Consider the following 72,089-nt stretch of genomic DNA (forward strand, 5'->3'; position numbering starts at 1 on the left):
TAGTGTGTTACTAATGGTTTTCTTTGAGACTGCGGTCCCAGCTCTCTTCAGGTCATTGCCCAGGTCGTGCCGTGTAGTTCTGGGCTGATCCCTCACCTTCCTCATGATCATCGATGCCCCACGAGGTGAGATCTTGCATGGAGCCCTAGACTGAGGGAGTTTGACTGTCATCTTGAACTTCTTCCATTTTCTAATGCGCCAACAGTTGTTGCCTTCTCACCAAGCTGCTTGCATATTGTATGCCTATTGTAGCCCATCCCAGCCTTGTGCAGGTCTTCAAATTTTATCCCTGAAGTCCTTACACAGCTCTCTAGTCTTGGCCATTGTGGAGAGTTTGGAGTCTGATTGAGTGTGTGGACAGGTATCTTTTATACAGGTAACAAGATCAAACAGGTACAGTTAATACAGGTAATGAGTGGAGAACAGGAGGGCTTCTTAAAGAAAAACAACAGCACCGAAACCTGAAGGATCTGGAGAAGGTCTGTATGGAGTGGGCCAAAATCCCTGCTGCAGTGCGTGAAAACCTGGTCAAGAACTACAGGAACATGACTTCTGTAACTGCAAACAAAAGGTTTCTGTACCAAATTAAAATTCTGCTTTTCTGATGTATCAAATACTTATGTCATGCAATAAAATGTAAATTGATTATTTAAAAATCAGGCAATGTGATTTTCTGGATTTTTTATTTAGATTCCATCTCTCACAGTTGAAGTGTACCAATGACACAAATTACAGAGCTAAAATTTTTAAAATGTGAGGATTTTTCTGCATTGAGTACTTTTACTTTTAATACTTTAAGCACATTTTCCTGATGATAATTACATAGTTTTACTAAAGTAACATTTTCAATGCAGGACTTTTACTTTAATTTATACATATGCAGTTTTAATACTTTTACATGTGATTACATTAATCATACTGTAATATAAAAAATAAATAAATTATGCCTATTATCATACAGATTTGAACCATACTGCCTGATTTAAGCAGATATCTAAGTCTCAAGTACACTGACTTACTTCTGTTTTGAATACAGTAGATTGTGTTCTAAATTTTTTTAACATTACCTCCATGTTGGCTTCAAACAAAGTCATGGCATTAACAACAACAGGGCGATGGGTCTCTTCCGTAGTATCTTCAATAAGATGGAGAATGTCCCCATGATGATACTCTGTCAGATAGGCTTCAAACACCCGGCCAATCAGGGCCTCCTGATCTGGGCTTATCAACATTGTGACATGTGTGATCTAAACCCCTGGAAGAATAGAAATGAACAATGCAGAAGGTATGACATTTATGTAGTCCGAGAACATACCAATATTAAAAATTAATTAAAAAGGTGCTCCGAGTGATGTTGGGTGACATAACTTCTGGTTGGCTTTAGAAGTATTTTCAGACAAAACAAGACTAGCGTGTCCCTCCATCCTCATCCCATCTCATTCCCTCCCCTCCCTTCTGTGCTTCAGCACAATAACCCCATCACCCCCACCCCCTTTAGTTGGTTATTGGCTGGAACGCTGGAACACTGTTGGTGTATGCTTCGTGGCGCAGCTGGGCACAGTTAATTTTTGTTGTTCGTGTGTAGAATATGGGCTGTCTAAAGGGTCCACGTTTTTTACAGTGTTCAGGGGATAGGCAGCTCATGGATAGTGAGGAGATGTTGGCTGTATGTGACAACAAAAGTTTTAGCCTAAAACACGTGTGACATCGCTTAGAGCACCTTTAATCAACCAAGTTCCCAACAGATTTGTACTTGTTATAAATATGTCCATCCAAGAAACAAAGTTATCCCCTTCTACATGGACTCCATTGCAGGGGTCTTATTTGAAATAAATTATTGTTTACTCAAAACATTTTATGAGATATTGAATATCTATATAGAATATAGTGAAAAGCTTTTTAAAGATTCAAATAGCATTTGTGTTGAACTACCATATACGACCAAGTAGGCTATGTTAAAATGATACGTTACTTCCTAGACTTCCGATAATATATTTATAACGATGTGACAAGTTTGAATGCAGAACCTTTGTGTTACAGTCTTATCACAAAAGTACTGGCTGGCCCAGAAGGGAGCGCAGTAACGTTGGTAACAGGCTACATTTGTATTGAGGTTTCAAAAATATCCAACTTTTCATGCGGGTAAGGCAGTCTTCGATAAATGATTAATCTTAAATAACAATGCGCACCTACTCCGTTAAATTAGTCTCAAATTCGACAAAGGTGTAGTGCGCAATTTTAATGAGGACAACCCGGTGAAAAATTAACGTTACGTTGCCTAGAATATTGGTAACCGACTAGAAACAGAATATTTGTCGTAGCATTACTTCTCAACAGCCGCAACATGTTCAAATACAACCAGAAAGATTCACATACCGTTTCCTACAATGACAGAAATACTTTTTCGTAAGACGCCTTAACCTCCTTCACTGGCGTAAACAAGCGAGTTTTCCTGGCAATGCTTAAATAGCGCGGGCTTCACTTCCTCTACTTCGTTCTTTTTCTTCTTCTACTTCTGATGATTGGACGGTTGGCCAATAGCTTTCTGTTGTGCATTACCGCCACCTTTTGAAATGGAGTGTTAATCAGAATGGCTGACAGCCACAACTAGCCTACTAGCCCACTACCAAAACAAAATTAATGAATAATTATTTTATTTTTAATGATGAATAATTCATGTTCACATGCATGCATTTTTACCTACTGAATACCTATACTTTACATATTTTTACTTACTGGGTACCTATTCTGTTATCACAGAGGAGGCAATAATCAGGAAATTTGATAGGAATTTAGAGAGAAATAATAATGTAGTTGTTATTTGACTGCTGTGGATTCTAGGGTACTATTGTAAGGTACAATGTGTCCATAAAACTAAGCAAAACTCTAGACATTTCAGGGAAGATAGGAATTACTGAACTGGAGACAGGTGACGGGTCAGCTGGGCTGGAGACAGGCGGACCAGGGTCAACAAACAAGCCAACAGGATCAGGAGTCAGCGTTTCCACCAACAATGCTACAAGAATATTATCCGCCAACAAGGCATCGGGATCAGGAATTGGTCAGATCACCGACAAAACACTGGGAGCAGGAGTCTCTGTGGCACTGAACAAAGGCAAAGTCACTGGGGGGTTGGACAATGACACAGTCCCTGAAATGCCGGACAATGGCACAATCCCACAGGTGTCGAGAACCTGCACAGTCTCTGGGGCCGCAATCAACAAAGACTCTGGGAGCTAGGTTGGTGCAGACTCTGGGAGTGAGGATGTCAGTTGAGGTTCTGGACGGCTGCACGTCAGCAGCGGTTCGGGAAGGCTGAGCTCTAGGCCGCTGGACAACACAGGCTCAGGGTTGAAGAGAGGTTGAAGCAGGGAATGGCGTCGAGACCCATTTCGACCACGTCTTCTCTTGTGGCCTTCACGGTTCTGAGAAACTGTAGCCAGACGGGTCCGCTGAGATTCTGCAAACCTGTACATTGGAAACTCAGAACTGCTGTACACCACAGGCTTGGGACTGCTGGAATTTTAGGACTCAGGACTGGAGAGACGTTGGCGCTGGACATGGCATCGGGAGCGGTGTTTACCCTCACTTTGTTTATGTACTCCACAAGTTCCAGGGAATATTGCCAGGCGGGTCCCTAGAAAGGGTTAGTAGCTTATTGTAGGAGTAGCCCGCAGAACAAGTAGCAGTAGAGCCGACAGACAGGAGTTCAGGGAAGCTGTTTGTAGCTGTGTTGGACCTTTCCCCTCCAGCAAGAAGGCTGGCGGCTTTGGCGTCATCAGTCCTCTTAACACACATGACTGCATGGTGAAACAAAGTCACAAAAGTTTCTGTCTTTACTTTAGGCTGACGAATGACACGATTGTGAGATGTAGAAACAGGAGCAGGATGGTTAATAAAAAACTAACCTGTAGTCCTAAAACTAGTAGGCCGAGAAACAGGCTTACATGAATCAAATTTATCAGCAGGTGGAGGAGTAAGATTGGAAATGAAGCGTATCACCCAAGGAGGAATGGAGTCCTTTAACAACGATTTTGCTGATACCATCTCTTGAGCTTCTAACAATAAATCCTTTTGGTACTCACTGTTAGCCTCCTTCCACATGTCCTTTGGCACCACCAAGTCAAAAAGAAGATCACCGAGTTAATCCGATATAATCTCCTCTGAATCCATACGGTAGCAGGCTGAGTCTATTGTGGCCAGACTGTCTCTATTAAGAGCCAGAATCTCTCTATCACAGTACAGTGACGAACCAAAATGCACGACTCAGACAGGTGATAAAAGGTAAGTACATTTATTGTGCAAAGAACAATGCAGGCGACAGGACAGCAGGAAAAAGGACGTAAACATGCCAAATAACAAGAGAGTTGCCGGACAGTGTGCACTGAGCCTCAAGAGGAGGTTTGGCAAAGATCCTTAATTTCACAGTGATTTATACTGCTTTCTTGAATGTTGTCATCTCCAAGGGCTATGCAGAGATGGTACCACCTGAGGATCTGGAATGGAGTAGGGTATGGTATACACCACAACATGGTGTACACCACCCAAAGAAGAAAAAGATCAGGGTTGTTTTTGATTGTCGAGCTACTTTCCAACCTCATTGAATGCACAGCTCCTACAGGGACCTGATCTTACTAGCGAACCAGTTGGGTTAATGACAAGATTTTGAAAGTAATCATGGCAGACATTGAGGCAATGTTTCATCAGGTCATAGTACCAGCTGAGGATTCAGATCTGTTGAGGTTTCTTTGGTGGCCGAATGGACACCATAATCTGAACCTGGTAGAGCACAAAATGGTTGCGCATCTGTTTGGAGCTACATGCCCTCAAGAAATGTGCAGAGGATAATCGGGAAAAGTTCAATCCCAAGGTGATTGGACCACTTCTGCACGGTTTCTAAGTGGATTGCCTAACATCAGTGGCTTCTGAGGAAGAGGCATTTACACTCAACAAAGTCCTTCGTGCCCTTTTTGCTAGAGGGGTTTTTGACTCATGAAGTGGATTAGCAGCAGATGTGCCGTGCTGTCGGCTACGCCTGCTGAAGAGAGAGTGAAAGAGGTTAAGGATTTGGATAATTTAACACTTCCTGTAGAAAGAGCATTGGGTATACAGTGGTGTGTTCAGTTTGATACCTTTTAAGTTTAAAATCACTATCAAATAGCAACCCTTAACCAGAAGAGGGATCCTCTCCACGGTTAGTTTAATATGTGACCCCTTAGGAATCTTGGCACCTGATGTTTTCTATCCATCCATCCATCTTCATCCGCTTATCCGGGATTGGGTCGTGGGGGCAGGTTGACGAGATCAGTGAAGAAGGTCCTGAATTCCACCCTAAAGGTACAGAACTCTGATGAGGAAAGTCTAAACACAGTTCTTTGTGAAGCAGAAGCAATCATAAACAACCGTCCCATTACCAAGGCATCCACTGATCCCAATGATTTGGGACCACTAACCCCTAACCATCTTTTGCTGCTAAAACTCAAGCCATCTTAGCCATTAACAAAACAGGACAGTTCCAAAGGGAGGACATTTACGCTTGTCGCAGATGGAAACAAGTTCAGTACACAACTGGCTTGTTTTGGAAACATTGGATTAAGGAATACTTGCTTCTTCTTCATATTTATGTATTTTACATAATTCTTCCAACATACTTTGTATTTATGTAATTATTGTGGTATAATAATTAGGGGCTGGAATGAAGGAGTCACAATATGTTGTTTATGTTCTCATTTATTGAGTATTGTGTTATGCATTGATGTTGTAGGTGGTGGGCGTTTTTATGACTGTTTGAGCGGAAGTGATTTATTTGTTTGCTTCACCTGTGCACCTGGGTTGTTTTGGGCATAAACGGAGAGGGGGTGAAGCTGGGAGCGAACACTTTTGTTGACCGCAGCACGAAGTTTTACGCAATAAAATACACTTAATTCAAAGTTGACAGAAACAAAGTAAAATGGCTCGTGTGGAACTCTTGGTTTGAAGCAGGCTGGGGCTGGCATTAGTGTTGGTAAGTCCGGTGATGGCAGAGCAGGCAGTGGAGATGTTGGTTCTGGAGACAGATGGGTTGGCTGAGGAGATGCTGGGTCTGAGGCAGGACAGAACTGGTAGAAGATTCCAAAGGTGTGTATTTCTGGGAACAAGGAACAGACAGGTTAGAAACTCGATAACAACAAGACTGGGAAATACTGGAACGCTGGCTGAACACTTACTTTGGTAAGCTAATAATCCAGCAGGGAGAGAAAAGTCATGCTGGTCTTTATAGATGGTTGATGAGGGGCATGTCTACATATATGTGGAGAGTGAGTGTGACAAACCACAAACCAAAATACACCAACCACACTGCAAGCATACAAACTGAAGAAATAAAACAAAACAATCACACACACACACACACACACACACACACACACACACACACAGAGTGCCTCTGGGCATGACACAATAATATAGAATGAACAGGATTATAATAATTGGAATGCTGCTGAATCAGCGTTCCCCCTAATGATAAATGACAGGATGCTGGTATGTTTAAATACAGAGATATGAAATAGTTTCAAGAATGAGATATGAGATACAATGAGTATGAACAATTGAAATTGATCAAAGCACAAGTATTGGAAGTGATAATTTTCCAATATTGTGTAAAGTAGGTATTGATTCTTAATTAATTCTAAATTGTGTATAGATGAATTAAATGAAATGCCTGACGAAACAGATCAAAGTGTTGATGAATTTAATCAAAAGTATGGTTATTGTTGCAGTAGCAAGCCAGAATAGTCCAAAATATATGAGCCAAGGGGAAAAAACTCATGTGTCCCATGGTGGAATGAAAAATATTGCGAAAAACTCATACAATAGATAATCTCATCGATTACCAAAGAAAAAAGGCTTTGGCTAGGAAGGTTGTCAAAAAAAAGATGCTAGAATTTTTTTTTATAGGAATTACTATTCCAATGGGGAAGGGTGAAGGGTGAAGGGTTTCACACATGATCATATCTGAAATCATACAAAGATGGCAAAGGGAGTTTAATGCTAGACACTCATAAAATACGGAAGAATATGACTGGGAAAAGGGTTACTTCACTGCGTTTAAACAGAAGGGAAGAAGTGGTCTATACCAGACTTAATACAGGCACACAGGATTGAATGTTACCTTACAAATAGTATGCAATGATAATGGAAAAAGAAGATGCAGAAAATGTACTTTTTGCATGTGAGAAATACAATGATAGTAGAATACACTGGTAGCAAATGGAAGAGAGAGGACTCAATACATGATATACTTGAAAAAAAGGTGTGAAAAGGGAGAGACTTAAAGCTTTATTTATTTTTTGTTAATGATACTGGTATATGAAAATAATATATATATTTTTTATTTTTTTTCAAATTAATACAGACTCTATGAAGTTCATGGTATTACACTCTCCTGTACAGTTGGTGGCGGTATACTATAACAATAGTATTAGCAAAAACAGGATTGAATGTTACCTTACAAATAGTATGCAATGATAATGGCTTATGCATAGAATGCCATGAAAAAGAAGATGCAGAAAATGTACTTTTTGCATGTGAGAAATATAATGATAGTAGAATACACTGGCAGCAAATGGAAGAGAGAGAACTCAATACAGACTCTATGAAGTTCATGGTATTACACACTCCTGTACAGTTGGTGGCGGTATACTATAACAATAGTATTAGTAAAAAAAAGAAAATAAAAAAAGAAGAAGAAGCTAGAAGCCTGATTGGCCCATTGGCCTCACAGATCGTGGGTGAGTCTGAGGACTTCCTGGTCGGTTAATGTTAGTGTTTTTCAGAGAATCAGAAAACTCAGTTTGTCAGACTTCTCTCCGCTAACCCGATACGTAATTTAGTCATCGGGTATCAACGTTATTTCGCAGTGGCAAATAGAGAGGGGATCTATTAACGTAAACGTTACTCACCGTAAAAGCTATTACGCTAACGTTAACGTAGGGCTCTGTATCGCTCTAGCCATGTCCGCTTCGGCTGGATCCTCCCCAACGGGTCATAGCTCGGGCCTTGGCCCCGGGATGTCAATGTTTCGCTGGCTAGAAGTGCTGGAGAAAGAGTTTGACAAGGCCTTCGTAGATGTGGATCTTCTGCTCGGAGAAATAGACCCAGATCAAGTCGATATTACGTACGAGGGTCGGCAGAAGATGACCAGCCTGAGTTCCTGTTTTGCTCAGCTCTGTCACAAAACCCAGACGGTTTTTCAACTGAACCATAAACTAGAGGTTAGTATCTTTTGTAAGATGTACAGTTAACGTTAGTTGTAACTGTATGTGATGTTAAATATCATTCAGTCGTCATTGTAAGATGAAAAACTGATTAATGGTAACGGTAACTGTCATTCTTTGCTTTTTGCAACATTATGCCATGCCCATCCCGATATGAAATATTAAGCCACTGGTGTTCCACTCTCCCATACCACCACTGCTCTTACAACACAGCGATTATTTACTGGCAGATATATATATATATATATTACTTATATATTATACTTGAAGATAAACTACACACTGAAAGGCAGCTGTCATTGATAGTTGGGTATTGTTTAGTGTTTTTCCCCGTAACTGGTGCTAAAACGAAAATTTCGAAACGGTGGCAGTGCCTGAACGAACATTAAAGAACAAAGGTGGAACCAAGTCACTGTTTTGCAAGTCATATGTAAGTCATTGCACTGACCAAGTCAAGACTGTTAAGTCTGAGTCAAGTTCTAAATCCTGACTAACAAGTCCCAAGTCAGGTCCCATGGTAAACACTTTGTATTTCGAGCCTTTACAAGTCAGTATGCAGTCTACATTATTACTCTGTTATCTACAATATGTAGATAACAGAGTAATACATTTCATTTTCACATATATTTGGGTATATATGCATGTCTTGGTAATATATCATTTAAAATGTAAAATGTTTGTATGCATTTCACTCTCTTTAGCCTCTATAATGTGGGAAATTACATTATTATAGTTATTACAGTTACTTGAAGAACTAGATTTACAACCTTTTAATATGTAAGTGACCATCCAAATGAATACAACACTAAATTTAGGCGTAACACTGATGAAATATTCAGCTGTGATAAGGTTGGGTGTAGTGTTCCTTTTGAATGAAAACATGCAACTGATTGAGAGACAGACATTAAAAGAGGATAGCTTCTTATTGTATAAGTGGTGCAGGGGTAGAGAAGATTAATTGAAAGTGGTGTTGAGCAGCTGACTCCAGACTCTGGCAGTGTTATCAAGTAAATATTTCTAAAGCTTATCATTGTTATCGACCTGAATCAACCTTTTTAGTGAGTCCTGCTGGGACTGTTCTGTATTTATCTAAAGCCAGTGCATTGTTCACTCTGACCTGATATATCTTCCTCTGATTTCCTCCCCCTTTTTTTACCACACTCTTTTTTTTCTCCATCTCTTTGCTGCTCCACTTCAGGCTCAGCTGGTGGATCTCCGTTCTGAGCTGACGGAGGCTAAAGCTGAGCGAAAAGTGATAGAAAGGGAGGTCCATGACCAGCTCCTTCAGCTTCATGCTCTCCAGTTGCAGCTTCATACTAAGCAAGGTCAGGCTGAGGACTCCGAATCCATCAAAGACAGACTGGTAAGTAGGAGAAAGTTCTATAACCCCTTAAACTGAATAAATTCAGTCAAATTAAGTTTTGCAATAGGGCAATATTCGATAGAGATAGTGTAGAAAGAAAGAGAAAAGACAGTATAGATATAAAGAGAAAACGAGGAAGAGGATGGTATAACATAAAACATAAGTCGGCAGTCAGTGTCCATCTGAGGATGTTGCAGTTAAATGTAATGCGTGTAACCTAGGGGTGTCACGATTCAATTTGATATTTGATTTTCAGTACAAGATCTGATTCAATTTTCAACAAGGACAGCAATTTTGGGTATTTTGCAGTTTTTTTTCTCACAACATGAATGCAACATTAACAGGCTATCAGTAACTAACATTACCCTGCGTCTACCAGTTGGTAAGCTACGCTGTGTCTGTTTTTGTTTTTGTTTTCTTTGGACTTGGAGAGAGAAAAATAACTGGGGGATGTCAATCCTGCGTTCTCATCATAGTTGACCAAGTTGGTGGTTGGTTTTGTGGTCAATTAACAGAATCCATTTGATTGATCATACGCTAAAACAATAGTAAACAAATACTGCCAAAAAGCAGCAATGTGATCTCCAGTCCCCTGAACTGCAGCCCCTCCCCACCCCGACAGCGCCTCGATATCCTGTACATATTTACTAAAACAGGATTGGTGAAAAAGTAAATGTAAATGTAAATGTGCTGTATTTATATAGCGCTTTTCCAGTCTTAACAACTGCTCAAAGCGCTTTTACATCTACAGGGGACATTCACCATTCACACACTGTGGCCGGGGCTGCCGTACAAGGTGCCACCTGCTCATCAGATAAACATTCACACACATTCACACTCCGATGCGCAGCACCGGGGGCAACTCGGGGTTCAGTGCCTTGCCCAAGGACACTTCGACAATGACTGCAGGGGCAGGGATCGAACCACAAACCTTCCGATTGGCAGGCAACCACTCTACCACTGAGCCACAGCCGCACAAAAAGTGCAGCCCTGGCGGACGCCAACCCACACCTGAAACGAGTCTGACTTACTGGCGAGAATCCGGACACAGCTCTCGCTTTGGTCATACAGAGATTGGATGGACCTGAGAAGGGAACCTCACCCCATACTCCCCCAGCACCTGACGTTACCGGTTCATATCTCTAGACCAGTGCTGAGTTGGTGCTGAGTTGGAACCTGTTTTCTTGGCCCAGAGCCAGATTTATTTGTGTGGAAAAGCAAAGAACCGGTTCAATATTTGGCACTGACTCCAAACTAGCACCAGAACTGCCTTGGTGGAAAAGACAAAAGAGAGGTGACATTCCACGTCCCCAGAGCCAGCCTCTGCTGCCTGATCTGGTCCCCTGGCCTTCACTGCCACCCATGTGGCAGGGCTTCCTGCAGGCTGGGTCACTCAATCTCTACCTCGTTGGCACATCAGGTTTTTGAACCATTCTTTACCCTCACCCAAGACCACTTTGCCATGGGAGACCCTACCAGGAGCACAAATTCCAAGACAGCACAGCCCTCCGGTTCAGGGACACACAAACCTCTCCACCACGAAAAGGTGATGGTTCCTGGAGAGGATCATTTCTGATGATTATTTATCATAAATCTCATTCTGTAAATAACGTTTTGTTAAAGCGCCAATAGTCAACCATACAATATCATCACAATATTGACATTGAGGTATATGTTCAAGATGTTGTGGGTAGATGTAGCCACACGTAACTTTGTAAATATAAATACTTGACCGGCGAATGCGCTATATAAACTGAAGATATTCAGTGTTACGCACTGGTGGTTATCCATAATTCATAAAACTTTCATTTTCAAAACAAAATTGCTCTGTTCATTCAGGGTTTCCCCCAGAAAAGTTGTTAAGCCCGGTGGCAAGTGTCTTTTTCCGAAGGATTTGGCCAGATGCAGACATTTCTTGGTCGTCCGTATCTTCTGTATACATTAAGCTATAAAAACCATTCAACTTTTAAAATGTTCAGCTCTTAGAGCCAACTTCTTCAACTGGCTTTCAAACTATTTATACTTTTTTTTTTTTTTTTAAGCTTTTAAACATTTTATTGTAACGTTAAACTCAATGAGAGAAAGGTTCAGCTCCCAAAATGTTCAGCTCCTTCATACTTATACTTACTTCATATCTACAGATAACTCTAAACTCTAAACTCTAAATGTTCACAATGTCTTCAGCTATCAGGATCTATCTTTTCCGTTTGGTTTCTTTTACAGATTTTTGTGAAAAAAGTTCAAGTTTAGTGTACATTTCAGGATTTGTCTGCGTTTATGAGTCTGTGTTGTGTGAGCCAGAGGCTGTGATGATGTCACTAGTGGGGAGCTTCGAAAAAATTATTTCTGTTCTTTCTCTATAACTGGCTCCCACTCCAACAATTTGTCAACTTGTCATGGACAATTTATACATCAAAACTAATTTCAGCCAATTATTTATGTGATATAACTTATACTTTTGGCTCGTTGAGCTTCCAAATGACAGCAGTTTTAAACCTTCCTCCATTTGCTGCTATGTTAAACATTGTCCGCATTTCTGAGCAAAATGCAGAGCGAAGCACTTTTTTGAGTCGCTGATATACCCACATTTTTAAGTTTATCCACACAAATTTGATATTGATACGATCACAAAGGCCTTGTGGTGGTCACGATTGGGTCATTTGACTGATACCCCTTATCGTTTTGGCAGTCTGAGCCTTTATTGGAGAGCTCACTCCGTGTCTGAATAGCAGGTGCTGCAGTTGTTAACTGTAAACAGATCACAGAGATGTCATCACAAAGAGAAAAGGCTTCCCAACATGGTTGCTGGTCATTAGTAACCATGACAACACTTTCACAAAGACTGAAATTGAATACTACACTCAGTAATATGAACATTAGCTTATATCCTTTGTCTTTCACTTCTGTCTGTCAGTCTGTATCCTTCTCTGTCTTTGTCTCTCTCTCTCTCTCTCTCTCTCTCTCTCTCTCTCTCTCTCCCTCTCTCTCTCCCTCCCCACTACTGCGAACCCTTAAGTTTATGGATACCACACATGGCATTGGTGTGGGAGACCCAGCTAAGTTACAAGGAATGTAATTTTGTAATTACCTTTTATAGCATGACACAGCACTTTTACCCAGACTGGAAAATTATTACATAATGTCTGTCTGTCTGTCTGTCTGCGTTTCTGTCTTTTTCTGTTTGTCTCTTTCTGTTTGTCTCTGTCTTTCTGGTTCTCTCTGTCTATCTGTCTATGTCTGTCTGTCTGTCTGGACCTTCTCTCCTTCTAAACAACTCTCGTCTCTCTTGGATTAATTAAGGCTTCTTTGAAGGGATCTTTCACACTGGTTCTCAGTTTTTTTGATAAGAGCTGCAGGAACATCTGCAGTGGATATGACACATGTCTTTGGTGTGGGAAACCCGGGTTCAATTCCCACTGCAGTACATAAAACATGAGCAGGACACAAAACCCTGGTTTCTCCATATATAGCAATTGGAACATGCGCTTGTTAAAAATAAAATGACATGGAATTAATTATCTTTATACACAGAACTTTTACACAGACAGGAAAATTATTATATAATGTCTGTCGGTCCGTGTCGCTGTCTCACTCTCTCTGTCTGTCTCTGTCTATCACTGTCTGTCTGTCTGTCTCTGTCTTTCTGTCTGTTTCTCTCTTTCTCTGTCTGTCTCTCTGTCTGTCTCTTCACATTCTTCTTACACATTTTAACCAACAATCCAGTTTAGCTTTATCATTTAAAACATTTTTTTTTTTACGTTAGTGGTGGTATTTAACACCACTAATTAACCACTGTTAAAACCATTCCTACGTTTTCAGCTATTCTCACTGTTTCAACTTCTTACAGATTTAAGCCATTCATCCAGTGTAGCTTTAGCATTTTCTGCAGGAAATGCATTTTCTAGTTCTATTTTCATATTCCTTTGCAAGAAAAATACAGCTTGTGATTTACTGTGTTGCAGAAATGTCGTGATATTATTGCAGCTTACATAACGTTACTTGAATCAAATGATGAAGTTCTGCATCTTCTATGGCTGAATGTCGTTCATTATGAACACACCCAATGTTTTAGTTATGGATTAGCCCTCTCTGAATCAGAATGGAGGGGCTGTCTAAATGCTGAAGGGTAAGAGTTGTTCTGGCTTACCCCACACGACCGCAAAATACACCATAATGATCTTAAGCATGCAAATTTACCTAGGTTCAAGCATAACTTCTCAGAATGGAACTTGGGTATAAAATGCCCTTGCTGCTTATTGTTGAGAAAAAATCTAAACTTAAATACATTTTCTAAATCCTATCTGGTCTGCATCCACAATTAAGGTTACAACCTTCTCTTACCTGGCAAAATCTTAGATCCCCATTAAGCAGGCTAATCATAGCTCTGGTTTTTTTTCTCTGCTATTAATGTTATTGGCACTATACATATTCAGGAAGTCTAAAGTCCTCAAATGATTTGTTAATTTTGATTTGTTATCAAATTATTTAATGCTGTTTTAGTTGAATTGAGTTTAGTTTTGACCCATTTTTTTTATCAACAGTCTTCAGCTTGAGAGGATAACGCAAGTTCATATCCAACATCAATTTTGTTTCCATCGGCTCCACTTTCCCCTGTCAATATGTTATTCCCCCCTACCTAAACGTTAACCAAACCTTATCTCCAACCATAACTATTAAGGAGGCGCTATGCATTTTTTAACAAGAAGGAAACACTATTTGCTTGGGGAAAATACTTTGAAACAACACTGGCAAGTTAAACACTCACAATAGGAAGTGGGCTGCCAAGCATCCAAGCCAAAAAGGCAGACACTGGCAGTTGTTATCGGGTAAATATGCCCAAACCTTATCATCAACCTGAATTCTTAATATTTTTATTTTTCATAACAAGGTCACACATTCATTAGTCTTGACAATTTTCCGTTCAAATTTTACCGACTTGAATTTTTATCGCAATCAGCGACCAGTGTTTAAAAAAAAAAACTTTCCAGGTAGTCTATTGCCTTCTGTAGTTGAACTTCCATAACTCTCACCAGGGATGTTGTGCCATCAACAAGTCCTCAAGGTCTTGAGATCTGTTGCTTGACCGTCCCCATCGTCTACATTAGGGTGTCGAGCTTCTCAAGATTTTTTCTAAGGGGTTTGATTATGTTAGGTAATTGAAGTTTAGCATCTTCTCTATGGATGCAATGACACAGTCCAGAATTATTATGTCTAGTCTATTTTGCTCTTTGCCGTTGTCGGCAGGGTTATTCCAGTACACTGCATGATCTGCTAGTTCAAGCTCATTGTTTTGGCTTGCCTGTATAGTATTAGCTTTAGCTTCCTTTTACATTCTGGACTCTTCTTCTTGCTCGACTTAGGGTGCACAAAAAATATGTCAAGTGCCATTATAAATCTAACGGGAAGGGCAGTGCCTAGTTGGGCGTGACCGCCCTCCCCATAGGAAATCAGTTGAACAGCCGGCACATACAGTTTTGCCGCCCATCTGTGTCTATCTGTGAAGGCGGCTTAAAGGTGCCAGTCTAAGCTGCTGTTGCTTTGGGGCTCTCTACTTCTTTCCTGTTTCTTCCACTAATTTCAATTACTTTTTTCATCTGATGTGCATGTTTCTTTGCAATATATCTGCCAGTGGTGTTAAATGGTTAACTCAGAATCTCTGTTGCCTGAAATTAGAATTTCTCTAATCTATGACTTATTTCTGTTCTTACTCTGCTTCCTTTCTCCTAAAGCCTGCGTCAACTTTGGAAGAGATGGTAAGTTTCTGCACGTGTATATTGCAGTATATCAGGTTTTTTAACTAAGTTGTTTGGATTGAATTTAAATAGTGAAGCAACTCTTGTTCCAACTAGTAATTCACAGAAATTAAAAGACAGGAGTAGAAAGGACTGGTACATGTATTATACCTGTCATCTTACTTACAAACAGCCAGGCTTCCAGGGTCCATAGAAAACACAGGTAGGATCAGTCATACACAATTACAATCACCATTTAATAAATGTAAAAACATACACATACATGTTTTAGTTCAAAATGCACATATAAATATAATTTTGGTCACACCTTAACCTACCCTGCATGTCTGCTGTGGGAGGAAACCAGGGTATTGGAAAAAACCCACGCAGGCACAGGGAGAACATGCAAACCCTACACAGAAAGGCCCCCTCAGGCCCCCCCCCCCCTCTGCCGCAAAGTTCTGTAAGTGGCAGTGTTGGGCAAGTTACTTCCTAAATGTAATACATTATAGATTACTAGTTACTGTCATTTGAGAGTAATTAGTTAAATTACAATATTACCTGAATTGTAATGCGTTTTGCAGTCCTACTTTTCTGTCTTCTCCTGGAAAAGATGAAGAGACAAGGTTTGTAACAGAAGAACGGGAATGGAGAGATATTTCCTTCCTGATAGAGCTGTATAGATTGAATTATTACTTTAAGTTATCACAATTATTATTACTTTTGCATTACGTTTGAGTTACTTTCACCAAAATAACAGTGGAAGTTTCACTTGGCAGCTAGCTTGTGATTTTCACCAGATCATTAAAGTCTCCACTTAATCTACTTTAACACATCATAGATTATTCATAATAGTTTGTATAATTAATATGAATATGCAAAGTAACTACAGTTCTAAAAATAGATAAGTAATATGTACAATAGGCAAGTAAGAGATTGAAAATATTCTATTAAAAGTACCTTACAGTTGTATTGAATAACGGCATTGTTGTAAAATGTTTTCGAGTAAAACTCACTATATTCATTATTTACAGTACTTGATTCTGCAGCTTATATGTGAAAAGGTAAACAACATTATTTGTTTAACAGTAATTTAGTTTTACTACGAACTGTCACAGGAAGTGCTTTTATTTTGAAGTAGCCTACACGGAAGTTGTCTGTTGTGTACTCTTGTTTGGTTCACTCTCACGGCTCTCATCTGCAACAATTACAGAAACAAAAGGTACTTACTGTATACTAGCAGCTCAGCACCAAATTACCAAAACTTTGTAAGTAGTTGGTGAACATAGTGAAGCATTTAACATATAAAGAATCACAGGAGTTAGTGAAGACTAAAAATGAGCTTAATTGACAGAATTTTATGGCTGTTGATTTAATATATTGGCGATTGTTTAACACCCTTGCTCACGTTTGTATTTTAGGTTCATTATTCACATGCTGAAGTAGTTACACTGCATTAAGAAAATGCAATTAATAGTGGGTTTATTGTTATTATATGCTTTATATCATTCCAATGTATTGTATGTGGTAGCCTTTACAACGTTATTTATTTCTTTGCAGAACCACACATACACACACAAGCATACCAAAGCTACCCATGCCCATGTTTGTACTGTTGCTTGATTTGACTTATTAAAACCTGCAAGAAGCCTGAATATAACTGGATCAGCTTTTCAGCTGTAACTGTTTCTTCCCATTACTTTTCTCAGTTTTCTTAGAGATTTGGAAGTAAAATGTTTAAATCGTAAGAAAACCATTTAGCCCTAATTCTTATTTGATTATCACTTATTCTACAAAAACTAGTGTGACAACCACCTCTGCTAAATGGTACTGTATTAGGCTGCCATAGATTAACAGGATTTTTGTGTGTGCATGTGATTTGATTGTTCTAGGAACAGGAGCTTGAGGTCAGCAAGAAGGAGAAATTAGCAGAGGCAAGGCTGGAAACAGAAGCAAGACTATTTAAGAAAGAAAATGAGGCTCTTCGTAGACACATGGCAGTACTGCAGGCCGAAGTGTATGGAGCCAGACTGGCTGCCAAATACCTGGACAAAGAACTGGCTGGCAGGTAAGAAGTTGGAGCTCACAAACCATATTTAAAGGTTGAGGGTTTCCTGAGAAGATACTACGTTAGACTGTTAAAGCTGATGATATTATTTACTAGTAATATAACAAGGGGGATCATGTGCAAATTCCAATGACATTGGGACGTCATTGGGAATTCAACGATTTGCAAATTATTTCCTTCTATATTCACATAGAGATTTGCATTTTATGGAAATTACCCCATGCCATATCTAGGTATAATAAAGTCTATGTTATGATGGGGGAGTGGGGGGGGGGGGGGGCTATTTTAATTCCAAAGGTCGAGGGACTTTTTTAGGATGCATAGTATCCTGGATCCATGAAATAACTGGCCTTTAAAATGAAAATCAGCCTGCCTCTATGGGAATTTAACATAGGGGTGTGTATACCCATGCCCCCTCTATTTTTAGGAAGAACATTTATTTATCCACAACACATTATTCGTTCACAAAAAAGGTGTCCTCAAAGGTGGGGCTTTTCAAAAAAAGATGATTTTTTTTATTCCTCTTTTTAGTCAACTTTAGCATGGGTTCATAAACTTATTTAACTTGTTGATTTTTACATTGTTAGTTAATTTTTTATTCTGGCCTGGGCTGAGACACACATACAGTTTGATAAAGTACGTATTGGACGTTAACTCATCATTGCACTCACAATAACAAGCATCCAAATTTAAGTCATTGTGTTTGTCTCATCTCCGTGTGTGTGTGTGTGTGTGTGTGTGTGTGTGTGTGTGTGTGTGTGTGTGTGTGTGTGTGTGTGTGTGTGTGTGTGTGTGTGTGTGTGTGTGTGTGTGTGTGTGTGTGTGTGTGTGTGTGTGTGTGTGTGTGTGTGTGTGTGTGTGTGTGTGTGTGTGTGTGTGTGTGAGTGAGTTGCAGAGAGCTGACAGGATTGAAACATCAGCCGCTTTCAACGACATCCGATTGAAAAATCATTACATTGATTTTTAAATGTATACAGTTGGCCGGACGGTCTGACATGGTTTGCATGGTCTTTTGTTGTATGTTTTCTTGTAAATCATCTGTTTTTAAATTTGCAATAGCAAGCAATGGATAAGCAAGCGGTACCCAGCATGCTCTTCGGCTGTGTGACATTTAATAGTGGTCCCCTCTCAATACATTACACAGTGGTGCTTAAAAGTAAGGTACTAAAAAAAACATCTCATTGATAGAGCTCGCTCTTGACACTGCAAATTCGTGGGTCATCCGAAAAGTAACTCTTTCTGGCTTGTTCCAGAGATTTTCTGAACCACTTTAGGGGCTACTTATTTTAAATTTTTTAGGGGGGACAATGGAGCTATTTTGTCACACCCAAGCATGGGACATAGAAAATAAAAAAAAATGTTGCTGGTTCTAATGCATGTGCATTTTTTGTTGTTTTCACAAACATTTAGCCCTTCAGAAATGCAATTAGTTTAGGTACAGCCATTGAACACAGGACACATTGTGTAATACAATGTGTAATACATTTCAAACCCAATGGTAGGTGGAGGGGGCTAATTTGTTGTTGTTGACAGCATTTTTGATTTGTCTTCCAATGTCAATTTTATTTCTATAGCACATTTAAAGACAACAGCAGTTGACCTTAGTGCTGAACAGGGTCAATGTCAAATACATAAATAACAAAAGTAAAATTTTGTTCCAGGGTGCAGCAGATCCAGTTACTGGGCCGTGACATGAAAGGACCTGCACATGACAAGCTGTGGAACCAACTGGAGGCAGAGATTCACCTTCACCGCCATAAGACTGTCATCCGAGCATGTAGGGGTCGTAATGATCCCAAGAAACCTCTGCCCTCACCTGTTGGACATGTAAGTGTAAAAAACCCAAAGCAGTTCAAAGTGTTGATACTTTTATTTGTGCTTCAAAAGTTGCATGTGTTAATGTAATTACAGGACCAAGACCTCTTGAAGAAAACCCAGGGAGTTGGCCCTATAAGAAAAGTGGTGCTAGTCAAAGATGATCATGAGGGTCTTGGAATCTCCATTACAGTAAGAAATCACAGCTGTTTTTTCTAACTATTCTTATTACTATTCCATTCAGATCATGTCTGTGCAAGCTTTCATGCACAGTACCAGCTAAACTGGCTTTTCTAACATTACATGCTTGAAAATCCTGAAATAAAAGCAGATAACTCAGGGTCTGTACCCAGTTGCAGGATACCACTGAGACTACGGTTGCTCAAGGTTGTGCCTGTCCCACAGTCTCTCTCTTTCTCTCAGTGCTGTCTTTCTCTAGACACAGAAGTCAAGACAGCCAAAATCACCATAAACCTTGATACGTTTATTTTGAAATTTGAAACCTACCTGGCTTGACACAATTGCTCGCGTGCAGAAGAAATAGAGGAGACGCTAAAACAGTTGCCTTAAATGTGCTGTTGATATAGCACTTTTCTAGTCTTAACAACTACTCAAAGCGCTTTTACATTATACAGGATACATTCACCAATCACACACATTCATACACTGTGGCCGGGGCTGCCGTACAAGGTGCCACCTGCTCATCAGATAAACACCCACACACATTCACACTCCAATGCGCAGCACTGGAGGCAACTCGGGGTTCAGTGTCTTGCCCAAGGACACTTTGACATGGAACTGCAGGGCCAAGGGATCGAACCACCAACCTTCCGATTGGCAGGCAACCACTCTACCACTGAGCCACAGATGCTTAGCAAGCGGGCCTGCACAACCGCTCTCCTTCTGATTGCAGTTGGTGTGAACTGATTGATAGGATAACATGGGTGCCAAAATAAAAAATGTCACCACTTTGTGGCGCTTCCGCGGCCAGTGTGTGAACATTTTCTTCAGAAGATTTTAAATGACCCTTGCAATGCTTCTAAATATCCCTCTATAAAGTTATACAGTATATACCGTATACCGTATACATGATATATTTTGCATAAGGGACAAACTTAAGTCTGAAACATAAGAGCGTTTATGCAACCTGGGACTGTAAATTAAAATTGACTCTTACAGGGAAAGACTGTGAAAATACTTCAAGCTTGCGATTTCTGCAGGACAAAGCATTAAAGTTGCTTTCAGACAGCTTGGTATTGCATCCACTGTTGCCATTGTCTGTAATGTACCGACTGCTACTCTTGTGAATCTGCACACTTATTTGCTACTTCTGTCCGAGTTCATTATGGTTCAATAATTTCATGTGATCATGGCAACCACACAGCGGGAAACAATGCTGGAGTCAAACCAATATTAATAAAGATACTATATAATTCCGGAGCATTATCAAATTCAAAGCTTGATTATATGGTATTGACCAAATAAATAACATTAAATGATATGAGTCAGACTTTACAGACATTTTATTTTTGTCATATTGCTAACCATTTCCTCTATTTCGAGCCACAGTTCACTCTATTTAGCTGCATGATGAGATTTCACTAGGTGATATTGGTAGGGTGTGTGTTAGTAGGTTGGAGGTAGCCCCTTCAGACATTAAACATTCCTCACATCACAAAAAAATAACCTGAAAGAGTAACTGCCAAAATAAGTTGAGTTAACTTGTGTATGTTTTCTCACCAGGGTGGGAAGGAGCACGGTGTTCCCATTCTAATTTCAGAGATCCATCCAAGTCAGCCTGCAGACAGATGTGGAGGCCTGCATGTCGGGGATGCCATCCTTGCTGTCAACAGCATCAATTTGCGAGATGCCAAACACAAGGAGGCTGTCACCATTCTGTCCCAGCAGGTAACACAGGCATTCACACACATGCACACACTACACCCCACTCATTCCCTCAAAGTGCTCACTCGTGGTGTCTGTGTCAGCGAGGACAGATAGAGTTTGAGGTGGTGTATGTGGCTCCAGAGGTGGACAGCGATGATGAGAATGTGGAGTATGAAGATGACAGTGGCCATCGCTATCGACTCTACTTAGATGAACTGGAAGACAGCAGCACAGCGCCACCCAGCAACAGCTCGGCATCACTGCAGGGTAAGTTTTCAAAACTAGTTTTGAATGCTCACTTTCAAAACATTTGATTGCATGAAATACATTGTTTTCATTTTCAACGTTTAGAATATTTGTTTTACTTAATAGTATGGAGGTTTCAGGTCAGTAACGTTTAAATCAGTGTGTTTATCATTGAATCTCTGTGGGCCATATCAGTGGGAATTTCACTAGACTCCTCCCAACAAAAGGACAGTCACAGTGAGTTTCCATGAATGCATTTAGGCATCTACGGAATAGGCAGAGAATATAAATAATATTAGAGTAGTAGAACCCTTTGTAGTATTTCATAATACGTCATACTTCTACTTTACATGTTTAAGGGACATATTTGAATATTTACACCACTACACTATAGTTACTACTTTGGATATCAAGATTTTACATACAAAAACAAATTATCAAAATTTGTGCAGTCAGTTAAACTCGTTATTAACAGCATTGATTTTTTATCGTGAGATTAACATTCTTTTTGGCCTAGCAAACTTTGTAGTTTTTCTCACATGCCGTTGCAACAACTAGTGACGTTAGAAAAACTACAACACCACACTGGATCTAGCTAAACTAGAAACAAAACAGGCACTCCGCACATACTAGTTTGGGTTTGCGAGCTGGCCAAAGAGTAGTAATGTTAAGTTTTGAGTGGAGTTTTGGAAATGGACGCCAATAAGATTCTGAATGGAAAGTTTACTTTTTAAAAGTTGCCAAATGTTCCATTGACAAGACCAAAGTGATCTGTGTGTTTTTGGAGCAGTTGATGGAAATCGCCTCCCTCCCATCAAAGTATTTGTTTCACCCAGTGTTTCATTGTGTGAGAGGTTATTTGCTCCAAGTGAGAATGTTACGTGTGAAATTGAACACTAGGGGGCTATATGCTAATGCTTTCAATAACAAACAAAAAAAAATCTATAAAGCACTTTTCCACTTTTCCATGTTTATAAGAGCATTACAATTGGAAGAAATAATTGGACAAAAAGATATCAAGGGACATTTAGAAAAGATAAAAATTTTGGATTAACTGCGAGTTAACTATGACATTATTGCGATCATTCACGCTTAAATATTTGAGTCGTTTGACAGCACTAATTAAAATGTAAAATAAGATGATTAGTGCTAGTGGAGCAATGAGGGGATAGGAAAACCCAGTGATCAAAAGCAGATATGTTTGTGTTCTAGTGCTGCAAAGAGGTCACAAAGTAATACATTATTAGCAAAAATAAGTTATTGATCTCTTGTTATGAATAATGACAACAATGCAGAAATAATTAAAAAGAGGAGTCTTGTACTGCAATATTATAGCCCTTTTTATTTTGTCTGCACCGCAAGAACTATTAATGATAGTAGTTTTTACAATGCCTTTTTGAGGACCTTTTTAACTCCTACTTTAGAGTAGGTACTCTCCCCGGTACAAGAAAAAACATTTTTTTACAGAGACAATGACCACCTTTTTTTGCTAAAAGATTAAAATTGAACAACGTAATCCACACACTCTTGCGAGCACATTGCTATCACCAGATAAGTGACATCAGTGGAACATGAAAGCATGACTAAATTTGCAAGCTAGCATTAGCAAACTAGCCAGTTGTTTGCTAGTTGGCTAGTTAGCCTGCTAATTCCACCATACATTCATGCCACTCCAGTTCAGAAAAATAGACAAACACCTTACTCACCGCTGTTAAGAAACTACTTTGCTGCCACCTGTCTTTATTTTAGATCAACAATGGTCACTTTTAAAAGGGTTTTTAGACGCGGAAAGTCAAGTTGCACGCTCCTCACTTGCATATAGTAGCTTGATTCAACTTTATGCAAATGAGGAGGAGGCGACACAATGCCCTGCTTCTCCAAAATCACTGCAACGCTACCAGAATGCATGCCACATTTGCTTCCATAGACAGTGAATGGGAAGCATGGATGTGGGCACACACTGTCAGGCGGACGGACCGGCTGGCTTACGTCACTTCAGTGTTCCTATTGCTGGTGCGAATGCAAACCGAAAAAAGCCCCAGACAGGAGGTAGTGGCCTGCAGTGGGCAGTTCCTCTCACGGATTCCTCAAAATATTGTGGTCTGAAAAGGGAACCATGCCTCCTCTCCGTTTAGACCTGCTAAATTAATCAAGCCTACTTACTAATTACTCTGCAGGATGATGGTGAATGTTTGCTGGTTGATGTAGAACAATATATTTTACTTACTATACATCTCTGAATCTGTGTCTACCCTGTAGCGCTGGAAAAGATGTCACTGAGCAATGGACAAGAGAATGGAGACACTGGGCTCTCCATTGAGACAACTTCAGATGAAACCCCTTCAAAGCCTCCTGAGACTGACTGCTCTTCCTAAAGACTCAGCCTAGCCATTGGTATTTGGAGATATAACAAGGAGTTGTGGGAAAAAAATCCCTCTCAAAGAACTGAACTAAGTAATTCTATGACAAGCCTAGGGACAGGGGAAAATGGACAGAGACAGTCTGTTTTCCCTTTTTCCTCTTGGTGTTGGGGTTGTGGGATTTGGGGCCCTGGCCTGGGCATGTGGCAATGATTTGGGTTAAAAGTTCACGTTTGAAGAAGCAGAGCTGTAAAATTTGTAGAGGAGGGACTGATACTGAAGAATGTGGGACTTTTTCTTGATATATTATGATAATGAAAGTTGATAAGATAGCTGTATGGGAGAAAATGGTGGAAGGAAATAGATGCCACCAAGATGTCATGGAGGAACACTGACATCATGAAAAAATAGGTTATTCATTGTTGAAAATGTCTTTCAGAGTCAGCTTTTGGAGTAATGATTGTTGAGTGTTTTGCTTTTGTTTGTACAGTTATTCTATTATCTGTTCTTGGCAACATATTCAAGACTATATTGTCTATACAAAATGACTATTTTTTTGGTGTTTGTTTTTTTACAAAAAGAGAAGAAATCTGTTAGCTGTAAGTGATGATTGTAGTTAGTAAGAGCGAGGCCATTGATGATCAAATTTAAAAACCCTGTGATATAAATATCAAACGTAAAATGCTGTAAAAGCTTGCCTTTTGTCACTAATAACAAATTAAAAACCTGAACTTGGTAAATAGTTTAAGTTGTGTATACAGGGTCTAAATCTTTTACAACCACTTGCCCAAACATACTAAGAAAAAGAAGAGGAATGGGGGGCACCATTTCTTTGAAGATGTCCATATTAAATAGTACAAAAGTATCTTATGAGTATTCTTTTTTTTCCCATCTCTTATTTGACTTAGAAATCGGAAGGCATAGCCCTTAAGAGCCAGTGTTTTGCAAAACAATCAAACAAGCTGAAGGCAGGAATTTCTTTTTTATTCTCTAGATATTTTTTGTTAATAATGACTTTGCAAATACCCTTCCAAGTTCCTGAAAACCATATAATTGACCCAAAAACCCAGCCCTGGTAATGCATTCTGATTAAAATGAGGTTACTGTAGGATAGATGCTGCGCCATAGATTTTTAACCTTGTGCCATCACAAGCATATTTTGGCATGGCACCGTATGTTACAGGGGTGGGTACAATAACACTTGTATGATATATAATTGAATGCAATTATTCTTAATAATGGGGTCTTTCTAAACTGTTTTGCTGTCTTTTGTCATTGTTATTTTATTGTCCCATTACATTCTATTGTTGCATATTGTATTTTGTCACATCTCACAGTATAATGCAGTGAAATACACAAACTTGTATACTCTAAACTTGGTTAAGTGTTGAACCCCTCTCTCACATGGGTAGCAATGTACTGTTTGGTGTAAAGATATTCGGTTTAACACTAGTTGTGCCCAGTCACATCTGTTGTCACCACTGTTACCTGCCAGTCTTCCAGCTCAAAGGCACATAAGTGAGTGGAACTCTTAGTACACCATGACTCTGTTCCCTTATAGCATTCATATGTCAGTTTCTTTACCTGCTTAATGTTATTCTGATTCCTTGGTTTGTCTCTCGCAACTCTTCATACATATGATTTGCATCTTTATAGGTAATGTACTTAAGTCACAATTTATTTAGCCATTAAATAAAGTTTGGTTCCAATTTGGTTTATTTGGAATACATTTGAAGTTTATTTTGCCTTTTTTTAAATGTCTTCAGTGCCTTTAAAGACAGAATTTGTAAATAAATTATAATTCTACCACACTTGCAAGCAAGTATGACTCAAGCACCCCTATGTAATTTGAACCTGAAGGCTAATCGACCCAAGGTGATCTAAAAACTATAAGCATCTCTGAAAAGGGCTTCAACAGGCGGTTTCACAAATGTTTGTATAGACTTACAGAATAAGATGCACTTACACAGTGAGCACTGCCATGATGTGATCCAGCCAGTTTTTTTTAAAGCAATATCAAATTTGTTTGAATCAAATTCCTAATGAAATGTATCAGAAATTATAAATGTTAATGAACATTGCTAGGTATAGATATAAGATGCAAATTATCCATTCCTTTAGTGCACTTTTACATTTGACATGCGACGATTCAAATGCATAGGAGGTAATCCCCATTGCACCTCTTACCTTTGCACGTTTAAGGTGTAATTTCATCATGTTATATAATGCAAAAATGACAAAGGGCATTCAAATCTTGAGCCCTCTTGTATGGCACCTGAACCCCTCAAGAAATGTGCATGCCCATAGACACTCCGCCAGAGGATAGCATCATACCACGGATGAATTGTTATATTTTAAAGTGATTGTGTTTCTGATACAGCACGTAAGTACTAAATTAAATGGTGTACTGGCACCGGCACTGCCAACAGATTGACACTAGCAGTGACTTAAATCCTTCTGCATTGTGTCTGCCAAACACCTATTACACTACAGATTCTCTAAACAACCGTTTCATTAGTTTTTTGTTGGGTAGAAGTTGGTAAAGCTGTTCTGTGTTCAGTGGTGGTTGTTGGGACCTTTTCCTTGTCTCATCCAGTATGTGGTTGTGAGAGTTCCTTTGTAGTGTGGGCTTTGTTGTTTTCATAGTCCCTGTGTGTTTTTTTGTGTGCATGTCATTGAAATAGCTGTACTGTCCTGGCATCTCAAAAAAAAAAAAAATCCTAATTATAATTTAGTTATTTTTGTATGCATCAACATAAAATGTTTCACGCAGTACGTTGAATGCATTCATACATCTGTATATGTATACATGCTATTATGTACAGAAGGGTGTGTGATTATGAAATATGACAAGGAATTATATAAAAACAGTGAATGATTGTAATGTGAATTACATTAAATTAAGGAAACCTACTGTTGAGGAATAGATACCAATTTGTGACTGTAGAAGCCGAGTAAAAGCAATTAATTCTATCATTTGAATCACTGGATCACATAACAATAAATCAGACAAAGTTTGGATGATGATAACAACTGCACTCACCCTTCCTAGAAATACAAAAGAATAATGTGCCACAAAAAAACTTAAGGCACTAAGGTTTGTGCAAAAGAACGCATCTACATTTTTTTTCAGTTTGATTATGATCCTTGTCGCTTTTACTATTAAGTACATTATGCTACTTTTAGGTTTATTTTTGTTTTAATCCATGTTGTGTTCATTGTACATTTTGTTTATTATCTTTTTGCACCTCAAAGAGACTGGTAGTCTGCCGATCCCATAAATGTAGAGAGAGAATTGTTGAGAGACATTGAAGGCTCTGAAAGGTCGCTGTTTTTTTAGCGGTGGTTGCTGTTACAGTTAGTCAATGAAAGGCAACTTTCAGCCGGGTACAGAGCTCCACCAAAGCACAGGCTTTTAAAACCGTCAACATAGCAGCATCTAGCAACTACGCTGCGCTGTGGAGTAAAATCAGGCAATGCAAGACTAGCATCAAGCTAACATTGACAGTGTGTGTTGTGGGTTTAGCATTCTCAACCTGGCCATTCCCGTGAACTTTGGGAGGAGTAGGTCCTGGCGTAGAAGTCTCTTTTTTAGTATTTTGAATTTTGGACTGCAGTAACCATTTCATATGCTAGCTATCAGTATAACATATTGGACCCTTAATTGTGATACAACATATCCCCTGGTTAAACTTACAAACTTATTTCTTTTGATTTTAAGTGTCTTCACGTTTTTTCTCCATGCAGGATTTCATCTTTTTCTCATGTCTGTCTTAAGCAGTTTAAGTTCCCTAGTTTAAGTGGTTTTGTTGAGCATGCTATGAGCATTCACAACACATTCAATGTAATGGAGTCCGCTCTTTTTTGTTGACTGACATTTGTTATTGTGCACACAATATTCAGCAACGTTTTGACACAAAATCACACAACCTTACAAAAATAAGTTTATTTGCCATCTGAAGAAATAAGATCAAACCTTCATATTGCAAAAAAACATCACTGTGTATAATCATACTTTTGGCATTCATACATGTTGGTAGTAAAACTAAAAAAATATTAAAGAAAGAGTAGTTTGTTATACAGAGAAACAAGCCATTTGGTGGCTTGTTGCAACATCTAAAAGTGGACTGAACGCACCATAGGACAATCAAAACAGATCATTGGTTTGGATTGTCATGGTTGGTGAGAGTCCTTAAATGTTACAAACTTAATAAATCATACAGACTGAATGTGTAGGATTTTTTGTTTGTTTCATAAATCAAGCTTGGTAGTGGAATTAATTAATTCCCCAACCTGTTTGGTTGCACAGAAGACAAAATTACCAAAAGTGCATGTGCTGTTTCAGTTTATTCCAAGTTTCAGCTTCTCTGGCTGCAAGATTTACCAAGGGCAATTGGAAACTATTATCATTTAACGTTACAATTTATATACTGTACAACATGTACTTGCTAAATATATGTGTTGTCTGTACAAATAACCACTCTTATAATAGCTCCTGCATTGCTCTTTCATTTACTTTTGGTGTCACAAAACAGCTGAGTATAACCTGATGAATTAAGCATCTGCTCATTGATTTTCCTATGGTCCTATGGTTGACTTTCATCAGGTGGCTATAAGCACATCTGCACAATTCATATTGATTATTAGGACATTTAAATACACAGAGATAAGAGTTTCTAACAATTATCTAAAATTTGAAAGTCTAATGCATTTCAGTATCCAGCACCAAGAGAGGTGCATGAGATGCACATATCTGTGGCTGGACTTTTAAAGTTAAATGTGAATATCCACTTTGAACATTTGCAAATACAGTTTGGCTTGAAATTTTTTACATTTATAGTTATCGGTCATACGACAATCACTCTGGATGTGCCTGAATGTTCCCTTTTCAAAGGCTGTATCTGCTTATTCAGGCTTATAAAACAAGCAATGATGTTGTAGTATTTATTTAAAGGCTCTGGACGTTCACACAGACATTTTCAGTAAACCTCTTCCCAGCACTGTATGGGTGTAGACTGTAATTTATAAATTCCTGAGTCTCCTGTTAGCTTTTTTGCACCTGATAGGGCAGGACAAATGACAGCTTTATCATTCTTATTGGTAGATGAATATTTGTGACCTAATACATTTCTTTCACAGCTCTGGCCCACCTAAGGTCTGATCAGCCAGAAAAATGGGGCCTTAACCTATTAAATGAACACATTTTGGGCTACTTGCGGGCAGCACAACAAACTGTAAATACAACAGTGGCATATCCTTATGTATATACATTATGTCCCTATAAAGCCGATATGGTGAATGTGCTGGCAAACAGTTGCTTATTTCCTTTACAAATCCAGTAGATACGGATATAAATTGTCTATAAAGCTGAGTGGAACTGCACAGTTAAAGTTGATAATCTGTGGGTTCATCACTACAAGCGACAGATTTTTTGATCCAATTTAAAAAAATATTGTGTAATCTATCTATAATTAGTTTCTCCAGTCAAGAATTCAGCCTACCTCTTAATCGTAGAAAATCAGTTTTGTGATACTTTTCTCTCATTCTCTATACAAATTTTATTTCAGTTTTGTAGATTCTGGCAGATGAAAAGTGTCTTCACACATTGGCTGATTTGAGAGATTCTTTACGGATCCAAGGCCGTTTGCCAAGAGCGGTTGGTATATTTGGTATATTGTAGGGGTATGACGAGACGTTCAGCTCAGGAGACGAAACACGAAATTGGGTTCACGAGACGAGGCAAGATTACAAAACTATTTTAAAGAAAATTTGAATTAAGAAATATGGCTGGAAAAATATTCTTTACTCAGGAGAACCAAGGTTAGCCAAGCATTTCATTGCAGCAGTAAACAAAAAAGTAGTCTGCTCTTGTAGAGTTTTATGACAATTTTAAGACAAGGGGAGAACATTTCTCTTTGTTCAATATCATTAAAAGTAAAGTTTAATGAGTCTGCAGAGAGAAATTTGCACGCTGCAGTCATTGTGTGTGTGTGTGTGTGTCGGGCTCGAGTGAGAGAGTGAGAACTGTACCTTTGAACGCTCTAATAGTGTGTTCTACCTGCAGCTTTGGGCAATTGCAACTCTGCTACTGCTCTGCAAAAGTAAACTCAGAGTCAACTTTGGAGAATGGGCATGGGACCTTCTATGCTGATTAAGAGGTCCAAGCCAGACTCATCTTCAAAGCCAAATGTATTAAAAAACTAACCAGGTTAGACTCGTCTACTGGCGTCTGCTCTGCACTTGTCACCGACATCGCAAGTCAATTCCTACCTCTACGAGAAGTCTCGTTACATTTTGATCTCGTCACACCTCCAGTCAAAGTTGTTGTAAACTGGTCTAAGGTTCAACACACAACTGTAGTGTGAAGGCAAACCACTCCATATGTGGGTAGGCTGAACAACACGATTGGTCTACATGACACATTACCATTGTCTGCCATAATGTACAAACCACACCGTGAAGGTGGCAAAAAGTAATTGTTTTGGGAAAGTCTGCATTGTAACTTTATAATTGTAGTTATAACTAATGTTAATATTTATGTAATTATCTAAGTATATGGAAGTAAAAGTTAAAACACACACTGGGTTAGAGCAGTGTCATCAGAGCTGGAGGATACTTGCTGTCACTGGAAGACACAACTGTCACCCATCTACTGATCTGAGATGCTTTTCCTTAGGTCATCAATGTCTCTCCTGAGCTGGCCGACTTCCAGCAGCTTGAACCTCAGTTCATCTTCCACGGCTACACTGCAGTCACTCTCCTCCGCCGAAACACTCAATGCTGGACAGAGAAAGCAAAATTATCACATGGGTAATGGATAATAAACAGTGTGCCAGACTGTTACTTTGTTATTCAGGAATGGAGATGACAAATAAACATAGAACTGAGATTTAGTTTAAAGACTTTTATGACTTAAGCCAAATCTTTGCCTACAGTACATACAATTGCTTATTCAATATTCTCGTTCCGCCCAAAATAATGGTAGTGGAAACACTGCTCTCTGTGTGTTGAGTGTGGACATGTTTTTTGTGTCCTGTGTGAAAACAAAAGTCAGCGTTGACTATGAAAATATTAGCTTGATGCTTAAACTAAGCTAAGCTAATGCTAACTACAACAGCTTAAAAAAACACAACCTACCCAGGTGCCAGTCACCTTTTGTCAGTTAAACATTACTGCAACAACCGTGAAGACATCGTTACCTTGTGGCCCTCTGAGTTTTTTTAGATTGGGCAGAAAGAATGTATCTCCATTGACTTAGTTTGTTTGGTTACTGCTTCCATGGCTGTGTTTGCGTTAACGGTATATCTGGCAAAGCGGCTGGAGTGTCTAACACACGGGCCAAAACAAATACAGACATTATGGACCGAAATAGAAATTTAAAAGAAGAACAAACTGAGTTTGGCCATATTATCAGAGACAAAAGTATTCTAACTTAGCATGTTTTCTAAATATGTGAAATCATGGTAATTTTATGACTTAATACAATAAATATTAGATATTGCTCCTTTAACTATTTTAACCAAAACCAAGTAGTTTCATTGCCTAAACCTATCTAAATGGTTTTGTTTCAATTCACATTAGCATGTTAAAATTGTGATTTTCGTAGTGAGAAAATCTGAAAAATTACAAATTCTTTCAAGTCCATGGTAGTTCAGTTCCTTGGGCCCAGATACATCATTTGAATTGGACAATGGACTTCATTCACAATTGGATGCTCCATAGTGGTTATCCATTCAGACATAACACAATTCTGAATGCCTTTAGGGGCTAAAATTAAGAACAAAACAGATAATCCAAATCCAAAATGTTTTTTTTTCCACTATTGATGTATGATAAATACCTCACTATTTGTGCTGTTAAGATGTAACTGAAACAATTCTGTTACTCATGTTTGTGTGTATGTGTGTGTGTGTGTGTAACCCACATACATTTCATGCCCAGAAGGAGAGACAGGTTAGGTTCTTTCCCCTGTGCTCTCTGAGCCAGGATGCTGCAGAGAGCTTGGAGGTCCAGTAGACATAGGGACATCTCTTTCAGCAACCGGCCCACTTCAGGCATCTCCACATGCACCGACAGCCCTTTATCCACCTGCCGCTGCTTTTTTAGTGAGAAAAAACAGCATATATTTTAGTTTCCACTAACAATTTCTCTCATGCACAAAATATCTCCACATCTCTTTATTGAACTGATGGTATAAAGTCATCCCTCTGTGAGAAACAAAAGTCTTTGTGTGACTACACTTCACTTGACAGCTCTGAGTGGAGATATAGAACTGACTTGTGATAGTATGGCGTTACAGTAATCAAAGCCTGATCTGATCTTTCTGTTAGATGAGGTCTTATCTGACTAAGTATGGCACTCAATTCCATGTACCATTAAATAAATTAAAATAAATTAGGCCAATTAGGCTTTCAGGCCAGCAGTATCCTTCTGATCATATCATATCAAGATCATATCATGGTTTATATGGTTTATATGCATTTCTTTTAATGTTATTATTTTGGTCTAATATGGCCAGGGAATCTGCATTGCTTTGTAGTTATTTTTAAAACCATAACACTACATCTATAGACATTTATTTAGATGTTATCATGGTATTCATTTCTTTATTCAAATCATATTGTTAATCATATTATCTTATTACCGGTGAAATATTACAGTATGCTGTAAAACAGAACACTATGATATGAGCTGGGTGCATGCAAAGCATGTTGGAGCGCCCATATCCCACAATGCAATGCGGGCATTCATATCATAACACTTCTACACAGGCTATAAATCTTCTGACTGAAGAATAAAATATGGTGTTACCTACAGCTGAGTTCATGAAACCACAAGACACACATTGTACTTCTTTTGTCTCCTTAGAACCAGCTGAAACATATGCTGAGATGTTTTTATGAACTGACGGATGAGTTGGAGCTGTCTTTTGTCTACTATCATAATAACAAATGTGCAGTATCTGTAAGCTTGACTGATAAACAGAACATTTTCACCCCCATGCTCATATTTCTTTGTCTAAATATCCCACAGATCAGTGGAGAAAGTTAAGACGATATATCCTGGACTGTGACAGACGGACTGACTTCCTCCCTCTACAGGGTGCCACAGGAAACTCTTATCACTATTCGTGTCTGGTACGTTTACAAATTGAGTAAAGCTGTGCCTACCACATACACCACAAACGCCTTTTTCAGTGTTCCAGTGGATAAAGACAAATTGTGGTTTGCTTTTCTGTTTGATGGTTAGCCGTACACATTCACACATCTCTGTCATACGCTGAGTCTCCAACAATCTACAATGATGCTATGAGAGAGAGCCTTGATAGTTTAACACTGTCACCAAGATCTAGGATCTGATTGTTTAACTGCGGGTCCCACAAAAGAACAGTCTGAACAAGACACTATTGCGTTATTGTGTCATCTTGCAGCTGAAGGGCGACAGGCTAGTATAAACAAATGCAATTTGTTAAAAAAGAGGTGCATTTTTTGGGACATGACATCTCTACATTAGGGAAAACCCTCGCTCCATCTCGAATTGAGGCAATAGCTTCCCTTCCAAAACCAATGGCTGAAAAACAAACAATGTCATTTTGTCGTGTTTTCATGCCAAATTATGCGCAGCTAGTTCAAACATTAGCTGACAAGGTAAAAATCTGACTGCGCATGACCGGAGAACCTGGACGACTGAAGCTGACCAGGCGTTTGTAAATCTTAAAAAAGATTTTAAAAGCCCTCCTTTCTTAGATTGGTCTAACCCTAAACTTTCATTCACTCAGAGAGTTGATGAACGCTTAGGCTGCATGACTTCTGTTTTCCCACAGCCTTATGGTGACAACTCAGACCTGCAGCTTATTTTTCCGCTAAACTTGATCTAGTAGCTGCGGCCTTCCACCCAGAGCTGTAGCTGCAGCTGAAAATGTGACAGCCTCTAGGGACACCCCACTCTCTCTGTTAGTACCACATTGTTGTTTCTCTGATCCTTCTTGAGCAAAAATCTTCATATTTATCTGCTGCACGTTATCTGAGATACCCCACATGCTTATTTGATATGCCTAATTTGACTGTTAAACAATGTACAGTACTTATCCCGCTTCTGTCATGCCTACACCAGGGGAGGGAGAACCACAGGATTGATTTGGCTTAATTGCAACACACCTGTACTCCTCGCCCAGATCTGTCTGATACCTTTTGGGATAAAAGGACTCGCAGTAACCTCAGTCCTTTTGAGATTCTTTTTGGCAAACCTCCCAGCATAGGGACGGAAGCTTCCAAAGCACCCCTTCCCTCCACAGCTCTTTGTGAGCATAAAATATCGGAATATTCCACGCAACTTTCTTCTGCTCTCTCTGCCATAATAATTTAGGTACTTGCAGGCCTGCCCCAACCAGCTAAAGGACCCCTCCACGAGCTTAAGCCAGGGGATTTTGTGGTCATAAAAGACTTCAGAAGAAAGAATTGGCAGTCCAGACGAGGGTAGGCACCATTCCAGATGCTCTTGGTCACACACACGGCAGTGAAGGTTGCTGCGAAAGCCACGTGGATTCACGCATCACAATGCAAAAAGGTTCCAGCCCCAAGGGAACAGCCAGGTTTGCCATACCTGCAACAAGTGGCCTGACAGACGGCATTTCTGTGCCACCCCTATACGCAGAGATTTAGGGGAAATCCCGCCTGGTACCGGTATTGTACTGCTCAAAGTCGCTGTGAAAAACAGCAGAGACATTGTGCATTCCTCTGATATTCACTTTCCAGTTCAGACACTCACAGCACATTCCTCACAATACACACACACACACACACACACACACACACACACACACACACACACACAGCAGGCTTTTAGTGACAAAAACACACTCTTTCACCAAATGGAACTCTGACACAGAAAAAGACTGACATGGTATCCTCCACAAAGATTGGGGGGGGGGGCAACATTTGTTTTGTGTCTGTTTTTTGGCTACATTGATGGGTATTGCATTAAGGTTATTAGAAAAGTACACTCGTAGATTGCTGGATAAACCATGACCCTTTTTGTGGATCTACTGATTGCTGTGGATTACTTTTTTTTGTCATTGGATTATGTCAAAACACTAGGGCTGTAACAACATGCAAAATAAAACCGAAATTGCGACACTCAGGTCCACGAACCTGCATCAGGGAGTGAGAAGGCAGAATCACAACACACCCCTTCCTTCCAGAACCAATGTTACTACATCTTTAAATTACTGACTGTACCCACTTACATGTATTAGTCCTTTTGGTAACTTATTCCTGTTTTGTCTGGTAAATCCCTACCCCCTACAGGCTCAAATTTGGTTTGTTAAAGAACAGGGGTCACGCTATAGCATTACTATAGAAGAGAGCATAGTTTATTGGCTGGCGTACCTGATAATTGATGTTCCGTTAGGCACTATAGGGTCCCAATGGCAGAAAGAACAACAATAAACACTAATTTGTTCCTAGGACTGCACAATTAATCGATTTTTTATCACAATCACGATTTTGGCTGAAGAGCGACATTTTGAATACTTCATTCCGTTCATAGAACGCTTTTTATTTTTGGCGAAGCCAATCTACCGCTAGGTTAAACCACTGTGTGATAAGGTGTGCCAGTCAGAGTTGTTCCATCCACCGTGCAGCTTAGTTTCTAGATGTAGACAGTCACAGAGCACAGAGTAACGGGAGGAAAATTCCACAAGAGATAGCATACGTCGGTCACAAGGTTTACCAGTTTACTATTAAACACAACATTTTGTCCCGTCTAGGGCGCAAGTAATATTTTTCCTCTAGGTCGCACCGGTGCACCTAATGTCCTCGCATGCGCTGCCTCTCCACAAACGAAGCAAGGTTGTTTACATCGATATGGTTTATTGTTGCGTTACATTACCTATTTCTTCTGTTAAGCCGTGCCTGTGTTTGGATCTCTACTCTTACTCTCCGCGCAACCCCGCCCCAAATCACTCACACATGGCTCCCAGCAACGTGGAGAGACACAGCGGCGGTCCACACTTCTGACATTTGTCCACAGTTTTAATTGTTATTAACACAGCTGTATATTGTTAAGCATCAGAGGCAAACCTGTATTTGTACCAGTGTTTTGGCTGGAAACCCTGCTATTGCGGCTGCCACGGCAAAAAACACAGAGAAGTTATTAAATGCTACTAACTTCAGTTCATAGAATAATAGCGTGTGAGACGGTTGACTGCTGGACCTGGGCAAGAGATGTGACCCATGGCCAGAATATTATGATTCATAAAAACGCAGTGCAGTGACGATACAGACACACAACGTGTCTAACTTTGCTGACCCGCCGTATGGCCCGTGCTGGACCCCTTCATAATGAGTCAGCTGTCGCTCTGTGAGTAGCATTTGCATCTTATCTCTTTTAATCAGTCTGTTACTGTTATTGAAAACAAGTGAAGTAGCTTTCTCAGAGATATATATATCCTAGGCTGTTTATTACAGATAATTTTCATGTAAACATGTATTGCAGCTGTATATTTTCCCTGTAAACCCTGTTTTTGCATTTAATTTTTTTAATTTTAATCCCAATATGTTTTAATATAATAGCTTGTGAAAAGTGGCTTTGACCTTAAACTGAACATTTAGCCCACTTTGTAAAAATATAGAGGTATTGTGTATTGTCATTCAACCAAAAAATACAGAGACATGAATTTCAGGGTTAGTAGTACCCTACTTTTTTGCTCTTACTCGAGTAGCTGTCATGATGGACTACTTTTGAGTTATTATAAAATAACAGTCCTTTTACTTGAATACAGATTTTGGCTACTCTACTCACCTCTAGATGTACTGTATAGTAGTTGACCAGTGTTGTGGTGAGAGGTTGCTTTAATATTTAAGCACACTTCTTTATTATGTTTCAAGAACATGACTCCAAGGTTGAGAAACTGAGTCTGTAGATTTGTATATTAACCTACCGTTAGCTTCAAGGTCAGTCTCTCAATCTGTTCTTTCTGATGCTCAATCAGCTGGTGGGAAGAAAAGATACCATGTTAATGTATTGTTGCCTTTTTGTATGTTTGCATTCATTTGTGCATGAGTGTGTATACAATGCTACCCTGCTGCTGTTGTCTTGCTGCTCTAGAAGTTGAGTGTTTTCCACCTCAAGCCGCTTTAGGTCCTGCATTGGCAACCTCACCCCATCATCCAAACAGTGCTGCACCTTCTCTTGCAGGCTTTACCAAGACACATAGTCACAAGTAGAGAGGCCGAGAGAAAGAGACAGAGACATGTACATGTAAAAGCATGTTAGCAGCAGTTTGAGGCATAATGAAGAAGTTTGTTAAGACTGTCGTTTTAGAGGCCCAACTGCATTTAAAGTTTAAAAAAAAGTTTAACAGCACGTTGCAAAGTGTGTACCTTTGTACAGATGCAATCAACTCCTTTTCCCTTATGGCCTGCATCTCATTCCTGATGTCTTTCTCCTTCATCAGAGAATATCCTTCGTCAAGGCTCTTTTGTAACCGAGATGCTGTTTTCTCCAGATCCTTGACCTTCTGCTGTACCTCCTCCTGCTAAACACACACGCATAACCAGTGTAGTCACAGTCAACGAACAGGACTGAGCAAAGTTTTGATGAAAAAGACCATGTGTGTAGTCATTCTGGAGTGCAAGGCTATTCTTTAACCAATTAAGCTTTACAAACAAAACATACATATATTGACCTTTAGATTTTCTGTTTTTGGTAGGATACAACACAGCTGGACAAGAAGTATTTATTTTCTTTATTTTGTTTACTCTGACTTTTGACTTAGACTGAATTGTTTGAGCACCTGTAAGAATTTCCACGCCGCTGCTTTTTAACCCTTCTGTATAAAACACCGCTCAGGTTGCATTGGCAGACACTACGTAGCCACAACCTATGTGTGTGTGTATGTTTACGTATGTGTTTGTACCTGTTGAGCCTGGGCCTGCACCTCCTCCAGTGTTGGCAGGTCGGAAAGATATTTCTCCAGCGTCTCTATGCGTTGCTGTTTTTCTTGGTTCTGGTCGCTCTCTCGCTGACACTTCTTTTTCAGACTACTGATGTAGCGATCCCTTGTCTTTACCTGTAAACAAAAAACTGATTTAAAAAGATATTGTTGAATGGAATTAAAAAAAGTACCTTGCTGCTGGAAAGAGAATCTTTTCATAAAACTCTTTCTATGCAGGACAACTGTGCAAACTATTTTTTTATTTTTAAAATGGTGCTACATGGCCAGAGAAAACAGAAAAACGGTGCTGACCAACAAAAGCTCTGAATGTCACAGAAAGCAATATGGCGGCAAGCTGGTAACAAAGGATCTTGTATTACAGTAAAAGTAAGCAATAATGTGTTTCATTTGAGACTCTTGCAATACAGTTAAAATACAGTAACAGAATATGGTTTATATGATCAACACTGTCTAGTTTTATTGTTTGTCCTGAGTTTGGTCTGGGTTTGGGCCATAGTTCATTTACACATACTACCTAGTTAAATTGTTATAATGCAAAGCCGGTTGAAATTGGCTGAGTAACCCTTTAACTATTTTTAGTGCACAAAAACACACAATTAATTGAATCAGTTCATTAAATAAATCATATTCGGTAAATAAAGTTATTTCAAAAACAATTGTTGCCCTTTAAATATTAAAAGTAGCCTATATTTTCTTTATGTTGTTGTTTGCAGGATCAGAGGAAGTAGTTGCTCTGTGATCAGTTTTCTTTCACTTCCATGTATTAATGATTTGGAATTCTCTGCCTGCTGTACCTTTTCCTCCAGTTTTCGGATGTCCTCTGTATATTTGTGTGTGACTTGCTTGAAGAACTCGTTCAAATGGAGTACTTCCAGTTCAGCCACTACTAGCTTCCTACCAAGTTCTTCATCACAGCACAGCCTATCAGATGGAGTTCTCATTGCTGATTCCTATTGGAGAATCAGAACTTGTGCTGTAACTTGTATTATGAAATTGTTTGGTGTGATTATCACAATATGAATGTGTGTTACCTTAGTATTTTGAAAGTAGGGGTCGTCATACCACCCCCTTTGGCTCTGCAGGACCTGCTGTGCTCTGAGCTCATTCTCTCTGATCCGGGCATGGAGTTGCAAGACCTGCTGCTTTTGTCTGAAACACAGAATCTCTTTCTGCTTACAAATTGTAAAATAAAGTGTACAACAAAATCACTGCATTTTGAGAGCATTACATGCTAGCTTGCCAGCTTAGTTACTCCCAGTTGGACGTAAGCAGAGCACCATCTAGACTTACTCCCTTCATTCTTCCCCGCTCATGTATCCGGGGAGAACTGGCATAACATAGTTACTCACTTGATCGGGGTAAGAGCATAATCTGGGCGCTGGGAGACCTGTTGCAAGATTCAATTCAATTCAATTTTATTTATAGTATCAATTCATAACAAGAGTTATCTCAAGACACTTTACAGATAGAGTAGGTCTAGACCACACTCCAGAATTTACAAGGACCCAAAAATTCTACTAGTTTCCTCCAGAGCAAGCAACAGTGCGACAGTGGCAAGGAAAAACTTCCTTTTAGGCAGAAACCTCGGACAGACCCAGGCTCTTGGTAGGCAGTGTCTAACGGGCCGGTTGGGGTTAGAATGAAGAGTGGAAATAACAAAAATTGAAAAAATAGTAGTTTGTAGCAGTTCTTTGTAGTAGGTCATGGCATAGCAGAGCACTGTTGGCATTACAAGGCACAGCAGGATGTAGCAGGGCACCGCAAGATGGCGCATTAGTGACACTATGATGCTAATGAGTGTTTGGGCTGAGTGGAGCAGAGACCAGGTAGTGGTCACAGCCCTGTCCTTAAGAATCCCTGATCTCACTGATCCAACTGTCCATACTTAAGGCTCACTAGTTCCAAGACTCCCTTAAAATAATCATAATATTTTCATGACCTGCTCATCACGATACAAGAAAAATATGTTCTGTCGGAGCACATTAAATATAATGAGAACAGCTGATTTCAAGCCATTAAACACTTGTGTTCATAATCACAGTTCCCCCTTGTGAAAAGAACACCTCATGTTTCATGTTCTAAGAAGCTAATCAAGGGTTGGCTTCTTGTATCGAGATTCATTGATAATCGGTTTAGAATTGAATCGTTGGGCTCTGAATCGGAATCAAATCGAATTGTGAGAGGCCCGGAGATTCCCACCCCTTGTGATTTCCAAATGAAGCTTCATGAACCATTAGTTGTATGTGTTGACGCAACTAAATGGTGGCTTTGGTTTTAGGAAAAAGGCTCAAGGAATGGCAATTCAATGTGTTTTCAACCCTTTACTGAATAAAGAGCACCATCTATTGGGTTCAGAAAATAAAAGAATGCTTCAGGAAGGTTCCTTTTGACATCACTAGCATTAATATCATCACAGGGGGTTTCATTCCAGCCAAGGCCAGTCATTCCAAGGACCAGTCACAGGCCTGCCAGAGCCCCAGCATGGAGGGATAGAGGAAATTATAGACGGCTTTATCTGTAATAATAGTATAGTATAGTACATACAAACTAAAAGTAAAGGGAGGCACTTTGGTCTGAACCAAGTGAGACCGAGACATGTGATAGCGAATAGTGTTAGCGGAAATGTCAAGTGTTTGTGAGTGTGTCCTACAATACCTTTCTATCTCCAGTTCTCGCTGTCTCAGCAGCCCCTCTTTAACCTTCACCAGAGTTTTGACAGGAAGGGAGGCTCCTATCAGCATCTGGAAACACAGGCACTTAAACACATACAGTAGATTGTAAAAATAAAGGTTATAATCGTTAACGAAAACTATAACTTACTAAACTAAAACTGTTAGGCAAAAGTAACTAAAATAAAATAAAAAATATAGCCACAAGCGGCAATTTGCAGGTTCAGACCTTTTTTCTCAATAGTGATTTTAAATTAATTTCACACATGTGGTCCAACGTCATTATAAAACATATCCTGCAAGCTTTGTAACGATTGGACAAACAGTGCACTTTGTTTATAATGCTTACAACTGATTTGTCAAAACCATTTATTTTCAATTCAGTGTGACATGTAGCTCAGTCCAGCTCACAGCAATTTGAGTAAAGATGACCAACACAAAAACAGTTACTAATGGTGAATTGCTTAAATCCTGATTTGCATCATTCCACATCCAGTTATTGTGCATTTAAAGCACCCCGTAGTGGTCAATTTGAATGAGACTTACAGTGTATGTGTGGGATCATTATCTAGACAATTCCTAGAAGTTTTGTGTTGATTGGAAAAACATTTAGTCATTTATTGCCTGAATTGCACTATATCAGCTGCAGTTTGTTTGCATTTATAGCGCCCCCTGGTGTTCAATTTGAATGAAACTTTTAGGGCGTGGTTCAGGTAGTTATGAGGAAATATCCTGAGAGATTTGTGATGATTAGATATGTGATTTAAGGGCATCAGTAAAATGTGTGTAATGCCACTCACCTATCTTGCGCTTGTAGTGCACCCTAGTGGCAAACAGTATCTATATAACACTGTCTGGGTATATCTGGAGCACTTATCTGAACAAACCCTGTAAGTTTTGTGAAGATTGGCCTTACGGTTACTGTTTTGTGTTCATTTATGTCCAGAGCCATGTCCATTTTGAAGTTCACTGGTCAATAATTTGAAATGTAATTAACATATGGACATGCTGTATACAACTTGTAATAAGCCTGATCCATTGATGATTCACTGAAAATTTGGTGTCAATCGGAGCTACGGTGTAGGAGATATCAAAAAAGTGTTTTTCAAAAAATTCTAAATGGCGGAAGATTTTTCTAGGCGGACGTTAATGGTTCTTGAGGCTTTTTTGTAGAGCACTTAAGCTGCGCCTGTGTAAGAAATTTCAAGTCAATCGGACTTACGGATTGGAGGGCGTAGCCTTTCCCTTGGGGGGCGTGGCCTTTCCAAGTTCGCATTTAACTATAGTTAACTGCTAAATGAATACATTAAATGTAAATGTAGTTAACTCTGGCAGCTGAAAATCAATTGAACATTTCATAAAAATATCAGTTAGCAGTTTGCATTGCAGCTAATGATAACAGAGTTAACTACAAAGAAAAGCCTTTGTGAAAGTGCCGTGAGCATGTATTATGCGTTTTGGAAATATTTTGAAAGGTGATGGTTTTTCTCCTTACAGCGGTGACCCAAGCCATCTGACGGCTCTTTGCAATTTCAGGCACCAGTCTCATTATGTCTTTTTCCAAGTAAGAAAATGGTGAAAACTAACAGGATTTATCGGATTTGTCGATCGTAAGACCAATTACAGCAGTTTACAATGCAGCAACACTGAACCAGTTTTCTTAAAATAACATAAATAAAACCTTATTATGAAATGACCAACGTTACAATTTCAATTACCTACTTCCGTACCGTGATTCCCACAATGCATTGCAACATAATGAAACGATCCTGAACTCTATAGGGTTTACATCTATGGCTAGAGTATCTCCCAACCCAAATATGATCCAACACGAGATAAGCCTCCAAACCTGAATATTTATGTCCATACACACAAACAACATGCTAGCTCGGTGGGTTCAGCAATAGCAACCACCAGCAGTTTATCCATGGCATGTGAGTCATGAAAATGAACAGTCTAATTAATAGTGAATGATGGATTGTGGGTGAAAAAACGTATAATCAATGAGGAAAATATTACTATGAACATAACAGGGAGCAGTGGAGAGCTGCTGTCATATGCTGCTTCTCCGTGCAATGTCTCACTGTAAGGCAAAAGTAGTAGAACCCAATCTAGCTACGGTGGAGGCTAGGACCTTCTACCTTATGGAGACAGAAATGTAGAAATAAATGTAAAGCATTTATTTCAAGATTTATTTATTTTATTTATTTACTTATTTAAATACTACTGCTTATATTTATTCATTTATTTATTTCATAATCGGTCAATTCCAGTTACTTTATTACTCTATCAATCAATTCTGGTTGCAGTCAATATTCCAGTTGCCACAGGGCACAACACTTTAACTTAACATTGTACTAAGTCATTATTTTAAAGTCAGGTGAATTGTGCATGTAATACATAGTTTCTTTTTTGAAGATATACCTTCTTGCTCCATCAATCCTCTACATCCTTCTGCCAACCTTGGATTACTACTTTATCCCTTCGCTTTTTTTCTCTTTTTTCTTTACCTACTCATACAAACATACTTATTGTTATACTCCTCTTACCTGGTTAAGCCCTAGTTCCTGCTGATGTCCCTGCTGACATGACAAGGGCCCATCTCCAACACAGCCCTCTGTTCCAGTTGCACTGATTTGACCAGGTTGGCCTCCACCCTCTACTTTGGGCCTGTACTCCATCTGGTCAGTCAGCCACATCTGGGTGCGAACTGCAGGCTGAATCGGAGAGTCTCTATCAGTCTGATGACCCATGGAGTTTGCTTGGTTGGGTAAGCTGAGGCCATAAACCTGTGCACCACCCCGAACCAGTTTGGCTTCTGGTAAAGCACTACAGTTCATGTCCAAACTGTTGTGTTTTACGGATGATGACAGAGCTGAGGAAAAGGACAGATCTGTTTCCAAACCATTAGTTCTACTGCTGTGGTTGTATCGGTAGCAAGGGCCAGCACCTGGTGAGCGCTGCAGCAAGGTATTGCATAGCATGGAGGAAGATATAGGTAAATAAAGGTCCAAGTTTGAACCATGAGGTTGTTTTCTGTACCCATGTAGCAGACTTCTGTCCAGGGAGCCTTGTGAATCAGGGTTGTACTGATCGACTGACGTCCGAGTGAAGCTCTTATCAGCCCCAGATGACAACTTGTTGAGAGAGGACCACCTCCGGATGGGCTGATGATCCTTCATATCCAGGCAGCTTGGTGCACTCAGGGGAGACATGTCTGGCATAAGCAGCTGGCAAGACCTGCTCCAGCGACCTGCGCTGCTTGGTGTGGCTATCTTTCTAAAACTGGTGTAGGGTGAGGAAGATGGGGACAGCATGGCGTGGACAACAGGGGTGGCACTCTCATCCTGGCCCATGAGATGCTCATACAGTGGCTGGAAAGACAAAGGCGTTGTACTGGAACTGGAGTCGTCTGTAAGACATAACATGCCAAAAAGACCATAACAACAATGTGAATTTTAAAGAATTGTTGTCAGACATCATTGTCATCAACACAAGCATTTTCGTGAGTACATTGTTTTCATTAGTAGAATTAACATGAAGTATGAAGGATTTTCCATTTGTTCAAAATGCAGAAACTCAGTATATTCAGGAACTAAAAACATGAGAAGAATGCAACTGCCAAAAAGTACAATTAATGATTTCTAGATTGTGAGTCAACATGACTATAAAGGGTAAATGGGCTGTGTTTATATAGCACGTTTCTTTGAGTAGTGTTCACAACGACTCAAAGCGCTTTTACATAGTACAGGATACATTCACCATTCACACACATTTATACACTGTGGCCGAGGCTGCCGTACAAGGTGCCACCTGCTCATCAGATAAACACTCAGACACATTCACACTCCGATGGCACAGCATCGGGGGCAGCTCGGGGTTCAGTATTTTGCCAAAGGACACTTTGACATGGGACCGCAGGCAACCGGGCTACCACTGAGCCACAGCCGCCCCTTAAAAGAGCTCTGCATTGGCATTGTGGCATTTGCCGTAAAGCTTATTTTCCTTCCTTATGCCAGTTTGGTATTTATTATGCTGCGACAACTGTGTTGTGTGCTGTTTGTATAGATTAAATTTATTTTTTACAAAAAAAACTTTATTATAGTTATGTGTTTTACCTTATTATACATTATTTAAAAGGCACAGGAAACCCAACATTGTAAATAGGATACTAAGTAGGCATTAAGTGCTCACAGAAATGTTATAGATGGTGGCTCTCATGTGGTTGTCTTATCAACTGTTGCATTAGGTGCATAAATGTGGCTGCCAGATTGGCACACAGAACGACAGACTTGGCTGGATCCTGGAGTGCTGGATGAATAGCGGCGGCACTCCAGGATCCAGCCAAGTCCCTGCAAAAGGAACACACAGCTCCCTAAAACTCGCTGGTAACCGACACAGGCACGGAGGCAACCCAGCTTACTATCAAACGCCTGCACACTGGTTTGCAGGGCCCCCAGCAGAGAAGTCCTGGTTGCCGCGGTTACCGCTTCTGATGCAGAGAAGGCGATAGTAACAATACGTGGTTCCTCTGATGTTTACAGTTACGTTTTAGACCCGATTGTTACTGTAGCCAAACTAGAAAGATAATGGTCAGAGCAATAACCTCTTAGTTTTGACATAGTTTAGCAATGTGTCATAACGCAGACAGATTTTTCTAATATTTTCTTATTAAACTTAAACTACAGTTCACCTTAAAACAAACATGCAGCTTAGTTCAAGTAACAATAAAAGGAAGTTTTTGTGCAGTGCAAATTTTAGCAGAATTAAGTAACATGGGAGTTCTTTTATAATAATCCCAAAAATGATCATCAACACTCTACTACTGCTGCAGTGGCGGCTGCTGGTCTTTCAAAGAGGGGAAAGATCATTTTCTGCCTACACCATAAAAATTGTCCATTTATAATAATAATAATTTATAACATCCCTGAGATGGTTTCATCAAGAGACATGGCCAGCAGTACATTTTCTTTGTCACAGCACTTTCAGTCAGCTAATGTTGTCATACCAGCAGAGCTGAAAAGACTCCCTTTGAAGTTACTTTGACCTATCTTTTTGCACTTAATCAATCTTAGGTGTTAATAAATCAATCTTAGGTGTTGATGTGCCCTGCAGTTTAATTTTAAGTCTCTCCTTGTAAGTAAGACTTTCAAATGGCTTTGCCAAAATCAGGTCAACAATATTAGCATTGTCTGCAATTGTGTGCAATTTGCTAGCTGGCTAGTTCAGCCCTGTGACACTAGCCCGGCGCAAAGGCCAGCCCACTCCTCCATTGACCCCCAGAGACGCTGAGCGTCCATGGGCGGAACATAATCGCAGCATTTACCCAATGACCATCTAGTTTCGAAGCACTTCAAAACCTGTTCAAAGCAGCCTCATTGAAGTCCATGGACGCTTAGCTTGAACAAGGAAATGCACTGTGATGCTACAGGAATGTATGAGAAGCAAATCGAGTCAGCTGATTCTGAACAACCTTTTCTTCGAGATAAACGTATTCTAACGCATTTTCGGTCAATAAAATGTTAACACAATAGTACATATTTGACCAATACTTTTATGACATTGTAGGGGAACCTGAGCTTCACTTGCAGTCTTAAAGTAATCACCTCTGTACTGCTGACATTTAGTTTGACCACACTCTCTCCTTTAAGTGACTAAAACCCTGCCGCTTAAAACTTTAAAAAAAGAGACAAACAATGCAGAATATTTATTCGGGACATCCTACCTTCCACGCTGTCAGAGCAGTAAGTGCCAATTCCAGTGTCACCACTGTCAGACACTGTGCTGTGTCGGCGCCCACCAGAGATACTGTTCCCAGGGCCGGGGGGGTTGCTGTGCCAGGCTGATTCGTGGCCAGGGAGCCATCCTAGAGAACTGCCACAACTGGAGCCTAAAACAACAATTTTTAAAGGGCTGTTACACGGTTTATACTGCCACAAAAAGATAGGGGTTATCAGGTGGGCCACTTGCCAATGTTTGATTGAGTTATACTCACAGAGGGCAAGAAACACTTTATGTACTGACATAGTTGATTGCCAAAGATGATACATTCAAAAGTCTTGTTTTGGTTTTCCAAAACCAAAAAATTCCACAGAGAACAGACGTCTGTAGACTGACTGATCGATTAATTGACTAATCATTTTAGACCGCGGTAAGACTGTGCAAGACTGCTGTTTTGTACAGTATGGCTAGGCCCAGGTGGATCCCCCTGACCACCTCCAGGAAGACTAGGTGTATAACATCTTACATTATTGCACTCACTGATCGATTTACAAATGTATGTTTCTCAATTAAATGAATCAAGGCAGTAGTGAAAACTACACTTTATCAGCTTTACTTACGTCATCAATTTGATTTTCTTTTCTTACATAGGCTAGCTGTTCTATACTGTTATATATGGCAAGCTTATTTAAACAATAATACTGGCAGTGATTTTCTATCGATTTCAACCACATCAACCTGGCTGATCATTAACTCGTTTGGGTCGAATAGGTGTAATACCTTCACTAATCTCAGTTGCTATTGCTCACTCTTCTACTGTGTTCTGTTAAGTTGCAGCTGAGCATAACTGGCTGTATCAAACAGCAATAAACCATTATACACCTCATTGTAGCCTTAGCACGTATCATAGTTGGAAAAAGGTCGCATGTGCTAGCTGCTGTACTGTCGTTTATCTTGGCTTTTAAAAACAGAATTATTGGATCTAGAATTAGAAAGTTAGGCATCATCTTGTTATCCCAAGTCGTCTCACCTGTTTTATTCGATTCGTATCCATCTTCTAAATCACTTCTGTACCACATTCCGTATGACTGTGGGCTTTATTTAACTGCAAACGGCAGTCTGATCAGAGGACAAAAGAAGAAGAAAAACAAGGCGAAAATATGTCTACGTAGGTATTCGGCCATTCCTTATATTATAGTGCAAACGATCAAAAGATCATATGTCTTCGGTCTCAAAAACATTCTTTCGGATAACGGTATTCTTCCTATTATTTGAGCCCGCTCGTCGGAAGCATGGAAGGTCCAAAGATGAACGTCAACTGAGAGGAAGTGATCTCAAACTCCTCCGCATCTCAGCCGCAGTACTGCCAGCACTACACACGAAACGGCACAACACACGCGCAAGAAGACCCACAAACGGATTTTAAACATGGATGTATTGTGTGACTCTTTCAGATTTTCTTAGGGCGTCTATTGTTACAGTTACGGTAGGCTCGGCGCGAGTGATTCCCCAACCCCCCAAACAATTTTATTTAAAACAATTCAGTACATAAAACAATATCAACATATTCAAAACAGTGTGACTGAGGGTTTAGTATGTTGCCTTGACGCAGCATCGAACATAAAATAGCCAAGACTAGGGGTGGGCGGATCGATCTAAATATCGATAGTATCGATACCAACGCTGGTATTGGTATTTGATCTATACAACTGTAATTGAATCGATATTTTAATTTAGATATCTCTCCTCTACGTTCACTATACTTTACTTATGTCTTCCACCTTCCTGAGCAAACGGCGCTTTCACGTCTTGGCCCACATTGCTCCTCCTCCCCCTCCTGCTCCTCTGCTGTGATTCGTTGTTGTGTCGTCACGTGACTCACTGACACAACGCGCAGAGGAGCAGCGAGACTGATAGCACATTGAATGAGAGATCAGATTGCCGAGAGGAAGAAAAGTGTTGTGTGGAGCTATTTTACGGCACTAAATGATAATACTGCAACTTGTGATACGTGTAAAAAGAGCATTCGATACTGTGGCAACACTACAAACGTATACAAACACTTAAAAACACATGACAAGGAAAATGCTGATCTACAAAAACGAAGAAATGAGGAGGGAAATCAATCCACTTCCAGACCCCCGGCAGAGAGACAGAGTTCTTATGGAGAGTCATTTCAGAGAGGCAGAGAATACCCAGGTAGCTTGTAAGAGTAGGCTAATATTATGTTAGTCATGTCATATTGCGTTTTATGCATTAGTTAGTGCGATTGCTCAAGAATAAGACATCGCGAAATTTTTGTTATTCTTTATTTATTTATTTTTTAAAAAGGCTGTAAAATTTGGTTTGTATTCATTCTACAGTGCCTAATAACTAATAATTGTGTGCACTTCAATGCATTAATAAAAGAAATATTGCCTAAAGAATTGATCATTCATTCACCTCAGAAATAATGAAATGCTCTCCCCTACACAAAAGTATTTTTTTAAGTAAAAAGTATCGTATTGGTATCGGTAATACGGACCCTATATGTATTTGGTATCGGATCGATACCAAATTTTGCAGTATCGCCCACCACTACCCCAGAGGAGCCTCAGCCTCTCTCCTTTATAACAGAAGCCCCTCCTACAAGACAAACCAAAGTTAATTGGAAATCAATCAAACCCTGTTGTGTTAATTCAGCATTCCCAAACCTTTATGGCTTCATGAATACATGCTAAATCAACAATGACATAAAAAATGAAATGTTACATGCTGAACAAGTTCTCACAACAAAACTCTAGACACTCTGCACACCCCTCTGGACTGGCTGACACTTGGGCCATTCCAGATCTTCCCCTCTATAAATTACTCCAGACTCTATTATTTCCTGTTTGCCAATTTGACCCCTGCTTGCAATGAGAACAGGTTAATGAAACTAAAATAAATAACTTGAAGTGAATTATGAATGTGTTGGTTTTATCCAAACATGATTCTTAGTCGTTTGACAAGTACTGAAATAAAATGACAAACCATGTGTTCATTGATGCAAACCCACATGCTAATGCTCACACTAATCGTTCCCTTTTACTGGACATACAAAGGTTAGCTTAGCATGATACCACAGGCTACCCCAGATTTACATGTAGGCATGGGCTAGCCCCATGACAGGGATGTAACCTCCTTAATTGTGCATGACAATTATTCATCTCAATGATTCATTATTCATTTTAACTTATTAATTACCCACTGGACTGTAATATTTCAGATGTTTGAGCAAGATTTTTGCTCATGTCCAAAACTTTGTGCACATTCAAAATATATCTCATACCATCTGTGTTCTCTGAGGTTTGGAGGAGTTGTTATATTTTGTGAAAAATACATTTGTAATTGTTTATTAAAAGAATAAAGTCACTTTATTTCAGAAAATAATCTACCTGCACCACAGCATGCTTTGCAATACTGCTCTGCTGATACGGTAGATCTCAGACCTTCTGACAGACTTCGGACCCTGTTTGGGTCACTGGTCTCTGAATGAGACAAAGTTTAGGGGCGTGCCTATACGCTGCTCTACATCGGAGGCGGAAAACCAAAACTAAGGCAGAAATACAGCTGAGCTGAGCTCCGGCAGGGTTTGTTGTGGACCAGAAGAGGTGGAGCTGTGCTCTGGTGTGCTCCGGCCCAATTTAACCTCTGCATACAACTTATGTCTGTAGTCAAACGTTCATGTTAGGGCTAAAACAAAGATGAACACGATCATGTTAAACACTATATGAAATATAGCATACTCTAAGTTCTTTATTCTTTAAGTATATTTGCAGATACGTCAAATTAAAAAAATCGGATTTGAAAAGGCACCAAGATCTGACTGTGTGGGCTGCTCTTTTCTTTATCTAGTTGGCAAATGAAGACCAGCCAAAGCAGTGACGTTTTTATTCCGTAATGGGTAAATGTCACTCAAGCACCTTTCATATTTGTTTTAACGTTAGGAGAATACCCTTAATAGTAGTAGCAAGTAGATTTGTTTGTATTTTTGGAGTGAATTGACGTTCATTTTGGGTAACAACTATCACAAAGGCTAGCAATGCAAAAATAATTAACAAATATATACACTCTTTGTAGTGCATATAACGTAAGTGGCCTGATGTTTATACTTGTGCGCTGGTGTGTGCAGTGAGCCGGCGTGTGTGTGTGTGTGATTGAACGAGGGAGAAGTGAGACAGTGACAGCGATTGGTTTCGGAGCAAGAAGCCACTCTAGAGTCCTAGTGAGAGAACTAAAGTGCTTCCCCCCCCCATGTTTTCTGATCAAGTTGGTCTGATGAAAAAAGGATGCTCCTCATAGAAAGTCCAAAGGAGGGACAGATTCAGTACCCTTCCCAGTCAACCAAATACTGAAAACCCCTGCGGCATCTAGCCAGGATGCGGCGCACAGTAAAGGCAGGATGGTCATCCAAGACCGGATGGTAAAGGTAAAAGGTCGGATGGATTTTCATGGAAGCTGGCAGCTTGAGCCTCACAGAGGAAGGGGTAATAACCCGATCAACGACAAAAGGCCCAACGTAATGTTTAAGGTCCCGGGAGGATAACCGCACACTCTTTCCTGGGGCGTAGGCAGGGGCGATCAGCCAGGGGCTGGTTTCTGGCAGCGGTACGTACCAGCGCCGCCCTGGCCTCCCTCCAGACCCGGTCACAGTGGCGAAGGTGCACTTGGACAGATGGAACCGCCACATTGTCTTCTTACACAGGAAACAGGAGAGGGTGGTAACCGATCATGACCATGAATGGGGACATGAATGTGAAGATGATTCTTCACAGAATCAATCACCTCACTAATTGAACACAACACAACACAATGAACAGCATGCATGTCATGGCCGTTGGGTCTGTTGGTTTTCTATGACTCTAAAACTAGACTACTACAAACTATTTTTGTGACTGTTATTGCCAGTCTTCATTCTAATCCCAACCGGTTGTCAGACACCGCCTACAAAGAGTCTGGGTCTGTCCGAGGTTTCTGCCTAAAAGGAGTTTTTCCTCGCCACTGTTGCTTGCTCTGGAGGGAAATACTAGAACTGTTGGGTCCTTGTAAATTCTGGAGTGTGGTCTAGACCTACTCTATCTGTAAAGTGTCTCGAGATAACTCTTGTTATGAATTGATACTATAAATAAAATTGAATTGAATTACAACACTTACTAGTAGATTTTTTGCCACGTAGATATATCACTTCTAGCAAAAAATATGATTTATGAGGTTAGTGATGTTGGACTGCTATTACTTTGAACACAGCTGTACATTGTGGGAGTAAACATTTTTTGTGTGCAGTTGCAGGTAAGTAGATCCAGGAAAGCTTCAGGTGCTAGCTGGCCTTCATCTAATGCAGCACCAGCTATTCACCTTCCTCCTCTGTCTCCATCTTCCGTCCTCTGCCAGCGCTTGGCACTTGTTGGTCCTTTTCTAAACATCTTCTGCAAATACCAGCCTGATATTTAGCTTGCAGTGTGTGTTGCCTCAAGCTATTCTTGCACGGTTAGAGTTGAGGACACTCGATTTCACCTTTCTTTGCACAGAAAAGGTGGTACCTGAGCATGTTGATCGTGGTGGTTTATGCATTTGGAGCATAGACGACACCTGTAAATGCCTCCAGTTTGTTGCTTATTTCTGGTGAAAGGTCCCATTCCTGGCCCGACTTCAAGAATGTGTCTTTTGTTTCTTTGTTGTTCATCAGGAGTGTAAGTGTGCTTAGGGTGTCAAATCCTGTGTAGGCGTGCAACCGAGGGGGGTAAACCTCTCCTGTCTAGGTGTAGCTCGCATGGCGCCATTTTAGTGCTACGAAGCTATCACCTGCAGTTAGCATCCCATTGACTGACCTCTCGTTATGGCTCTGTAGCAGACGTTTTTGTAAAAATAGGCTAACGATTGTATCAGAACCACACAACTTACCGTTGCATAGTTGACAAATCACCGTACTGTCGGGAGAAACACGCAGACACTTTGGACTTTCATTAGCTGTTTAGGTTTAGTTACTAACGTTAACTAGCATGTTAACAGTAATTAGCCTGTGTCTATGTTATCTCCTTACATATAGCTACGCTCTCCATCTCTGCTGATTGGGAATGATTGAGATTTCTCTTGGCACAGCTACCAGAAGACTTACAACTTAAAGACACATTTCCCACGTCATCAAATAAAAATCAAATAAATAAAAAACATATTTACAAAGTTTTTATGGAAAAACAGACACTATCATTTACAAAAGCAGTGTTCTCTGGTTCTAAGGGTGAAGGTGGATTTGACCTTTTGGACTTTTGGGACTTGAATTAAAATGGTTCAAGGAATGTTTGAGAGCAGTACTTTATCTCCGATATCATTTTATAAAGTCCAGGAGGTCTTATATTTTTATTGAAATGTAACTACAATATCACAAGATTGATGTTAAAACTATCCCAATTGTATCTATTTATTCAAGCTCCTTTGGTCTGCAGCTGTGTCATTCACATAACTTTTCTCCACTCAAGTCTATCTTATGGAATATGAAAGCATCACTAATAGAACAAGTCAAACTATTTGCAGAACTGGCTCACTAGAGATAATATCTTCTTAAAAGACCTTTTTGATTGTATTAGCCAATGACTTATTTATGAATCCATATGAAGTCCAAAATCTAAAAAATCCCAAAACTCAAAATCCAAAAGGTCCAAGAGAAAAGGAAAACCAAAAAACAGGAACACAAAAACGGGAGCACAGAGACAGGGAAAACTCAGGGAAAAATTCACAGTGGCCTAAAGACCACAGGGACGTGTCCAAACGTTAACCAAGCCGACAGGTACCAACAAACTAAACACACAAAAAAGATCTGACAAGAGACAAAGGGAACACAGAGGTTCAATTCAAATTAATGAGCAAACAAGTGACAAATGACACATGACACAACAGGTGAATCACATCAGGGCGGGGCAGACAATCACAAAGGCAGGAAACATAAGGCAGGTAGAGAGAAGACGGCACAGAAAACCAAAATCAAAATTATAGAACATACAAACACTCACAAGAGACCACACAAGACCAGGGAGAAAACACGGAGAATAACAGAAAACAACAAATGCAGAAAAAGAAGCAGGAAGCAAAAACAGGAAAAACACAAGACCAGGGAGAAAACACGGAAAATAACAGAAAACAAAAAAAAAGCGAGGCAGAAAACAAAACTGAAACCATAACATCTTCCACCATCAAGCCCTGGAGACTGGGATCATCCTAAAAAAAAAATAAGTTTATTTGACTTACAAAGGGTGAAACTGGGACGAAACACAATGACCAGTCACTTAGATATTAATGAGTCATACAATGATAGTTGTAAAAAAAAAACTAACTACACAACACTGTAATGCGGTAGTTTATACAGTAGGCTAGGTAACATGTAAGATGAAATAAAGGAAATATGTTATGTATTGTTTTACAGTGTGCGTAGCATGAGCTACTGGACATTGTTTATCTAAATAAATTAAAATATACTCTCATATGGCACAACCCAAGATAACGGTGGCAAAGAAGCTTATTGAAGCATATCGTTGGCCTAATATGCGCTATCAATCATCATCAAAAATATACATATTGCACATGAATATCAAAGCATGTAACAGTGAAAATTGAAGTTGATAGTACGGAGAGATGATAACACAAACATTGAGGCTTCCTGCTCACATGCAACTTTCTGACCAAATCCCAGGGTGCAAAGCTCCTGCAGTTCCTCCTACATATATGACCCCATTATTATGTTATTACAATGTTAATATAACTATATTACCATTACCCAGATATCGTATATGATTCATTCCACATGTGTCTTCCTCAAACGCTTGCTGTTTATTTCTGAGCGCTGAAGCTACCGTCTCCACGGCAAACCATTACGGTGAAGCAGATCAACAGCGTCTACTGAGATGAAATGAAAATGAATACCCTATATGTAATAACATAATTATAAAAAAATGTTTTTTTATTTATTAACCTAACAAATGAGGCCATTTTCTCTACCCAGCACGCAAAGTAGCCTTGGAAATAGAATTGTCAAAATTTTGATTTTTTAGCTGGATTTTCTCCATAATTCCACAGTAGATATGCACATGTTGGGCATCCTTAGACATGTGAGGAACTCTATTTTCTGAATCAGCTTTCAAATTCAATGGGAAACCATATTTGGCGAGTTGTGGGCAGTGCAAAGTCAGGAACTTTAGCAATACCACTGTCAAAATCCGGATTTTCTCCATAATTCCACAGTAGATATGGACATGTTGGGCATCCCTATGTAGCAGAATGAGTTTAACTTTCCTCTTGTCCAATCACTGCCCCAGGGCCCCCTATAAAAACTACCTGTTTTGTGGTCCTCCTGACTCCCCTCTTGCTCATTGGTGACGGAAGTGTGAGGCAGGTGAGCCTTTCTGCACTTATTCCATTGTTATCAGCAGCCATCATGTTTACTATGTATTGAATGCTCGTAGATCTCTGTCGGCGGGCCAGTTTTCCACCCGGCTGTTCAACGCATTCAAATAGCAAATCTTACCAGTAGTTGCTGTGTGGTTTGCACGCTTTGAGCTGCCTTCTTCGGGTCGATACAAATGCTGCTTGATAGGTATATAGGCTGAAAGGTGTAGGATTTATTCTTTGTTATTATTTTGTGTTTCCTACCAGTTTCTATAAACAACAGGAACCGGGCTGGTTGAGCTGGAGATTGTCTTCAGCTGCATGGGACTTCAGGACCAAGGGATTGAACCACCAACCTTCCGATTGGCAGACAACCGCTCTACCACTGAGCCACAGCCGCCCCATGTTCTGAATGTTGTACCAGCAACTTCAAAAGATTACTGCACGCCCGTCCTGCCTTCACGTCCACTGAGCAACTAGGCCTACGTCATGGTCATACAGTGAAATTGGTTGATTAGGTTTTTTCTTTTATTTTGTTATTTTGTTTTAATTTAGTTCAAAGTTTCAATTATGTTTTGTTTGTTTTTTCTTTTCATTAGTGAGTTTAGTTTTCTACCTAAAAAATTGTGTTATAGATTTCTGTGACAGTTCAGGGAATTGTGGACCCAAACGCAGAGATAAGGAAGGCAGGCAGCGGAAAGTTAATGATGAGGATTTATTTAACAAAAAGAGTCCAAACCAACACAAGGATCAAAAAATGCAAAACAAACGACACAAGGAGTTAACAAGGGAGCAGGCAAAAACAAAGTCCAAAAACTCAAAAATGTGCTAAAACTCAAAAAAGTCCAAACAAAAGGAAAACCAAAAACAGGAACACAAAATCTGGAAAAACTCACAGGGGAAGAAAGACCGCAGGGAAGAGTAAAAGCGCTGAGCACACCGACACAAACAAACAAACAAACAAACACAAGGATCTGACAAGAAACCAAGGGAACACAGACACTAAATACACTGGGTGAGGACACAAGAGGGGACATAAGGGCTGGGAAATAGTTAGGCAATCACAGGTGTGGGAAAACATCGGAAGTAAACAAAACAAGACAGAACAGAAAACCAGACTATCAAAATAAAACAGGAAACAGAACATTCAGACACTATTGGGAGACCACAAGACAGGCATTACCACCGATGATAAAAAAAATAAAACAGACGAAACCACAGGCTGTAGGATGTAGGCTCAGGTGGACTGAGTTCCCGGTCCACTTCCTCCCAACAAACCAACATGAAATGTCAGTTTAAGGCGGGATCCGCCTTGAAAAGGAAGCAAAAAAACTGAGGTCTTTTGCTCAGCCTCTTAGGATGGAGGAAAGTCTTGAACCTTGTACTCTGCTGGGTCCATGTTTCATTAAAAGGAAGCAGGCAAAAACAAAGTCCTAAATCCTCAAAAACTCAAAAATCCAAAAAGTCCAAAGACCACAAGACAGGCATTACAACTAGACAAGAAGATAGTAACACAATCCTGAGAACAAGATAATAAAAAAACAAAAACAGAAGACCACAGGACAAAAAAAACAAAACCATTTTCGGACTCAATTATTGACAGAAATGCCTTCATAAAACGCACATTTTTGCAGATTGAACAGCCCGCCATTTTTGTAACAATTAAAATCAGCTCTAACTAAGAGACATATGAATGCATTAGTGACAATAATCCTACAATCAAAAGAAAAGGGTCCACATGAGAAGTATTTTTTATTTTTGTACGTTAAGTGCTTTTGCTGATTATTCTTCTGTACTTTTACTTTAGTTAGACTTTAATTGCAGGGCTTTTACATGTAAGGGAGTACTTTTACATTGAGGTATTACTACTTTATAGAAGTAAAGAATTTTTATATTTCTTTCAACTGCAGCGTTATCTTTTGAGTCCAAGCAGAAAGCTTGTGAAACGTGCCTTTCCTGAATTTACTTTTTGACACCACTAGATGTCAGTGGAGATCTATCTCACTCCTCTGAGGGAGCTGTGTCTCTGAGTGGGCCGTGAATGATTTGGGCCTGAATCCTAAATTATACAAACCACCAGCAGAAAACATTCTATAATCAATTATCACACTTTAGTTACCCGCTCACATCCTGGAGAGCTGCAGAGTAACTTCAACAAGAAGAATTTACTGGAGGCCTTCAATGCCATCAGATGTTAATGCTGGAGTCACCCCATTAAAAATACATGTCAGCCTCATTTGTGCCTATCACACAATGTTTGCCTGGGGTGCATAAAGAAATCTGCTTAATTTTTGAACAGTTTTATTAGTTACAAGCCACATTATGCTTTTATATCTCCAGAATGTCCCTAAATCTTGGCAGAGTTTCTACATTTCTCTGGGCATTCTATTCACATAGCCTCTACTTGCACTCTCTCCCAGGATTTACAGCCTTACCTCTGCTTACCTAGTGTGTTTAGATTGGTCCAAATCTGAAATTGTGTTGCCGTTCTTCATTGGCTCAGTCTACCTTCCCTTTAACAGCTGACAGCCGCATTTAAGCAGGCTATTCAGGTCAGCTGTTTATTGGATAAAACATTATTAATCTTGAGCTGTCAAAAATAATGGATTTCTCAAAAGGGTAAAATCACAAGCACTGGGATGCATCTGTTGTGTCTTAGTAAAAGGTTACTGCTCACTTGATCCTGTAAGTTATTGAACTTAGAGAAGAAGCAGGTCCCAAAGTTTGTTATTGTGTTATTAAATGGATTTAATGTATTATGGCCATTCATACATTAGCTTAAAAAATACAAATTAATGGCCTGGGAGGAATTTGGACAGGTGTAGGGGATTTACAGCAGTCAAAATAATAATCAGCAAATCAAGTTGATTGTGGGTTATATAAGAGAGCAGTTTTTGCTTAGATTTTTACCTTAAACTGCCCTTTCTGGGAATGATTTGAAAGTGGCGTGAAATCACCTGTGTCAGGCTGGCCGGGGAGCTGTTGTTACATGCAGATTTGATTTGATTGGAGCATTCTCTACTCCTGACGGGAGCCAAAGCCAAGCGAGTAAACGGTCCAGGATTTGATTCAACTGCACCAAATAAGGCGTAAAAAAGCAGCCAAAGTGGTAACAGGGTTTGTGGATGGGTTCACCTTCTCTGGCTTTGGCACAAAGTCGTTTGTGTTTCAATAAAGGCCTACTGGTTTGACTGCCCCAACTCTATAAGAGCATATAATGAAATTGGTTTAAAAATAATTGGCTTTTTAGTGACTGAGGTATGGGTGCAACTAAGGATTGCATGGAGCAATTATCCCTAAAGTTTATTCAGGTGTCTCTGCAAATTCTGCGTGCACTACTTTGTCGGTGTTTTGTATGCATAGTGTGTACTTTTGCCCAGTGTGTGTGTTGTGTGTGTCTCTGCTTTGAGAGTTTTAAATCACTTTTAAAAACCCATCTTTTTGCACTGGCTTTTAACACAAGCTGAGCTGTGACATTTTGTTGTTGTATTGACTTGAGCAAAGCTTTTTATTTGTTGTATTTTTGTTGTTTTTGGTATATTCAGTTTTAGATGGTTTTGTTCCGGATATTTGTCATGCCCTTTTATTATGTTGTTATCTATAATTGTACAGCACTTTGGGGCGGTAGCAACTGTTTGTAAATGTGCTATATAAATAAACCTTGACCTTGACCTTGACCTCTGCTTCATGATATGCAGAACACTCTCCCAGCTTTTAATGATGGCATACATATTAGACTGCATGAGTTTTAACAGCTCTGCAAAACACAAGGACAGTCATGGGAGGGCTTTAAGAGAGAAATATACATTTTGCATAAGTAATAAATAGATTCAATGATCTTAAAGCCCCCTGGTGCCCCCTCCAAATCCATTGGGCTAGAGTGCAGTCAATCTGACAAATTTGATTTCCATTGGAACAAAGTACTGTCACTTCATTGCCAATTCTGCCAATCGCTGCCTTTCCATTTGGTTAATGGAAAAAAAACTTGCCATCACTTGTCACATAACCAATTAATGATGACTATCCACATGGTTGCCTTAAGAGCCCATAGAAAATGTGTAGTATATTTGTACACACAATTTGTTGAAAATAAAAAAAAGTGAAATTAACAATGAATATCATGTGTTTTATTTAGCAAAATTACAATATTGTTCTGTATTATCCAATATTTTCCTACAATTCCAAGCAGATTTTCTATGCTGTATTCTGATTAAATCCCTTCGCCCCCCCTGACTGATTATTGGCACCCCCCTCATCACGCAGAAGTTCCATTTGCATTCATCCATTTTGTGTGATCGATCTGGTGTTGGTGAATAGGAGGCTTGGCAGTTCCCTTGGACTAGCTACTTGCTTCTCTGCACACTGTTTAGCTTTTCCTGTTCACTGTTTATGGGAGACTACAGCTAGTTTTCTCCATTGCTATTACTGTGCAAGCCACAGACATAATTAGGCCCGTTTACATGAAGTTACAACCACTACAGTGCTTAATTACCTATTTTTGAGGGGGAATAAGGTTTTTGTTGCAAAAGCATAACCTGTTCTCCAGAGGACACTGGATTGTTTTTGGTAGCGGGAGGCGACAAAGGCGGGGAGAAATCAGAAGCAAGGCTGCCGGACTGGATTGCCAGCACTCTAAAGGGAACTACCACACAAATCGACACTGCCAAGCCTCCTATTCACCAACACCAGATTGATCATACACAAATGGATGAGGTAAAAATACACACGGTACTGCTGCGTGATGACTATCACAAAAGCAAGTCTGAACATCACAGACGGCAGCTAGCAGCTAAATGGGTGAGCTACCTATCGGCAGGATCGACAGGATGGGGAATTTGAAGGTGGTCTAAGCAATGTCACGTGTGTTTTAGGCTTTGTTGTCTCATACAGCAATCATCTCGTCACACTAGGCCCAAAGGCATTCTCGTTGTAGCTCAGTGGAAGCTTCTGCATGTAGCTGCAGATACTCAGTGTTGCCGGCAACCGATTCGGGTTGGGTCGAAAGTACACACATATTTAAAGATATTATTTCAAGAATAACAAAAAAAATTGCCCAAATTCTCCTTTAAAAATCCTGAAATCACTGCTGGCTACATTGGCTCCATGTTTGGTTAAATGTTAAGACTGTCAACAGCTGACTTTTTTATGTTTCCAGCTGACTTGTTTTTAAAAAAAAGAATCATGTTGTAAACTTGCACTTGATTGCTATATGCGTGATATTAGCACCCTCGACCGTTGATCAGACAGAGAATGGAAATTTAAAAAAAAATAGTTTTTACTGCAGTGTAGAGCTAGCTTCCTTGTAATAAGCACAATAGGGACAAACATAAAACAAGATTTTTTTCATTCTAACACAAGCTGGCTGGTCCACACCTGTCCGTATCTTTTGTATGTTTTCTCTTTTAATGTTAAAAGAAAAAAAAGGCTTTAAATATAATGTCTGACTTATGTGAATGGCTCACATCACATGGGTAACAAGTTTGGCTGGGGTAGCTGGAGTGGAAACCTCATATAGACGACACCATTGTGGTATGTCTACCCTTAGGGGTATGCAAAGTGACAAGTCATATTCAAGAGTGCTTGGCGTCAGAAGTAACACTGGCCACCTGTAGGTAGTAAAGTTTGTTGGACATGCTAAAAAATGCAGTTTGTGTTAGAGCAGATAAACACAGTTTACACCTTTTCCTCATTAGTTTTTTGTTGTAAAAAGACTTAAAAGAAATACTTTTTCCTCCAAATTCTTAAAATGCAAACGATCTCTCGTATTTCAGCCTCACGTGCACCACACTGGGGAGAAATCACTGTTCAGGGAAGGGTTTCAGATAACTAATTTAAACATTTAAACATGCGAAATGAAGGCGTCGTCTGAATTAAAAGATCCTTTAAAACATCAGAGTAGTATGCGACGAGCAGCATGAGCCTTCAGGGTAAACACAGACTTCCTACATTACAGCCACCAAAAGGAAATAAGGTGGCATCTCTTCAGCAAGAGAGAGGGAGAGAATATTAAATACATTTCACGCAATATTTGGGCACCAGCTGTGCTGATAAAAGGCTTTCATTGCTTACTCTGCTCTTTTTTATTGGGGGGGGGGGGGATTTGCAAGCAAATGTAACCATAGCAGAATGGGGAGCTAGAAAAGTGACACAAGAGTATCAAGTATTTATTTTATTTTTACAGTTTGGCGGCAAGTCTGCTGCAGCAGACACATTTGAACTCGGAATAGGACACAAATGATGCAGAAACATACAACCTACATGACGTATGTGGTGTTTTATCTGGAGATTATTTCAGAAGCATGAACCACACCTCTCCCAATTGTGCCTGAAGGTGGCTCAGGTCTCTCCGCAGCCATACCAGCAGGTTCAGAGGAAGCTTCCTTCCTGTGGCTGTCACCCTACTGAACTCTTGCTCTTCATCCCAGTGACAATTGAACCTACTAAGCTCCCCCCCCCTTATTTATCTTCAGATGTACACACTGTAATTACACCTATGTACATAACCTTATTCCACTGCTCTTCATACTATTCATCTTGCATATACACTTATTCTTACTACTCTTACAATGCTACCACACCGCACATAACTGCTGTACATACTGTACATAACTGTGTATTTTGTTCAGTGTATCCATATTTATTCAGTTTTTCTTATGATATATTCTGTAAATACACTGCATTTATTCATATTCTTCTTCCTACTAGTATATCACTGCTACTACATTGCACAAATCTGTCGTTCATGCGTTGTTCATATCACACAGCTAAATTTATTCAGCTCATATAACACTGCAATATACTTTTTGTCCTGCCTATGCACCCCCTGTCTATAATATATATAGGAATATACTACAAACTACCTTGAAACTTACATCTCTGATCCCAATCTCCACCTTTAAGCAAAACCTCCAAAATGTCATTGTTGACTCTTGTTCCTGCTGACAATTATGAACCATATTTATACACACATATTTAAGCACTTATTCTTTTTCTTTCTTTGTTGATTGTCTTTTTCAATTCAGTTGCTTGTTTTATGTGTTATGCGTTTGACTATGTAAAATTGTACAGTATGTTTATCTCTTTTTAATTTGGTTGCTTGTTCTATGTGTCATGTGTTTGACTATGTAGTGGTTCTCAAACAGTTTACCTGGATAAATAAAGGTAAAAAAATAAAAAAAGCTTTTTTTGCACTTCTGGTTGGACACAAACTGCGTTTGGCTTTCTTTGTACTTGTACACTGCACAATGACAATAAAGTTGAATCTAATCTCATCAAAAAACGTGTGTCTGTGCGTGCGTGCATGCATGTGTGTGCTTATTCATCAACACCTAGTTATAGGCTGAAATAATAATCCGCTGTGCATTGTAATCACCACCTCTGAATCTCCAAGGTGTTTATCTGCTCTTATCCATCCCCACCTCTAAAGGAAACTGCTTATCACAGAAATTCATTTTGCCATGTTTGCATTCTGAGTTCAAACACCAAAACACACAGTTAAATCAGATGCTTCTGTGTTTGTATGGCATATTAAAGAAGCTCATTACAAGTGAATCAACAGAGCAAAAGAACAAGGATAATAATATTCACTCCAAGCAAAGAGAGCAGCGTATTACGAGCGAGAAAAACCTGTTGTGACTGTGGGCACTCGTTACTGAGCGATTTAGAATTTAAATGTTTTTTTATGCACTTGAAATACTTTCACTTTCAAACACCAAATACCTCTCTGAGGTCAAACTCAAATACTTTTCATCTGTGCTCTGAGCGCTCAATGAGTTTTTGAGATATTCAATGTGTTCCATGCAGAAATGTTTTGATATATGTGAAAGGTGTAATACTTTAAAGAGACACCAAACGGTTGTTGGAATTATTTATAGGTTTAGCTCAACAGTGCAGACACCATAAATAATACATTTTTTGAAACTTGATTTGGAAGAAGATTTTCTCAGTTTTCAGAGTATAAATCTGTTCCTCTCAGTCCCTACAATCATGCTTGTAGTTTCAGACTAGATGGCATTCCTCCTACACACTCAGAAAACCCCATTACCGCTACTAAAACAAAGTAATTCAACATAAATTAATAGGTATACTAAAACAGTATCCATGCATGTCTCATTGATTATATTAATGCAGTGTACAAGATACAAGGACAGAAAAATAGATCTGAAATCTGCCTGTTTCAATCTAATGTACTAAACAATTTGCAGCTCACAAAGGGAGCGAGTGGGACATCTCGGAATGCATTTTCAATGAGAGGCGAGCAGGCAGGTGTGTGTGTGTGTGTTGGGGATTTAATTGTGTTGAACTTTTCCCTATCCCAGCAACATGTAGCGCAATCAGTGAACACCAGACTGTTTCTTGCTTTTTGTGAGATCACTAAAATATAAACCGATTATTTTTTGCTTGTTAGAGCATGTTAGAGCTTTTGCTTGCTAGAGCATCGGCACAAGACTGGGTTTATCAGATAAAGTCCGTAATTACAACTTTGCTAATTTAGCTAATATTAGCTATCAACAATAACAGTCTGGGGTAAGGAAAGACTATTATTACAACTACTTGTTGTGTATGGACCTGCATGACACCACTGTCAGCTTATCTCATTCAGAAGTGCACAGAATCGCCAAGGTTACCACATATTAGTTTAGATCCACAACGATCCATTTCTGGGATTGCTCTCATTCTGCGCAAAGTTTTGCTGGATGTCACTCTTTACAGTTGTCCGTTTTTGGATGTCTGTTACCTTCCGCTTTCTTTGTTTTGGCGTTCTAACCTCCGGTGGATTTCTGAGGACTATGGTTAACTGCTCCTCAGTTCTTTGCAGGGTAAATCCAGACAGCTAGCTAGACTATCTGTCTAATCTAAGTGTTCTGTGAATGTACACATGTTCCACCAAAAAAGTTCCTTCCTGAAGCTATTTTGCAGAGGCACCAGGCCTCTGTTTGGCGCTTAGCATTGCCCAAGACAAAAATGCCAATAAACCAGAGCATATTCTTCTCCCATCCGGGAATACTGTGTGGATTAGCCAGACCCTACTGTACAGCGCTGTGGAGGAGGGTCTGGCAATGCGAGACTACCACAGATTGATCACCTGCGTTTACTTGCGGAGCGATGTCCACCTGTCCTTTACATGAGACGCGCAGTGGGACCCCTGTGGATCATCTCGTGACTATGCAGGCCAGTGTCGCTTCCTGTATGAAATGCCCTTATAATGCATAGCATATTGGTAATGCTGTTTTGCCCTCATTGTTCTTCATGAAGTCTGCTTGAAGTGATGTAATGTAATGTTTCATGTGGGACTGCGTGGGATTCTGTAAAAAAAAAAAAAACACAAAAAAACTTTCAGTATAAAATAAAGACAAGCATTAAGAGAAGAAATTATCTTCTCTTACTGCTTGAAATTATCAAAAACAACAAAAAACTAAAATAAATACAGACAGACAGCCAGCACTCACTGAGTACAAGGAAAAGAAAATTGTTATAACATTTAAATAAAATGATTGATGATGAAATAACGGGAGTAACAGGTGAACCAGCTTAAAAAGTGACATCATTTATTTCTATCTATCCATGTATTCATCCAAGGCATGTGAAGAGGGATTCATGTGTCTTTGTGGCACGCAACCACAACAGCGGGACGGCTGTGGTTTTGAAAAAAATAAACAGGGAAAGGAACATGCAGGACATGCCGAACACAACAGGACGGTTGTGTTTAAGTTTAGGAAGAGAATAACTTGGAAAGGAACTGCAACACGCGGGATGCCATCCCCGGCCTCTGGGGTAAACGTCCTGTGTTGTTTGACCCGTCCATCACCCCAACCAACGTCCCTGCGTGGATTTTCGGCTTTTCAACACTACTTGCTACCGTAATAGCTCTGTGAACACGAAATAGGCTTCCCATTGAAATGCATACCTTCAACAGTCGTAGTCAACACATGAAAATAACATCAACGTGATCTGTACACAAATCAATATATTAAATAACGTGACAGTTGGGCTGTGAAGTGTTAACAGCACCGGCACTCCAGGATCCAGCCAAGTCTCTGCGAAAGAACACCTCAGCTCCTGACATCCCGCTGGAGACCGACTCTGGGATTTTTGTGATTTTAGGAGATATTTGTTTAGGGATTGCTGAGTGGATCTCTTTGCCACTGTGTCTGCATGCTCATGCATAAAAAAGGGATGACGAGGGAAGAAAGAGAAAGAAAGAGAAGGAGAGAGATTCACAAACGACGCACTGTTCTGGTTTCTGACATCTGTAGCTTCTAAGCTCTTCACAAATCAGAACAGGCTGCTTCTTCTTCGTCAGACAGGTCGGGAAACGACTGCCCTGTCAGAACATCTATCAATAAAATACATCACACACACACACACACACACACAAACACACACACACACACACACACACACACTTTAACAGAACGCAACACACACACGTTAACAGAATGCAACACAAACACATGTTATAAGAACGCGACACACACACACCACTGACATGAAGATGAATGTCACACATCAATGTTTCCATCTTCTGCTCTCTGTGGGCCCTACGGAGGGGCCTCTGCTGCAAAAATGAGCCAAGTTCCCCTCACGCTGCTCTGTCATGACCACAAAAAATTACTTCTCACAATTTATATGACGTAACTGGGCTTAAAGGAAGGGTGCTGCAACATGGTGGAAAATTGGCGTGGAGGAAACATTGGAAAAAATATGCTCTAAGCAGGTGGAGGAAGCTTTACTGCCCTGAAGTTGGCATCCAAGAATAGCGTCGTCTGCTGACATCCCTGAGACGCTGGGAGGAAAAAAGCAGAACACAACACACACATGTACACACAAAATCTGAGGGTTATTTGCATTTTAACTTTGCACACACCTGATTACTCACATGCGTACACTGAGTTATTGGCAGATGAAAGAGGAACCTGAAAAGATGGATGGTTTGAAGGCCGACACACTTTTCTGTTTGGATGAACTGATGCCCAGCGCTGGGTTTGGAGTTGATAATTCAGCTGCCAAATCTCTGTAATTATGCCAAGGTTTTGTTTGTAGGACTCCAACGACAGCACAGCCTCATTTTCACAGACATTTTGTCTGGAAACTGAAACATTTGTTCTTTCAGCTGTGCTGGTTTGTTTTTTTATGATTTATGTGTATGTGTATTGCCTTTGTTAAATGACATTCATTTGTAATTTCCTGTTATTTCAGATAAAAAGCAGATAAAAAATGAGCGAAAAATTAAGCTGTAATTAATTATTGATGATTAGAAATGTTTTGTTTTATTTATCTCTGAAGTCCAGCAAAAGTTTTCTAATTTATGTGAAATTCACCGCCAAAACGCCAAAAGCACCCACATTATTCTCATTTTCAGGTTCATAATTGTATTTTGAGGTTGTACCAGAATAGGATTACATGGTTTCATTAATGCGCAGCAGCTAGGTAAGATCATATCAGCTACATAACTCTTCTCCAACTTTGGTTAGTACAAGGCAGGATTATCTGGGAGACTTCATCTAAATGAGGGCACACTTATGGAATACCTGCAGAACAAGGACATAGGAGTAGTTCTTTTGGAGATTATGGTGTGTGTTGTAGCAATGTTTTGCCATTGAAAACGAGCTAGCATGCTAGCCCTAGCATGTGATACAGTTAGCCACCTCTTCTTGACTAGTGACGTAGAAAGCCGTGCAGATTTTGAACAGCTCACCCAGAGACTGAAGGCAGAGGACATTCAGAAACCAGATCTCACTCAAAACAGCATTTTTTTTCAATTATGTATGTGTGTGGAAGCACCAGAGACACAAAATAACAACCCAAATCTGAAATCTGAAATATAAAAAAATGATTTTTATATAATTTGGGCACTTCAATCATTAGGAATAATACCAAAACAGTCCTTCTGGTTACCGTCATAGCTAAAGACACTGGGCATTTATCAATACCAAGTAAGCAAAGAACGGACTTGTGTTCTTGGGGTGACCGTACTTGCTGGCTGTACCTAGAAGAATGAACTTGCCAGTTCAGAAGCACACAAAACGCTGTTAACAGTTTTGAGACAAAGCGTTCTTCTTGTTATTGCGCAACCCCACCAGCACAGAGGGTGCTACCACTATAGTTAGCTTTGATGTGTGTATTCATTATAATGCATGGATAGTCACCTTTCACACCGCCTTTGTTGTTTTGTTACGTTTTCAATTAAAGTGCTATTAAGTATCATGGCCCAATAACTGTATAAATAACAACAACGACGAGAAAAAATCCTTGTAACATATTTCGGGATTCACTTTTAATTGAAAGCAGAAAAGAAACGTTAAAATAGGTATTAAAATTATAGATGGACTGGGTAAAGTTAGCCACTGCCGTTGGTATACTTTACCGAGAAGCAGATGAGCCTGCGAGTGAGGAGAGCCAGGATGAGGAGGATAGAGGAGGAGGGGATATATCCTATAACAACAGCGCTAAAAATAGTTTTAAATATCTTACAATTGTGGACCTGGCTTTCCTCTTCTATTGTTGTTGCCGCAGTGGTCTGTCTAAATTTGGGGCCAGAGGGGTGTGTCTAAATGTGGGGCCAGAGGGGTCTGTGAGCTGACTGACTGACCGGCTCGAAGTACTCATTCCCGGCTGGCGAGCTTGTCATGCCCGCCGGGGATTGTGGAGCTTTCCAACTCTGAAGGCTTTTTTAATTCACCGTCAATTTTTGTTGCACTGCCTATATTCAAAATCTACACAGCTGATTTCTCGCCAGAAAACATCCTACTTTTTAACTGTTTTAACTGTTCGTGGCAAAATGCTAACTTGTGTATTGGCTCAGTACTTTGGCCACCAAATATGACGTTTCTCAAGAACACAAGAACACAAGTCCATAGGAGAACACAGATTGAGAAATGCCCACTATTCTTTTGACTGAGCTTTTTCTGTTAGTTTTTTTTCCTAACATGGAACACAGAAAGCAAACCCAACCCCCGGTGAACTCGAATAACCTCTCCATACATGAGCAATGTCCAGTGACACGTTTACCTCCCCAAACTAGACTCTAACCTCCACAAATCTCTACACAATAGAGAAACCAGGGTTATGGGAGGATACAAACAAAGACAGCAGAGTTCAAAGGTCCTAAATTGGGGCCAGAGAAATCTTTGTGTCACTGACCAACCACGGCAGCAGAGCTTGCTGTGTCATTTTGCTGTCCCGTCCCCGTGATAGATGGATGGCGGTGAACCTCAGAGGAAGATCTGACATCTTTCAGTGCGGTTGCACGTGCACTCCCCAATCACACAAAATGCCTCCCCAAACCTTGTATGCCTCTCAGCATGCGTAGCTGTACAAATGAATGTGTGGGCACGCTGCGTTCCTCTGGAGGCAGGATGCCGTTTCCCCATCCCTCTCTGCCTATAATTAGCCGTCCTGATAAAACACCGGTTTGCTGGCGCTTGCAGGATCAGTGATGAGCAGGCAGCTCTCTTCACAGCACACTGCAGACGCCAGGTGGCTGTCCTTGAGTTGAGTGCTGGGCTGTATGCAGCATGCATCTGGAGGGTAATCAATTCCAAAAAAAGCAATTGTCAACAATTACTAGAGAGAGAGAGAGAGTCCTCATGATTTGAGCTTTGATTTGAGGTATTAAGGGGATTTGTAAATGAGGATTTGCCATGGATTCCAATATCGCATTTTCAGCGTCTCGAATTATTAAGACTTACTCCTTTAAATTGTCTCTGAGCGTGTCTCATTTTCTTCCTTCCCTCTTGACACAAATCCACAATCACAGATGCCTGCAAACACAAACACACAACTCTATCAAAATCACCTTCAGATAAGGGCCTGTATGAAAATGAATCTCCCTTTTTTCTACAACAAAAATGATTGGGACAGCAGAGGAAGACCTTGTAACTTTTTCTCACCAATTCTATATTTCATTTCAAGCTTCCATGGGCCATAAGGATACAGACAACAATACTGTCTCGGTTTTTAGGGTTTCAGCCTCTTCATTGAATCAGATTGTAGGACCGATACAAGTAGATGAACAGAATAGAACTTAGTTCTCAGAATAGAAGTAATTACTGATTGAAAATTGCCTCTCCAGAGGAAACACATTCTACCTCTCAACTTGTCAAATACTAACGCTTGGCCAGGACCCCTTTGGTGTCATTTTTCCACTTGCAGGGTAAAACTAAGGGTTAAGGAAAGGTTGTGGGTGGGGTTAAAAGCTGAAAAGAAGTGACACACAGGACAAGAACAAGACACAAAACCATGGTCACCTGCGTGAAAGTCCTGCGTTGTTTGTAAAAGGGTAAGTGTGAGCATGGCTTGCCAGAGAGCGTATCCTTTTTTGCTAGCCTACAACAGCTCTGCCTAATAAATATCAACACCGTAACTGAAAGCAGAAGTAGTTAATGTGTTATAAAAACATTTTTTGCATTGGATTTGATAATTGATTGTAACTGTTAGACTGATTGCAGTGAAATTTGGTACTGACCTTTAAGCTCTCCTCAGCATAAATTGTAATATTTTGTGATCCCCTGACCTTTCATCTACCGCCATCTTGAGGTCAATATCAAAATGTGTGCAGTATTTTGGTTTCGACTAAATACCTGGAAAGCTAATGACATTCATATGTACCTCTCACACGTATTTACTTTAGTGTTTAGTGCTAACAAATGGCAGCCTGCTAACACGTTAAGCTTAGATGGTAAACATTATACTTGCAGGCGCCCGGATAGCTCAGTTGGTAGAGCATGCACCCATAGGTTGAGGTTTACTCCTCGACGCAGAGGGCCTGAAATACCGGACAAGGATTGTGTCCTCTTCTAATTGAAGAGGAGGGTCCAACAAATATATAATAAATGTTGGGGAAGTCTTGCTTTTTTGAGAAATGTAGAAAATGAAGATTCTGCCCCCCTTCCCTTGCCAATGTCTTTCACACAGTCCCTTAGTGGCAGAATGTGGATCTACCATTAAAGGCCTCTTTACGATCACTGTTCCCGACCTTTTTGCGACAATGTGATATCAGGAAAACATTGATCTTGCCGGCGCGCCAGGATTTAAACTGTTGTGCAATGTTCTTTTTTTTCACTGCCACACGACAAAGTAAAAACAGCAAGCATGGACGAGTTTGAGAGCAAGTGCGCCAAAAGCGATTGCATTCTGACTTTTACCGGATGCCAGGACACTCAGAGTGACTGCAAGTCTCTCTTGTAAACTTACTGGGACAAGATGAGTTCTTTTATGGTGAATGAAAGCCTTCATCCGACAAAGTACGTCAACGATTTGATGACCTACTTTTTCTTTGTTGCTTTGCAAGCAGGCTCAAAAGCAGCAGTTCTTCCTCATCCATTGACTCCAATATCCTCTTGCCAAGCTACCATTGACATTGACGTCAATACTGCCACCAGTTCTGCCCTTATTTACATTTTTATTCTTCTTCTAGTAGGTAGAAATAGCAAAGTTGGTAGCCTTTCCTCAGTTGCAACACCTTTGTTCAGGAGAAGACTGCAACTAGTGTTGTGACCACTGCGCGTTTAAAAAGTTACGGCTCCCATGACATACACTGTTGCGCTACAGATGGGGAACGGCAAGTATACCAGAAGCTTTTAGACTGTCAGTGTGTTCAGTCTGCAGCTCTCTCTCTCTTTGAATCAAAGCTGAGAGCACGTACTGTGATAAAGGTAAAACTGGGTTACCAGTACGTTTCTTAGTTTTTATTCATTGATTACATCTTGTATTTAAAAGATATCCCTGCCTGACATAGAAAAGGTGACTAAGTTCTCTCTAATGTGAATCCCTTTGAGTTTAACATCACATATGATTGGCTCCCAGTCTTAGCACCATTGTAGTGAGTAAAAAAAAAAACTCAAACAGTCCAAAAATCCAAAAAATGTTGATCCGGCTGGTTTCTAGTATACCTTCTTAACCATACCTAAAAGTGATGTCAAATGACTTTACTCCAATTTCGCTTCCTTTTTTCTCCAACTCTTTCTTGTCATTGAGGCAGCTCAACAATGACAACGAAATTCATTTATAGTGTTGTGTTGTGGCCAACTTCTAAATTGACACTTTCGTCTTTGTGCGGCGGAAGCCTTTGTGAAAAGAAATAACACTCTGTAAACTGTCATAAAAGAGGCAGCTCTTTGCACACACTTTGAAAGTCCTGTCTACTGCACCAACACAAATGGAGAAAAAAGAGGTTTTAATTGGCCATCATGCAACTATAATGACAGTCATGTCAGCCCTTCACACATGGGGATTCTCTTCTCCCCTTATCCCCTTGATTCCTTCTCTCCCCTGCAGTCTCTCTTTCAACAAAGCAAATAGACAGATAAGACACACAGACACTGACAGACGGAGGTAGACAGAGAGTCAAATGAGATGGAGTCGCTAATCTGACATAATCAGACTGGCAGTGTCTCCATGGAGTTTAGGTCAAGAGATTGCCCCATGTGAGCTGCATGAGGATAATGGGAGGGGGTAAGGGGGAGGGGGCACGAAGCCTTCATTTCAGGAAGCAAGAAGGCAAGGGAGGTGAGAGGTGAGGGGGAGGATGGGGATGGAGGGCTGGAAAAGGTAGAGGTAGCGGAAGAACAGAGGGGGTGGGGGGCAAAGAGCGCAGAGAGGTTTGTGATTGGGAGAGTGTGGCTGATAAGTTCATTCTAAGTAGTGGTAGAGGAAGTATTGGCACCCTTTACTTAAGTAAAAGCACTAATACCACAACTTAAAAATACTACAGTCAAAGTAAGTATCATCAGAAAAATCCTCAAGTTTTAGAAACTGGAAACAATCCAAGCAGTCATGTCAGTCAATCATGTGTTTAATCGGCTAATCATTTCAGCTGGACATGTGTGCCGTTATAATGTTGGGTATTGATGGGTTTAATTTAGATTAAAACATTGTGTTTTATAAACTACATGTGTTTTGTGTGCAACAATCTGAATTTATGGTGATGCTATAGTAACTAGTAACTAAAGCTGTGGGATTAATGTATGGAGAAGAAGTAGAAAGCAGCATGAAAACAAAAACTCAAGAAAATTACAAGTAACTCAAATTTGTACCTAAGTACAGTACTTACAGTACAGTAAATGTACTCAGATACATTCCACCCTGATCATATAAGTATGGAAGCTTCGCCTCCTTCCCCACCCAGCCGGCAACAAGCTGCAAGCAGAGTTGTCTCATTAGGTGGTTTGTTGAACTGAAAATATTTTTCATTTATGAAACAATTCCATATTAAGGACTGAGAGCAAGTATAGAAAGGAAACATGATTCACTTGAGGCAGCTGAAGTTGGATTTTTTTTATGGTGTTTGTAATGTTTGTGTCACTGTGTATTGCCAGCTTTATTGTTTTAAAAGATAAACAGAATTGCATCTTAAATGTAAAGATATTATAACAATATAGGGCTGCAATGATTAATCGGTACATTGTCAACTATCAAATTAATCCCCAACTGTTTTGACAATCAATTAATCTGTCCTAAATGTGAATATTCTCTCCTCTGTGACAATACAACTGAATATCTTTGAGTTGTGGAAAAACAAGACATTTTGGAAGTGTCTAAGAATTTAAAAATAAAATTATTATTTTATTAAAAAATGTAAGTCGCTCATCATCAATACATCATTCAGTTGGGATGCAC

At 39.8% G+C, this 72,089-nt stretch overlaps 3 protein-coding genes and 2 long non-coding RNA genes across 8 annotated transcripts in view; 1 reads left to right on the forward strand and 4 right to left on the reverse strand.

Moving 5' to 3' along the window:
- The window catches only part of mcm9 (minichromosome maintenance 9 homologous recombination repair factor), a 30,097-nt gene extending 27,596 nt beyond the window's left edge, over nucleotides 1-2,501 (reverse strand). For all 3 annotated transcript variants that reach the window (XM_034900519.1, XM_034900518.1, XM_034900517.1), the window contains exons 1-2: nucleotides 2,377-2,501; nucleotides 1,068-1,255 (exon numbers count right to left, since the gene is read on the reverse strand). In XM_034900519.1, coding sequence (XP_034756410.1) covers nucleotides 1,068-1,232 — 165 coding nt within the window. In that variant the 5' untranslated portion in view covers nucleotides 1,233-1,255; nucleotides 2,377-2,501. The remainder of the gene's footprint in view (nucleotides 1-1,067; nucleotides 1,256-2,376) is intronic.
- A 5,246-nt stretch (nucleotides 2,502-7,747) lies between these two features.
- gopc (golgi-associated PDZ and coiled-coil motif containing) lies at nucleotides 7,748-25,452 on the forward strand. 2 transcript variants are annotated; one of them, XM_034900410.1, is made up of 9 exons: nucleotides 7,748-8,252; nucleotides 9,454-9,618; nucleotides 15,348-15,371; nucleotides 17,243-17,418; nucleotides 19,080-19,245; nucleotides 19,330-19,425; nucleotides 20,977-21,141; nucleotides 21,222-21,387; nucleotides 23,626-25,452. In XM_034900410.1, the coding sequence occupies exons 1-9, from the start codon at nucleotides 7,992-7,994 to the stop codon at nucleotides 23,739-23,741; spliced, it is 1,335 nt and encodes a 444-aa protein (XP_034756301.1). In that variant the 5' UTR covers nucleotides 7,748-7,991; the 3' UTR covers nucleotides 23,742-25,452. The 2 variants fall into 2 exon arrangements, with proteins under 2 accessions (XP_034756301.1, XP_034756302.1); XM_034900411.1 differs by lacking the exon at nucleotides 15,348-15,371 and having other exon boundaries at nucleotides 7,749-8,252.
- A 4,355-nt stretch (nucleotides 25,453-29,807) lies between these two features.
- Nucleotides 29,808-47,434, reverse strand: cep85l (centrosomal protein 85, like). The gene is made up of 12 exons (XM_034900412.1): nucleotides 47,104-47,434; nucleotides 46,078-46,242; nucleotides 42,902-43,764; nucleotides 40,339-40,424; nucleotides 38,715-38,832; nucleotides 38,478-38,633; nucleotides 37,645-37,797; nucleotides 37,109-37,263; nucleotides 36,807-36,924; nucleotides 36,667-36,717; nucleotides 31,655-31,823; nucleotides 29,808-30,506 (listed from the first exon to the last, which is right to left on the reverse strand). The coding sequence occupies exons 1-12, from the start codon at nucleotides 47,150-47,152 to the stop codon at nucleotides 30,376-30,378; spliced, it is 2,214 nt and encodes a 737-aa protein (XP_034756303.1). The 5' UTR covers nucleotides 47,153-47,434; the 3' UTR covers nucleotides 29,808-30,375.
- A 13,366-nt stretch (nucleotides 47,435-60,800) lies between these two features.
- On the reverse strand, nucleotides 60,801-61,737 carry LOC117961747. Its single transcript, XR_004660478.1, has 3 exons — nucleotides 61,720-61,737; nucleotides 61,027-61,028; nucleotides 60,801-60,915 (listed from the first exon to the last, which is right to left on the reverse strand). It is a non-coding gene; the product is annotated as an uncharacterized LOC117961747 (long non-coding RNA).
- An 8,018-nt stretch (nucleotides 61,738-69,755) lies between these two features.
- On the reverse strand, nucleotides 69,756-69,983 carry LOC117961774. Its single transcript, XR_004660488.1, has 2 exons — nucleotides 69,870-69,983; nucleotides 69,756-69,810 (listed from the first exon to the last, which is right to left on the reverse strand). It is a non-coding gene; the product is annotated as an uncharacterized LOC117961774 (long non-coding RNA).
- Nucleotides 69,984-72,089: the final 2,106 nt, after the last annotated feature.

The sequence above is a fragment of the Etheostoma cragini genome, chromosome 18, assembly GCF_013103735.1.
Source record: "Etheostoma cragini isolate CJK2018 chromosome 18, CSU_Ecrag_1.0, whole genome shotgun sequence".
In the NCBI taxonomy this organism is placed as follows: domain Eukaryota; kingdom Metazoa; phylum Chordata; class Actinopteri; order Perciformes; family Percidae; genus Etheostoma; species Etheostoma cragini.

Bases quoted from the DNA above. Each gene is read 5' to 3' on its own strand.
- cep85l (XM_034900412.1), bottom strand. From the start codon at position 47,152: ATGTGGTACAGAAGTGATTTAGAAGATGGATACGAATCGAATAAAACA. The intron at 46,243-47,103 runs GTGAGACGACTT...TTGTTGTTTTAG, and splicing joins ATACGAATCGAATAAAACAG to GCTCCAGTTGTGGCAGTTCT. The intron at 38,833-40,338 runs GTATTGTAGGAC...TCTGTGTTTCAG, and splicing joins CGAGAACTGGAGATAGAAAG to ACAAAAGCAGCAGGTCTTGC.
- gopc (XM_034900410.1), top strand. From the start codon at position 7,992: ATGTCCGCTTCGGCTGGATCCTCCCCAACGGGTCATAGCTCGGGCCTT. The intron at 15,372-17,242 runs GTAAGTTTCTGC...TGATTGTTCTAG, and splicing joins CGTCAACTTTGGAAGAGATG to GAACAGGAGCTTGAGGTCAG. The intron at 17,419-19,079 runs GTAAGAAGTTGG...ATTTTGTTCCAG, and splicing joins GACAAAGAACTGGCTGGCAG to GGTGCAGCAGATCCAGTTAC.